General features: G+C 37.4%; 9 protein-coding genes across 15 annotated transcripts in view; 3 read left to right on the top strand and 6 right to left on the bottom strand.

Moving 5' to 3' along the window:
• Positions 1–1,342, bottom strand: part of LOC110771312 (Ubiquitin-associated/translation elongation factor EF1B protein) — a 2,962-nt gene extending 1,620 nt beyond the window's left edge. The window contains exons 1-2 of one of the 2 annotated variants that reach the window (XM_021975592.2): positions 1,104–1,342; positions 1–483 (exon numbers count right to left, since the gene is read on the bottom strand). The exon at positions 1–483 is cut by the window's left edge and continues 1,620 nt beyond it. In XM_021975592.2, the coding sequence (XP_021831284.2) occupies positions 1–480 (480 nt within the window). In that variant the 5' untranslated portion in view covers positions 481–483; positions 1,104–1,342. Of the gene's footprint in view, positions 520–1,103 lie in introns of both variants that reach the window. The other variant, XM_021975591.2, reaches the window with a different exon arrangement.
• A 4,906-nt stretch (positions 1,343–6,248) lies between these two features.
• Positions 6,249–13,944, top strand: LOC110771308 (protein transport protein SEC23 E). 2 transcript variants are annotated; one of them, XM_021975588.2, is made up of 13 exons: positions 6,249–7,381; positions 7,488–7,661; positions 8,112–8,273; positions 9,065–9,207; positions 9,754–9,829; positions 9,956–10,128; positions 10,253–10,334; positions 11,281–11,358; positions 11,858–12,019; positions 12,135–12,398; positions 12,505–12,609; positions 13,223–13,412; positions 13,568–13,944. In XM_021975588.2, the coding sequence occupies exons 1-12, from the start codon at positions 6,629–6,631 to the stop codon at positions 13,367–13,369; spliced, it is 2,319 nt and encodes a 772-aa protein (XP_021831280.1). In that variant the 5' UTR covers positions 6,249–6,628; the 3' UTR covers positions 13,370–13,412; positions 13,568–13,944. The 2 variants fall into 2 exon arrangements, with proteins under 2 accessions (XP_021831280.1, XP_021831279.1); XM_021975587.2 differs by having other exon boundaries at positions 6,250–7,381; positions 13,223–13,944.
• Positions 13,945–16,343: 2,399 nt separating this feature from the next.
• On the top strand, positions 16,344–17,117 carry LOC110771309 (F-box/kelch-repeat protein At3g23880-like). The gene has a single exon (XM_021975589.1). It carries the CDS (start codon positions 16,344–16,346, stop codon positions 17,115–17,117), a length of 774 nt encoding a protein of 257 aa, XP_021831281.1.
• Positions 17,118–20,839: 3,722 nt separating this feature from the next.
• LOC110771310 (protein PUTATIVE RECOMBINATION INITIATION DEFECT 1-like) lies at positions 20,840–27,446 on the bottom strand. The gene is made up of 9 exons (XM_021975590.2): positions 26,814–27,446; positions 25,721–25,830; positions 25,449–25,624; positions 24,591–24,905; positions 23,329–24,295; positions 22,511–23,219; positions 22,155–22,432; positions 21,363–22,032; positions 20,840–21,127 (listed from the first exon to the last, which is right to left on the bottom strand). Exons 1-9 carry the CDS (start codon positions 27,291–27,293, stop codon positions 20,900–20,902), a joined length of 3,933 nt encoding a protein of 1,310 aa, XP_021831282.2. The 5' UTR covers positions 27,294–27,446; the 3' UTR covers positions 20,840–20,899.
• A 9,216-nt stretch (positions 27,447–36,662) lies between these two features.
• On the top strand, positions 36,663–40,277 carry LOC110771316 (70 kDa peptidyl-prolyl isomerase). The gene is made up of 13 exons (XM_021975595.2): positions 36,663–37,057; positions 37,178–37,264; positions 37,693–37,953; positions 38,045–38,119; positions 38,215–38,295; positions 38,397–38,591; positions 38,685–38,771; positions 38,880–39,055; positions 39,139–39,261; positions 39,356–39,502; positions 39,593–39,720; positions 39,852–39,972; positions 40,081–40,277. The coding sequence occupies exons 1-13, from the start codon at positions 36,856–36,858 to the stop codon at positions 40,132–40,134; spliced, it is 1,737 nt and encodes a 578-aa protein (XP_021831287.2). The 5' UTR covers positions 36,663–36,855; the 3' UTR covers positions 40,135–40,277.
• Positions 40,278–43,550: 3,273 nt separating this feature from the next.
• LOC110771317 (RNA-binding (RRM/RBD/RNP motifs) family protein) lies at positions 43,551–47,609 on the bottom strand. Its single transcript, XM_021975596.2, has 8 exons — positions 47,425–47,609; positions 47,242–47,339; positions 47,013–47,064; positions 46,738–46,808; positions 45,920–46,010; positions 45,765–45,840; positions 45,087–45,165; positions 43,551–44,762 (listed from the first exon to the last, which is right to left on the bottom strand). Exons 1-8 carry the CDS (start codon positions 47,573–47,575, stop codon positions 44,445–44,447), a joined length of 936 nt encoding a protein of 311 aa, XP_021831288.1. The 5' UTR covers positions 47,576–47,609; the 3' UTR covers positions 43,551–44,444.
• Positions 47,610–48,469: 860 nt separating this feature from the next.
• LOC110771318 (small ribosomal subunit protein eS8) lies at positions 48,470–51,362 on the bottom strand. The gene is made up of 5 exons (XM_021975597.2): positions 51,229–51,362; positions 51,072–51,144; positions 49,585–49,918; positions 48,939–49,108; positions 48,470–48,856 (listed from the first exon to the last, which is right to left on the bottom strand). Exons 1-5 carry the CDS (start codon positions 51,230–51,232, stop codon positions 48,772–48,774), a joined length of 666 nt encoding a protein of 221 aa, XP_021831289.1. The 5' UTR covers positions 51,233–51,362; the 3' UTR covers positions 48,470–48,771.
• Positions 51,363–54,445: 3,083 nt separating this feature from the next.
• CYS2 (PHYTOCYSTATIN 2) lies at positions 54,446–55,130 on the bottom strand. Its single transcript, XM_021975585.2, has one exon. It carries the CDS (start codon positions 54,974–54,976, stop codon positions 54,599–54,601), a length of 378 nt encoding a protein of 125 aa, XP_021831277.2. The 5' UTR covers positions 54,977–55,130; the 3' UTR covers positions 54,446–54,598.
• A 1,606-nt stretch (positions 55,131–56,736) lies between these two features.
• LOC110771306 (importin beta-like SAD2 homolog) lies at positions 56,737–60,582 on the bottom strand. Of its 5 annotated transcripts, XR_015835045.1 has the most exons (10): positions 60,474–60,582; positions 60,327–60,380; positions 59,839–59,974; positions 59,667–59,758; positions 58,726–58,869; positions 58,209–58,381; positions 57,937–58,110; positions 57,396–57,542; positions 57,194–57,317; positions 56,737–57,100 (listed from the first exon to the last, which is right to left on the bottom strand). XR_015835045.1 is itself a non-coding variant. In XM_021975584.2 (9 exons), exons 7-9 carry the CDS (start codon positions 57,463–57,465, stop codon positions 56,896–56,898), a joined length of 399 nt encoding a protein of 132 aa, XP_021831276.1. In that variant the 5' UTR covers positions 57,466–57,542; positions 57,937–58,110; positions 58,209–58,381; positions 58,641–58,869; positions 59,667–59,758; positions 59,839–59,974; positions 60,327–60,532; the 3' UTR covers positions 56,737–56,895. The 5 variants fall into 5 exon arrangements, 1 of the variants encoding a protein (XP_021831276.1); XR_015835047.1 differs by having other exon boundaries at positions 57,271–57,317; positions 60,327–60,530; XR_015835048.1 differs by having other exon boundaries at positions 57,267–57,317; positions 60,327–60,530.
• Between the last annotated feature and the right edge of the window lie 8,362 nt (positions 60,583–68,944).

Here is a 68,944-nt window from a genome sequence, read left to right on the forward strand (position 1 = left end):
TCTTGACATGAGATAACCACTACATCGTTCATGCAACTCCTGAGCTCGCCGCTCTTTCTGTCGCTGATGCTTCCTCTCATTCTTCTGACGGATTTTCTCTCGCTTGTCATTGTCAGCTCCCGGTACTGCTTCCTGCTTGGTAGGAGGATTAGATGCCTTGTCTTTATGGTCTTCCGACTCACCTGACCAGCTACCATTATTGGAAACAGAATCATACTCAGCTCCAGCAGCAACCGAGCCCCCAGAATGGTCATCTGTTTCATCTATGTTGCGGAAACGACTATTACTGTGAAGAGGTGATGCAGAGGATGTTGGTGACAATTCAAGGGTATGGAATGTTCCTAAAAGTGGATTGTATGCACTAGCTGGGATCCCACTACTTGCATTAGCAGGCCCCGTTGAAGGCTTTAAAGAAGGTGTCTGGGCTTCTTTGCCAGCCTTCTTGTCCTTTGATTTGGATCTGGACGATGCAGGAGACATCTCCTTCAAAATTGAAAAGCAAAGCAAACACAATAAATCCTGCAGCGTTTGACATACGGGATTTATCTATTCAGTACAAAAGAAAAATAGTATATTGCACGATGTTGCAAACAAGTTGCTCTAAGAAAGCAGCATTTCGATACCAAACTAAACCAGGCCATATGTATAGTTTACCACCACAAATACAATCACCAGAATTATACAATTTAAGGTCCAGTTACACAATTCCTTGAACATTTATGCAGAATTCCATGCAAACCCACATTTTCTTAGCCGCAATTCAAGAACATAAAAAAAAAAAAAACAGGGATGTGAGAACCGAATCAAACCCATCAAATCCACGGTCAGTTTGGATTGGCAAAGATACGCCAGTCTTGAACAAATCACGAATTAGACGGTTCAAATCGAAACAAAATCTGACCCAAAATCTCCAACTAACCCAAATTTCCATTTCTTGAACCAAACAATTACGAACCCAAATCAGAGAATACCACTCACAATCCAACCACAACAACAATTAAAACAAAAGGAAGAAGAAAGAGAATTGAAATTCGTAAAAGCACACTTGCGACGACAATTCAAGAACCCAATTGAGACTGGAGAATTGATTTGGGGAAGCCTACCTCTAGTCGGTGATCGCGGTCGATCTCAAGAGTGCGTTCGCTTTTGGGTTTCTGGATTGAAATGCAAGAATTTGACGCAATTGTGTTCAACGATTAAGGCGAATCAGAGGCCCAGAGGGGAGAGAGCGCAGCGGTTTGGGCGATGAGTTAGGGACTTAGGGTTCGGAATTTTTATTTTTGTTTTTATTTTATTTTTCGAGTATTTTGGTTTTGGGCCAATACAAATAGTTAGGGTTAAGGATTGGAGATTGAGGACTTTTAAAAGTTTGGGGAAATGATTTGGTGCTGGGTGTCACAGCCACACCGGTGTCGGGGATTTTTTTATTTATTGCAATTTTAAATAACAAACTATTTCGTTCTTCTTTTTCTTTTTTTTCTTTTTTTTTTGTTACAACAAACTATTTAGTACTTACCCAAACAGCTTTTTTCTGCATATATATTGTCATGTGTATTATATACCTGGCTTTTTCCCACAAATATTTCTTTGCTGTGACTTCCCTTCATGTCGATGTAAGATTCAAGAGGTACAGTGAATCTAAAATTTGATGAATTTGGATAAAAATTGTTTTCCTATTGCTAGATTTTTGTTGACCAAAAATATTATGCAGTAAATAAATCTTCGCCTAAGATAATTTCAGCATTATCCCTTACAGATAAAAGTTATAGCACCTATTAAAGACGAAGTGTCTCTTAATTACAATATCTTATTACAATATAATATCCTTTCATTCCAATATGAATAAAATGTAATTGCCAACCAAAAGAAAGAATAAACGTAATTGAGGGTGTTTCAGCATAGTTGTAATATAGTCGGGCCAAGCCCGATATCTGACAAATGAACTATCTTTTGGGCTCAAGTTATGTTCAATCGGCCATAAATTTATACGAATGGCTAGACTCGGACTTTGTATGTTTGTTTGATATTACGACGTTATATAGGTCAAACCTACATTGCTTACATATCCTTTGAAGGATCAAGCCACCCATAGTTCTTGAATAGTTATTGAGATTTTCAAGGGGTGAATGACTTAGGGATTCGATTGGAATGAATGTAATTAAGTTGAACCAGACATTCAATTTGGTGTTGCGGTTACATCTAGATTATATCAAGATTGCCTAAATACTCTTTAACATATCAAACTTTATGTAGTTCAAAGATGTTTGATTGAGTGAATTTAGTATTGAAATGAGAATTTATTTGGGCTATATTTTGAAGGGGAAAACTAAAGGAATATACACAAATTGACAAATTAAATAGAAGTAACATGTCCAACAAAACCAGTCACTTGCTTATGTAGGACTAGCGCATCACATCATCACTTGGGTTGTTGGTAATCAAATCTTTACTTAGTATGAATCTATGAAGCCCTAATCCAAGATTCACTCAGAAAGCGTGCATGCTAGCATTGGCATACCTTGATGTAGATAACACAAGTTTAATCCACAATTAATACCTCAAATAGATAAAATAATGTGAGTAGATCTCTCCTAAATCAATATATAAGATTTTACACCATTACGAAACATAAAGAACCTCATCTCGGTAAATAGGCCCGAAAACACAAAAGTGGTAGAGAAATGCTAGCAACCTTCTCTCCAACCTTCTCTTTTGGACCTTCTCCCTTCTCCTCATGACAAGTGTCACTTTCCTTACACTTAAAACAATGTCATTAATTCATCACACAAGTTAGTTTTTGTTTTCCAAGTTTACCCTTTTAAAATGTATTGGCTTCTATATTTCCTTCAATTTATTCAAATTTTGTTACAACTTCTTTAGCACATTATTAAAAATTAAATAATAAAAAAACATAAGAAAAATGTCATATTTAAAAATATAAAAAAATAAAGTTCGTTTCATGACATTGTTATCATCTTTATTTTGTTTATAACAAAACACACGTTCTCTTTGGAAATTTTTTTTTTATAAAAAACTTCAGTTTTTATTTTCTTATTTAATTTTTTAACAAGATGGTAAGAAAGTTGTAAAAAAATTAGCTTGTTATTAAAAAAAATTAATACATTTAATAAGGGTAAACTTGGAAAACAAAAACTAGTTTGTGTGATGCATTAATGACATTGTTTTAAGTGTAAAGAAAGTGACACTTGTCATGAGAAGAAGGGAGAAGGTCCAAAAGAGAAGGTTAGAGAGAAGGTTGCTAGCACTCCCCAAAGTGGTAATATCGCCATATAAAGACATGATAAAGATAGCAAATAGGTCCCACAAAAGTCCTAAACCCTAGAATCATAGGTTCAGCGTTTACGAACCTCGAATTTCCAAAACGTAAGTTCCAACAATTGAGTCTCTATAGACACAAAATCATACGATATTCACTTAAGGTTTCACATTCAAACGATCAAATCTCATAAGCCTAACTTAGCTATAGGTTCATAAGCGTATGTATATCTTAGCGTGTAAAACAATACTTATAGGGAACATTTTGGAGGGAGATTGACAAGGAAGAGGAAGGTGAGTTGGGGGAGAGTCGTAAATTCATATATACTCTGTCGACCTTGCCCCTGCTGCTTTGTGCTTTTGCAGATTTTGGAGGTTGGTACTTGATCTATCTTGTTCTCTCTGTTGTGGAGATGTGGAGCTAGTAAATGTGGATGGATATACAAAAAAAGGGTGCTTTGGGATCATGAGTGGATTTGGAGATGCAATGACATTTTCTAGAATGCTATTTGCTTGTGTTTCCTATCCAAAGATATTTCAGAATTTGTTTTCTGGCATGGTCTTCATGAAGCACTGGGTTGCAATTTCTATAGGTCCTTCTCATAGGTCTTCAAGTGAGCTGGTTTTCAAGTTCTGGAATTTCGTTGCTCACTCTCTTACATTTGATGTGTTGTATTGTGTGTTTTTTTTTTGGTTCTATGATGCAAGAACCCCCCTTTGGGGCTATGTTATGTTTGTTTTATCTTGTAACTTTCCTAATTCTTATCGAATCAAACTTGTTTCACAAAAAAAACTAAACTAAGGGGTGTAGTTGATCCGATTCCAATTCATTATTCCCTTATTCTTGAGTTCCATGATTCATCATTTCGCATGTTCCTAGCAAGTAAAAATATATATGATTCCATTTAGTGTCAGTGCATTTATACACATTTAAAGCAATATTAACCATTGAACTAAACTAATGAATTTTAATTAGTCCACGTCAGAGTCTCCTTGCACCTTATTATGTGTATCTAATACCTATGAAATAAGTTTCAAATTTTTTGCCAACAGGTCTAGCTTAGTGGAAAAGGGCATTGACTTGCTTACCAAAGATCTCAGGTTTGAAGTCCCATGACTTCTTAGTTGTGTGCATATGTGTTAGAAATCCCCTCCCATGTAATTATCACTTGTACTAAAAAAATTTACCTATGAAATAAAAAAATTTAAAAAATTATCTCAGCAAGCATCAACCACCCCCCTTCGACCCAACCCCTACTCCCAACCCCCACTCACGCCCCTTGCATTCCATGGCTGCCACTCATAACCTTCTCTCTCTCTCTCTCTCTCTCTCTCTCTCTCTCTCTCTCTCTCTCTCTCTCTCTCTCTCTCTCTCTCTCTCTCTCTCTCTCCCCTCCATGTGCCATCCATGTTCTTATTATCAAATCTTGATCTTTAACATATAACAAGTACTGCAAAACTAAACTAGCAAATTCATAAATGAAAAATAATTTGCAATCATTATTGCAATCGAAAATCTTACTAGCTAGTGAGGAAGGTGTGTGTAAAAAGAGTATGGGTAACATCAATTGGCAGCGCTGTGCAGGGATTGGGTCGGGGTGGAGTAAAACTTCCATGTAACATGTTTTCTAAGCCTTTCTGTCTATCTCTCTCATGTGATAAGAGAAAGGTGTATGAAACATGAGATATGCAAGTTTTTTTCGTTGTGGAGAGAGGTGGTTGTTGCTTGATGACACTTTTTAACTTTACTTTTTTTTATTTCAAAGGCATTGAATACATACAATAAGGTGCTAATGGTGTGTTTTAGTATAATATAATTATGCTGATATGGATTGGCTAAAATTTATTAGATTAATTTAATAGTTAACATTTCTGTAGATAGTATAAAATCACCGATGCTAAATGCAGAGACTTTAGAAGTAAACATGCTTAAATTGTTATGTTCGTTGTTCCTTGCATGTTAGAGCAGTTTTAGTGGGAGGCGCTAGCCCTCTTGTTTCCAACAACCAAGGCTTGCCTGGGCAAGCATTGGGCTTCACCAGCCCGGGCAAGGACCAAGGCAAGACTTGCTGAGGCTGCTGTTGGGGCAAGATGACTTAATGCTGATGTCATTGTGACGTTAGTAGCCAATTTAAATGACAAAAAATTGAAAGAAAAATACCAAAAATTTCAGATTTTTTTATTTTATAAATACTTAGCCATATTCTTCACTTCCCACACCAAAACTCTATACAAATTCCTCTCCTCATATTTCATGTGAATAGTGGTTGCCTTTGGGTTGCCATGGCAATGGGTGGAAAACTAACAAAAAAATTCTTAGGGTAGGCATTATTCATGTGAATGGTAACAATCCTTGCCTCCCTTTGCCTTTTGCCATGGCAAGGGCAATTACTGTTCATATGAATAGTAACTACGTAGCAAATTTTTTTTGGGGGTGCTTTTTCACCCATTGCCATGGCTACCCAAGGGTAATTACTATTCATATGGGATTAAGTTTATTTATATGTATGAGATTAATAAATAAAAAAAATTGCTAGGTATCTAAATTTATTTTTTGAACTTTTCATAAATTTAAAATAAAAAATTCCATTTTTTTATTCGCTGACATCAGCGCCAGAGAGCAGGAGCTCAGGCTCATCTTGCCTTGGCCCTTGCTCGGGTTGGTGGACCCTATCTCTAGACATGGCAAGAATTGAACGATGAAACTACTTTTGGAGGCCTAGGGGTCCTTTTGCTTGGGCTGAGCTCCTGCGGTGAAACTGCTCTTAGAAGTCCTAAATACAAAATAATTCTATGTAAAAAAGGCAAAACTATCACTCAAAATATGTGTAAAAAATCATTAATAAAAAGAAAATAATTGTTTTAAATAAAATAAATGTTTTGATCGTTTTAAAACTAGCCTAGGGGTAAAACTAGTATAGAGAAAGAAATTTCTTCCTACCTAGTAACCTTTGAGGAGGCCAAACAAAAAACGGCAGGCACGCTCCTACACAAGTAAATTTGTAACATTCCTGATTCAGATTCATCGCCTTTGAAACCCATCCATCTCTTAAACACTCACTCCACAACATAACAAACCAACTTCCAATTTCTTCGACAATTCAGAGTCTCTCTCCTCTCCCCTCTCTCTCTGTCTCTCCCTTGCGAATTGCGGTGACCCCTTTTCTCTCTCCTTTCTCAAGGGGTCGTCGCCCCCTCTCTCCACTCTCCTCCTCTCTCCCCAGAAAAAAAATAAAAAAACTCAAAAAAAATCAGAAAAACAAAGGCACACTTCGAATTCCAATTCCAATCCGATCAAACCCCAAAACCCACCAAAAAAATTCGTATTTTGAGGAGCTGAGACTCATAAGAAATGTCGGAGATGGCGAACACAGACCCGGAAGGGATCGACGGAGTGCGGATGACGTGGAACGTTTGGCCACGCACCAAGGTGGAGGCCAGCAAGTGCGTGATCCCACTCGCCGCCTGCATCTCCCCGATCCGGGCCCACCCCGACATCCCCACGCTCCCATACGCGCCGCTGCGCTGCAAGACCTGCTCCGCCGCCCTCAACCCCTTCTCGCGCGTCGACTTCACCGCCAAGATCTGGATCTGCCCTTTCTGCTACCAGCGTAATCACTTCCCGCCTCACTACGCCGCGATCTCCGAGACCAACCTCCCTGGCGAGCTCTACCCTCAGTACACAACCCTCCAGTATGCTCTGCCGGCCGATTCAGCCGCCCCTCAATCTCTGCCATCGCCGGTCTTCGTCTTCGTGCTTGACACGTGTATGATCGAGGAGGAGATGGGTTACGTCAAATCGGCGCTCAAGAGAGCAATTGGGTTGTTGCCCGATAATGCGCTTGTTGGATTTTTGTCGTATGGGACCCAAGTTCAGGTTCATGAATTGGGGTTCTCTGATTTGTCCAAAGTGTATGTCTTTCGGGGGAGTAAGGAGATTTCGAAAGAACAGGTTTTGGAGCAATTGGGTCTCGGCGTTTTGGGCCGGAGACCTGGTCCGGTTGGTGGAGGGTACCAGCCGAAGGGGGTTCAAAATGGGTTTCCTAATGCGGGTGTGACCCGTTTCTTGTTGCCTGCTTCGGACTGTGAATACACTCTTAATACGGTAGGGGCTTGAATGGATCGGCTTGCGTTGTGTCAGTGATTTTATTAAATTGTGAAATTAATTGTTCATTTCTGATAATTGGGTTTGAATTGTTTTGAATTTTCAGTTGTTGGATGAATTGCAAAGCGACCAGTGGCCTGTGCCACCTGGAAATCGGTCGTCCCGGTGCACAGGAGTGGCGTTGAGCGTTGCAGCCGGTTTGCTTGGAGCTTGTGTGCCTGGAACGGGGGCACGCATTGTAGCGTTGGTTGGGGGGCCATGCACAGAAGGGCCTGGCGCGGTAAAAACCTTATCTTTCTGTTTGCTTTGTAGTTTGATGTTCTTGCATGCAAATGTTAATCTAAATGTTTATCATTACAAAAGTTAACGGTATTTGTGATCAGCCTCAGTTTAGGTTATTACACATGTCTATGCTCCTGATTATTCAGATATGCAAAATTGTTTTTCTTTTGCTGGTCTTAATTGCTTTCCAAATGCACGACCTCTTTTCGCAGATGACCTTTTAAATTGTGGTGATTGCTTTTCTGGGATGAGGTGCAATTGTAAAATTTACGTCTTTCTAATTAGTAATTACTTTGCAAATCTACAATTTTTGTGCATTACGGAGTGTAGTAATATTGAAGGACATGGGCCATCACGTGCTTATGATCTCTTAATTAAATAAATGGAAGCGATGTAATTTTTCCCAAATTCCGGATGAGAAGATATTGATTTTGTGAAAATTATGCAGATTGTATCCAAAGATTTATCAGAACCAGTACGTTCCCATAAAGATCTGGATAAGGATGCAGCACCATACTTTAAGAAAGCAATCAAATTTTATGATGGTCTTGCGAAGCAGCTGGTTAGCCAGGGTCATGTCTTAGACCTGTTTGCATCTGCACTGGATCAGGTCTGTCTTGTTCAGTCTTTTGATTCAGTCATTATTCCTGCATTTTTGGACTGTTTCACACTGTCATATTGAGATCAGCAATTAAACAAATATTTGTGTTATAGATACTAAACCCCAACCAAAGACGAACTAGTGCTCATGTTCCTGTTTGCACTTGGTTAGCATGGTTGATTTGGTTTGGATTTGTTTCATTTCTGTTGTTTCATGGGACACTGGCATTTCTCAATCTGTCTTTCACTTGCCTGATGCATGAGCGAACTGTTTGTGATTCATTGTTAGAATCAAATGAGCAAATATGTTTTTCTTTTAGTACAAACAATGTAATGCCTTCTATAAAGCAAATATGTTCTTGAACTTATCATGTAATAGACAAATTTGTAGTCAAAATATCAGAGGTCACTTGAGGTACGGTCTCACTTATGCTGCTTGTTAGGCTGGGATATTGTGATCTGTTGGGTTGGCTGTCCTCTAGCGGACAGGTAAAGGTTTTATTGGACATTTGAAACGGTTAAAAGTTTGAATCTAGCCGTGGCCCTTCTTCCTCATGGCGATATGAAATTACTAACTAAAATACAGTATTATTCGTACTGTATATAGGTACTCTATGAACTGAAACCTACATGAGAACAAAAGGGTGATAGGGGTATGACCTTGATTTTTGGCTATTTGTCTAAATATGTTAATGATCACATGCAAAGCTGTAAAATGATATCAGTTTTCCTTTGTTTTAATCTTGATGCACTTGGATTGTGTTTGGTTTTGCATTGGCTCAAATGTATTGTATTGTATAGGTTGGGGTTGCAGAAATGAAAGTTGCCATTGAAAAAACCGGTGGACTTGTTGTTCTGGCAGAAAGTTTCGGTCATTCTGTATTCAAAGACTCTTTCAAGCGTGTTTTTGAAGAAGGGGAACAGTCGCTTGGCCTTTGTTTCAAGTGAGTTCATAATTAACCTTTTGAGGTTTCTTTGTTCACATTTTGAGCTCCGTATTTTTGTTTGGTAATCAACTAAAAAGTTGTGATGCTAACAATATAGTTGAATTTGAATTGTTCTCATATGTTGTATTGAATGTGATTCTTGTAACTTATTAGTTTTTCTGATACACCTTCAGCATAGATATGACATATGAGAGTGAAGGTGCGTAAGGTAGTGAGTGGTGATTAGCATTGTAATACCATAATCTAGTTTGAGCCGCACAGTTGGTTTCTGTATTTATGATGCTGGGTCTGAATTTCGTTATGGAGAAAGGCTGCTTGATATGCAATGACAAGGTTGCCATTGCTTTAAGAGCCGTTAGCTTGTCAGCCCTTAGGTTAGGTATTTATAATATCCAATGCCTTGTTCATGTGCATTAACACATGTAAAAAAAATCCTTGTATCTTTTCCAACTCTTGTTTATGCTTCGACTTTTTCTTTTAACGAATTCTCTTTAAACTCTAATTATATATGTCAATATCATTACTGAAAATTATTTGTATCAGTGGTACACTTGAGATCAACTGTTCAAAGGACATCAAAATTCAGGGCATCATTGGACCTTGCACATCGTTGGAGAAGGTTAGGCAATTTGGTCATTTAGAACTTTCTTTGTATCTTCATTAATGGTATAGTTACAATCAATGAAATTTATTTGGATAAGGCTTGTGTTTGTGGAGTTTGATGTTAATTTTGCAAACCTGGCAGAAAGGACCTGCTGTTGCTGATACTGCTATAGGGGAGGGGAATACAACAGCTTGGAAAATGTGTGGCCTTGACAAGAGTACTTGCTTGACAGTTTTCTTTGATCTTTCATCTAGTGATCAGTCAAATACACCAGGAGCTGTAAATCCGCAATTGTATTTGCAGTTTCTTACAAGGTATGCATGAAGATTGTATCACGAGCGATGAAAACATCTTATGGTGATCTTTGGTAAAAATTGTGTTTTGTTATTTCTACTAGGAATGTGACTTGAGTTTCGTTGGTCACTTTTGTAATTGCAGTTTTCAAAACCCCGAAGGTCAAATGATGCTACGAGTAACAACAATTACTAGACGATGGATAGATAGCACTGTTAGCTCAGAGGTCATTTCAGTTTATATGTCATCTTTTGTTAGAACATATTTTTGTAAATAACTATAGCCATTGTAATAGCATGTTCCGGTGAAGCTTGGTTTTTTTGAATTTACCTTTTCCCTTGGGCATTCCTTGTTTATGTTGTATGATTGTGCTGTGACACATGCATACTGGCACACACATGTACTTTCTTACTGGGCATGTCCTAGTGGAACACAAGCTGCAAAGGTTTTTCACATGTAACTTTCATTAGCAAGATGTGAATGTAGGAATAGAAGCTGCAAAGTTTTTTTGAGATAATTTTCCCTCTATCACTTCCTCCAAATGACCAAATAAGGCTTCACTTTTCCTGTTTACTATTTTTTATGCATTTCCTTTTATGTATTCAAATAAGAGTTGGGTAATAGAGAAAGAATATAAGTGTATTATATAACTATATAATATGGTTTCATCACTGTTGTGTGAAAATTACAAAAAAATTGGCGGGATCGTGATTATTTTTTTTCGTGGTACAAGAATGAATAGACATGTTTGGATAAATAGTAATATTTATTAGTTCATTCGTTCTTCAATGTTGCAAATGTTTGTTTCAGATCGCCAAAAAGGAACTGTGTCATGTTCATGTTCAGTATGTGTCCTATGTGGCTGCCATGCTCTGGCACGTTGATTGGTCAATTGAGTGGTTGAATTGTCGTTTGTATATTTTCTTGTTAACGCTGCTATGAAATACTTGGCCATTAAATAGGAGCCTTATTTTCTTTGGCGTGATATGTTTTCTTATGACACAAATTTTCTTAAAACAGTAATTTCTTATTAATTACTGAGGGTTTTCAATACCATTTGGACCCCTTTAGCTCATATACCCTTGTTTCATAGATACATTTTCTTCCAAGATGTTTCAGAAGTGCATTGATTGAAAGGATATCACTGACACACAAGAATTTTGACCTAACAGGAATTGGTTCAAGGATTTGACCAAGAGACTGCTGCTGTAGTAATGGCAAGAAAAACCTCCTTGAAAATGGAGACAGAGGTATTTTACAACCATTCTCATCTTCTTTTATCTTGTACGTGTCTGTTACATCTCTTTTCCTCTTTTTGATGTTCATATCTCACAATTTTGGACTAACTGACACTGGGAGTTTCCAAAACAGAAATAATGAAGGCTTAATGTTTGGTGCACTCACTATCCTACATTTAGGACCTATATGGCACTCACTATCCTACAGTTGGACCTATATGGCACTCATTATCCTACATTTTGGGACCTATATGAAGGACATCGTTATTTATGCCCTAAAATTTTATCAGAGGATTTCTCTATATTTTAAAATTTTTTATTGTCTCTTTCATTTCATTGATTCTGTTTTACAAAACTCTTAACATAATTTACGGGTATGCACTTCCTCATTATGAATATTGTAGATCACTAGTGTTTCTTGGTTCTTCACCAACGAATTCTTAATTGATATTTTTGTTGTGACTTTTCAAACATAGAAGTCTAAAAAAATATTTTCCTTTGTTTTATCCAGGAATCTTTCGATGCTACACGATGGTTGGATCGGGGACTCATTCGTCTCTGTTCCAAATTTGGTGACTATCGAAAAGATGATCCGTCATCCTTTACTTTAAATCCATGTTTTTCATTATTCCCTCAATTTATGTTTAATCTCAGGCGTTCGCAATTTGTGCAGGTGACCACGATTTGCCCCTTCCTCTTCATCCTTTTAGTCTTGATATATTTTGCTTACTAGTGGCTAACATATTACCTTTTACCCCTCTTTGGGATCCGAAATGGGTTGTTTGCAGGTTTTCAACAACAGTCCAGATGAAACTGCCTATTTTCGCGTGTTGTTAAATCGGGAAAATATCACCAATGCGGCTGTCATGATTCAACCATCATTAATATCATATTCATTTAATTCTCTTCCACAACCTGCATTGTTGGATGTGGCTTCAATTGCAGCAGACCGGATTCTCTTGTTGGATTCGTATTTTAGTATAGTCATTTTCCATGGAATGACAATAGCACAGTGGCGTAACATGGGATACCAGAATCAGCCAGAACACCAGGTATGCATGCTTTATTTGTGATTCCCCTGACTTCTGTTGTGCAATGTCTGATATTGTCCCAACTAATTATATTCATATATTTATACATATGTATGTATGTTTTCAGGCATTTGCACAATTATTGCAAGCTCCTCATGATGATACACAGTCAATCATTCGGGACCGGTTCCCTGTTCCTAGATTGGTGGTGTGCGATCAGCATGGCTCGCAGGTTTTTAAACTATTCTTAGTATCTTATTTTCATTTGCCTATTTCCCTAATTGCAGAGTTAATAGTTTGAGTCTGGGCACGATTTAAAATTTGTTATAAGTTACAAATGAAAAGTAATGGTCAACCGGTAATGGCGGTTTGGTCTTTACCTTGTTATTGGTATGAGAGGGCCATGAGAAAAATGTAACAGTTGTTAATGTGCTGCAAGGTTCATGCCCCCTATATTTGCATGGGTGCCATTCTTTGGGATTGTTGTAAATTCCGTGCATTTAGGTCTTTATAATCAATTATTTCCAAAACTGACTTTAACAGTCTATTAAAGGTTTCTTGTCTTAAGATTGTTATTAGACTGTTTTGTAACCAAAAAGTTCAAGGTCAGCAAAGAAAATAGTTACTCAAATGTTAGTGCTATGTTCATGTAGTAAACCTTTGCTAGTGATTAACTGTTGATCTTACTTAATTAATTTAGGTGGATTAATTTGTTTGAGTTTTAATTGTGAAATCTTTGCTATTGGCCAAGAATCACTTCACCCCACCCCTCTCTCTCTCTCTCTCTCTCTCTCTCTCTCATGGGATACCTATCTGGTCTTATTTTCTATTGTCATGATCTGTAGGCAAGATTCTTGTTAGCAAAGTTGAACCCGTCGGCAACATATAATAACGCCCACGAGATGGCTGCGGGTTCAGATGTAATCTTCACAGATGATGTAAGCCTTCAAGTTTTCTTTGAGCATCTTCAGAGGTTGGCAGTGCAATCTTGAGAGCCAGATACAATTTCATATTCTACAGCTACACTCGATTTTGGTGCGGGGAAACTCAGTCGGTTTAAATTTTCTATCCCCTCTCATCCTCCTGTTTCATTAAATTGTTTTCCTTTCATTCCAATGTATCTAAGACAAGAGGTCAGACCCCACATTCTTTTAATAAGAAAAAGCTCACAACAATTCTTTGGGGTGCAGGGAAGGTATGTACTTCCTTGATAGAATAAGGGACACAAAGATGAAATGAGTTTGATATATGTGGAAAGAAAGGTATGACAGGGATGTAACTCAAGGAGGCTCGGAGCCAGTCAGTAGGATCTTTTGTGAGGTTTCTTTCTTCCCTTTTTTTTTCTTTTTCTTTTGTATTCAACCAGGTCAGGAGGTATTTTCTTGTGTGTCTGAACTTAAGTTATACTCTGATGGGTTTATGAAGCTAGGCTGTATTTACTCTAAAATATACTAGGCCCAAAAGAATGTTTGGATTCATTCAGGTTGAAATTGAGTACATCAAATGTTATTGGGATGTTGCCGTTATAATGATTTCACAATATGAAATGTTGCCGTTGATTATCCAATTTTATGTGCAAACATAGTGCCGAGGCCATTTCCATTTCCATTTCCATTTCCGTTGGGTTTAGGAACTTGTTCTCCTTGAATTGGACTCAGCTTAGCCCCCAACCTTTTTGTTTTGGTAGTTCTACCTTCCTTTTCTCTGTTTCTTTTCTTTAATAGTCTTCATTTCTAGACACATTCAAGTCTAATTTTCATGTTAAAAAGCAAATTTTTGGTTAAAAAGGCTGAAACACTTTTTAGTATTTTGTTTATATTTATAACTGGATTTCAAAATCACTTCTGGGGAGAAACAAGCACCTTTCATGTGATTCTCCATATAATCACTTTAAGTGATTTTAGAGAATCACCTCTGATTTTTCATAGAATCACTTAAAACTACTTAAGTGATTATTTGAAGAAGTGATTCTCCATAAAATTGATTATTGGCATATCTAGAAACACGCTCAAATGAGCCCTTAATAAGATAGAAAATCAACCTTAGTTAAGTCTCTGAAAATTCCAAAGATAAAATTCCAAAGATAACCCTTGATATAGTCAGAAATTCCAAAACCACACTAATTGCCCAGTAAAATTTCTGAAGCCCATTGCCAAGGTGCCAAATATTGTTGCTGTGCTGAATATTTTCAGTTTGTTCTTTGGGCACCCATATTTAGAATTTTTATTTTTATTTTTTATACAAACGATATTCTACTTTAAATTAATCTAAACAACGGAGAAGGGATTCGAACTCGGGTGAAGAGTGGGGCCCAAGCCCATGTTTGCAATTTAGAATTAAATTAAAACTTAGAGAAATATTCTCTGGCCACCCAAACATTTTAAAACTTTGGTCATTGTGCTTGGACCCGAAATCACACTTGGTTATTGTTGTTTTAGTTTTTAAATTGTAGTCATCGTGTGTGATTCCATTAGCAGTTTATGTCCAACCCTATTTCTCAACAACATGATCATCCAACCCATCTGGAGAGCACTAGGAGAGACTATTTCATGAAACATGTAGAGGACCAAGACTCTTTCGTGGGAAACAAGGAAGAAACCCTAGCTGTCAAGACTTTTCTCTCCTCATAGAAACGAGAGAGCGACCCAACCATATATATGAATTTATGACAACCATAGGTTAAGGCCTGGTTTTTATTTTACTTTTTTATTTTGGTAGAATTTGGAATTATGATGCCTATATAAACGCCAAGCTTGTACTAAGAAAAAGAAAGAAAAAAAACCCTAACTTGAAATTAACAAAGCTCTATCAACTCAGATTCATTAATTACCTGCAGTTGGTGGTTTCAATAAAGAGAAGGAAGGTTTGGAGTGAAAAACTCAAAACTAACCACGTGTTATTTTCTAATTGGTTCTTATAAAATTTTAACACACTAAGAACCAATTAGAAAAGAAAATGACAAGTGACTAGTTTTGAGTTTTTTTCTACAAATAGACTCTGTATGAGCTTTTTGTATAGTACGTCATGTAAAATAGATTTTTGAATAAATATTTAAAAGTTGTAACCCATTTGGAAATGCCAAACCTTCCAACACAATATGAGTTGTTTTGGTGTGGGAGGATCATATATCTCAGAAGCCTACCAGTGAATTCTCATTCCAATAGTATAAAGAATTGTTTCCTGCAATTTCCAATCATTGAACATACAAACTAAATCAAAAACTGCAATTTCCTTCCACTTTCCCACTTTTTCTCAGCAACCAGAACCAAAAATTATATCAGAAAAGAAATTGCATCCAGAAATGAAAAATCAAACAACAAGACTCAATCCATCTACACATAAATCATAACAAATAGATCTACATCTACACCACATTAAAATAGAGAAGAGAGGAGATAGGTACATCCCAAATGTGAAATTCACTCAAATTTCTTGGTTTAAAACAATTGGAAACCCTTTACATTTCGGCCTATCAAATAGTGATGCCAAATTTATTTACTAAAAATTAGCGTAGACTGTATGATTTGGATTTGGACCTCTCAAATCCAAATCCCTCCTCCCAAAATTCACAATCCAAACGGCCCAAGTAATGAAAGATCATTAACCTACCCTCTTAATCCCAAAATGAAAAGTCATTCACATTTACCTTCCTTAAAAAATACCTCATATTCCATAAATAAATAAAAACTTTAAATTTAGTAAGATATCCAATCCTAGAGACCAAACGAACCATGATTATAATTTTCAATTCCTAGTACAATTTGGATGGTTGGGATATATTTCTAGTAGACTTGTGATTCTATAACTTGATATCAATTAAAATTAAAAGGCTATGAGAGTTTTATCAACTCTCTTGCACCGGTATTTCCGTACATCGGCCTATATCGTATAAGAACTAGATTTTAGAAAATCGAAACACCACCAGTCTCTTCTTCTCATTGATCCCGGGAAACTGACTACGGAGAGATGGACTCCACATCTTCGTCAAAACTCACCTACATTCCTGAAGAAATTGTACGTGAAATCCTCCTGAGGTTGCCGGCCAAATCTTTAATCAGGTGCACTGCGGTGTGCAAGTCATGGAGTTTCCTGATCAAAAGATGTAACTTCATTGACGCCCATCTCAGCCGCAAATTATCATTCCAATCCAACCACCAAATCGTCGATGGTTGTCAACTTCTTCTGCTGGAAAATCACACCAAGCTTAACTTGTTGTCGTGTTATGGGGATATCCTTTACCTTAACCCTGCGTTACCTGGTGGTGCTGCTGTTACCGAGCTTATGAATCCACCAATTTTGAACGAAAACACTGGTTTCGCCATGGTCCAAACTCGTAACGGGCTTGTATGCCTTACTTGTACTAAGGACCACAAAGCTGGGAATGACATCTTTATTTGGAACCCTTCAATTAGAAGGTATGTGGGGTTGCCTAGGCCTAATTTTATTGTAAACCTAAAAAATTATAACATCGTTCGTCACTTCTTTGGCTATGATTCTCACACCAACGACTATAAGGTTTTGAGATGTGTGAGTGATGATTTTACCCTAGTTGCGGTTGAGATTTACTCCTTAGCCAGAGGCTCCTGGAAAACCCTTACCACGTCAGCTCCTACATATATTTTGGGTTTGACGTCGCTGCTAACTGGCTTTTCTCTTACTGGGCTGTTGTCAATGATGCGCTGCATTGGGTTCGACTCCGTGAACGAAGAGGGAAGGACCTTGTCATTGTGTCCTTTCTGAATTATTTGGCGAGATAATGATGCCTCAAGGTGTGAGTGTGAGAATAATAGAATATCCAAACGTGGACTGCCACGTATGGATTTCAAAACATAAGGGGTCCGTTGCCTTGATCGAGTGTAGCACTATGTTCATCGCAAGTTCTCAGGCTCAACTTCACTTGTGGGTCATGGAAGAGTATGGTGTAGTGGAATCCTGGACCAAATTGTATACTTATTCTATGGCACAGTATTCTTTTTTCTCTCTTGGTTAACGTCAATCACGAACACGTGTTTATGCTTGATTTCCGTAAAACTCCACCTTCGCCTTCACTGATGAACTTTTACAATTGGCAGAACCAGAGAACTCATCGAGGGGACAGAATGGATTTTTTTGTAGAGAGCCTTGTCTTACTTGGCCACCCCAATGCCATTTCCTACTAGACTAGAGAATCGCTTTTGCTTTTGTACGTACTTCACTGTTAGATTGTGCTTGATTCAGTGGATATGTATTATTTCAACATTTGAATGTGTTTGCTATATTTAATTTCTTCAGTATTATCACTATGATGGAACATCAAATAGCCGGTGTTATATAGCCATTGTGGTAGATTGATAAATTAAATTGTGTTGTGTAGATTTTAAGTGGCACAGCAGTTTCAAGAAGTAACTGTATGTCATCTTTAATTATAAAGCGCTAATAAAAATTTAACTTAAGTGATTTCATGGCTATTTAAGAGAAAAACATTGAGGCCGGTGCCATAGCCCCTAATTTCTTATAAACTAGCCTCTCTACATGTGCTCCCACGCCTAAGGCCGTAGCACAACTTAAAATCATATGCAAAAGGGTTAAGGTTCTAATGTTAAGTTATGGTTAAACTATACATCAATTGCTTCTTTTTCAAGTAGGGGGGTAAACACCCCAAAACAAAAGAAACTATTCACCCTGGTCTAAACAGACCAATCTAGCTTTAGGAATACCTAAAGCATCATCAGCTCGACAAGAACTGACCCAACTAGGAGCCTTGTCAAGAATGAACAAGCCCATATCCAAGTTATAGCTCCATTTGGCAAGACAGTCAGCAACTCTATTCTTCTCTCTATACACATGTGTGAGGGTGCAATGACCAATTTTTCTCATCAGTTCACAGCAGCTATCAACCAAGGCTGCCAAAGGGTGCAAACCAAGCAGAGAAGGCTGCAGGCAAAGGTTCATAGCGACAGCGGAGTCCATTTCAATGATTACATCCCTAATACCTTTTTCCAAGGCTAGTTGCAGACCAAAGAGGAGCCCCCAAACTTCTGCCTCAAGAATTCGGCCTTATCCTAGATTAACAGCAAACCCAGAAATCCAGTCACCATGAAAATCTCTAATAACTCCCCCTGCTCCAATACAACCTGAAGTTATCTTCCTAGAGCCATCCACATTAAGCTTAAACTTGCCAACCTCAGGAGGGTCCCAAGCCAAAAGAAGTTGGGTCTTAGCATTCCCCGTATTACCAACAAGAGCCGACTTAAACCACTCCATAGCTGACACACAAATAGTCTGTCTAGGATTAGAGACCAAATCTGCATCTCCAAGAAACTCAAGTCTGTTTCTCCATTTCCACAGATGCCAGCATGTGAAGGCAAAGATAGTGTTCCAAGGCAATCCGCCAAACCACTTCACAGTAGAAAGAAGATTTACATGTAACCAAGGACCCAAGTCCAAATGGAAAAAATTAGCCTTGTGATTTGAGCAGGAGCATAACATTCCAAACATCAATGGCCCTTTCGCAATCCCGAAGAATATGCAAAACATTTTCATTTGGTCAAGAACAAAAACCACAAGAGGAATTATTCTTCAGTTGTCTTCGAACCCTTTGCTCATTAGTCAAAATTTTACCCTGAGGAGCCGCAAGCCACATAAAGTATTGTAACTTTGGAGGGATTTTTAACTTCCAACAGAAATCCCGCCAAAAGCATTCTCTAAAAAATAGATTATATGCAGATTTAACTGAAAAACTACCAGTAGGACTGAGCTTCCAGATTTGGGCATCAGTAAGGGATCCTAAGAAATCCACAGGTAGACTAATGATTTGTTGGACAAGATCTGCACTTAAGGCATCTTGGAGCTTATCAATATCCCACCAACCAAGCTTGGTGAAGCTTGAAACATAGCGGTCACTGTCCTCAACATTCAAATTTTCGATCTCCAATTTTTAGTTTGTTTTTTTATTATAAAAAAAATTAAAATAAAGGTGATTAGGGTTGATTTTCGGATGGATCAGATTGGAATTAGGCGATTCCAATTCCAATCCAAAAAAATTCGGAATGAAAATTCTATTCCAATGCCGTTCCAAAAAATTTCGGAATTTCAATATCCATTCAAATTTGGAAAACTTGGAATTTTCGAAACTTAAATATTTTGGAAAATTTCGGAAACTAGTTCAAAAATCTAAACATGCCCGACCATTTGAAGGATTAAAATTGACTCAAAATTGAAAGCTCATACAATAAGCTTGGAAACTATGATATGCTAGCACTTAGATATTATTATCCTTTAAGAAATAACTTGTCTATCTCTATTTGGTCATCAAATTATATTTAGTTCAACATGAAATTAGTAATTGTGTGTAGTCTAAGCTTGAAACCCCAATTATTTCATAATTCGAAATTTTTTAGAATCTCTAAATACATTCCAATTTCAATCCAATTTTTATCAGAATTTTCGGTTTTCAGAACTTTCGAATGTCTGAATTGATTTGGACTTTCCAAAATCGGAAATTTTTGGAACGGAATCGGATTTTTCAATCCAACTTGCACCCCTAGGTGAGATAATTCAAACGTAAGATCTCTTCCAACAATGATAAGCAAAACAGGTCTTAAAAATTTTAGGATCAAGGCAACAACAAAAAAATAGGCCTGCATAACACTCATTATAATGTTTCTCTTTCAATAAAACTCAACAATTCACAAAAAAAACCTTACGAAAACTAGAATGTGGAGTCAAAAGGCCAAGGAAGTTAATTTTTGTGATTGACAAGAGAATTACTATTAGAGTAGGAGCTAGTTCATTTCCTCCTCTCTAATGATACAAAAGAAAAATAAAAAATTGTCACGAATCTAGTTATCTACCAAGAGGAGAAGCCTCTTTTGACAAATCACTTGTGCATAATTGATGTTAAGAGGTAAAATTGCGCCATTTCGATTTGAAAAGGGCACTCACATTACTCAATACTGATTATGTATTCATGTGGCAAGAGCATCTCCAGGAATGCCAGCCAAACTTTCAACTTTGACTTCAAATGAAATATAAGGTTTTTATTATTATTTATTTTTAATTTAAAACCCACTTTTATTTTTTCAATTTATCTAGCCACTTTTATAGCTAATCGCTTAGTCAAAGTTTGGAGTTTTGATCAATTTGAATATTCAATTTATTATTTCTAAATTAAAACCCACTTATACTTCAAAAGTTGTACATTTGAAGGATTTGACTAGCCTCATTTCTCTCTCCTATCTAGACAGCTAGCCACTGTTCAAAAAACGAAATTGACTCATGTATGACTACCTTTTTTTTTCTTTTTTTTTTTGCTACAGGACGTAAACATGGTTTTAATAATTTAAGTTTTTATTATTATTTGAATTTGAATATTTTTGTTGTGATCAATGAAAGTAACTTGAAACAAAAGAGTTAATGATCAAAATGGGAAGCACCTGTACATAACTACTCGTGTCTCACTCTGTGCACAGCCGTTAATGAAATGAGAAAGGAAGAATTCAATAAAGAAAATTAAACTCATATATATGATTTTCTTAGCTGCCCTATGTTACTGTTGAAGTTTTAAAGAAAAGCTCTATTTCTTCTAACAATCTCTTATCCCCAAAATTTAATCCTCCAGAATCCCTGTCTAGACAAGACTTGGATGACATCAAGTGAATGAGATACTCACAAACTTCTCCCATGTCGTCCAGGATGGCGACTGCCTTTTTTTTATGCTCTTTTGCACTTTCATCTTGACTGTTGTCAGTGTACTTCTGTTTTCTGCAGGCCTGCAATGTGTAAAATAACTGCATTATCTCTCTTTTTAATATGCTGCCTGAAATGTCCAAGGCTAAAATTTTAGGAAAATCCATCAGCCAGTGTTCATTCTAAAACAAACTTGACGGAAGTATAATGACTCATTTTCATGTTTGAAGTACTAAAAAAGGAAGCATCATTTTAGTCCGTTAAAGAACACGAACAAAACCAACAGAACAGAAAAGTGCATGACATAGGAATGGTCACCTGGAGCAGCTGATTTACACTACAAATTTGTTCCGCCTTTAAGTACTCAGAGTTCAATAGAGCTCGAAATAAAAGTACAATCTCTGTGCTCAAATTATTTGCTGCAAGGTTTTGAATGATGCCAGATATGCAAGAATCATCAAACACCGATCTCATCCATTCAGGAACCTTCGGCAGCTTTAACAATGTGACTGCTACATGAATTGCAGGCTTGTGAAGATTAATGAAAGATTTTGATGCTAAGCATGGGACTGCTAAAGACATTGCCAGCTCTTCCACAATCATCCTACTCCAATGATTCCTTGTAATCACAATTGTTCCTTGCATTCCCGGCAATTCCCAACCCAAGATCATTGATAGGCAGAGGCCACAATTCATAGCCACTCTGAGGTCACTGTAGAAAATTAAGCCTTCTAGGACAGCCATTACAGACATTAGGTAGTCCATGGTGCATACCAACTCCTCCCCTGTTCTATTCCTCTGATCAGATATTCGGGTAAACAACTCCAATAGGCAGTATGAAGCAACAAGTTTGACCAAAGGTGATCCAAAATGTAATAGTCTGCATAGGTCATGGCAGAATATCCGGATAAAGGAAATCTGCTGTAACCTATCTGGGGGATCAAAGAAATTTTTCCAGTCCACAATCCCTGGTAAAACAGTGTGCAAACTGGAGGAAATGGAAGAAAGAATAAAAAAAAACAGTTAGTTTCAAAAGCAAAATTCAGTTGTATGGCTAAATTTAATACGAGGAACTAACCTTCTTAAAGAGAAGAAATACAAGGAACTAACCTTCTTAAGGAGAAGAAGTTTAGTAGAAGCACAAATATTAAAACTTCTCCAGAGCTTGTTTCCTCATCGTGGTCAACCAATGCTGGTCCTTTTAGACATGCTTCATGAATTGTGCTGTTGATTGTAGAGACTAGAGAAGTGCTGAAAATAATGGCTTTCGAAGGTGCTATGAGCACTTCATTGGAAGAATGGTGCAAAATTAAACAAAGAATGCCAGTTACTATGAGACATTCTTGATTCCACCCGTCTGCAGCTCTTGTGGTGATAATATTTATCAACTACAAAAGAAGACAAACTGTCTCATTAAATTCCTGTGGCAGCAAGTAAACTGGAATAACATAAATTAAGTAAGTCACCTTCATAGTCACTGCAAGCCAACATTCAACATCAGAAAGAGTTCCATGGTGCACTGAGCATAAAAATTTGATAATTAAAACTAAAACGGGTGTGGATATCTGTGGGGACTGTGTATAAGTTGATTCGCAGAAAAGATTCCGGAGAGCACTCCCAATACCATGCAAGCATAACTGGTTGGAAGCAATTGGAAATATATCGATAATAGTTGCCATGAGATGCACTACAGAAATTATGTCATGCTCATGCCCTTCTTTCTCGAGAAGTTGTGTCAATAAGGACACCAAAAGTGTTGCTCCATGATTATCTCCTCCTGCTATTAATTCTGCAATTGAATTAATATTTACCATATGACTGTTCTTTCCATGGACAATGATGCCATTTCCTATATTCTTTCCACAAAATTTCAGAAGCTGATATGATAGTGGAGTGCTGAGCTTCTCTTGTTGAAACAACCACTTCAAAGATATTGGATGAATTCTTGCAGAAGGCAAATCCCATTCGTTTTCACTTAATATCTTGAACAGGATTCTCTCAGCTTCTGGACTGTAGGGGATTTGGTAGCTAACCTTGGCGAGACCCCTATAAAGACCATAAAGATAAACCAGCCTCATCACTGTAGATGGATCAGTGGATCCACCTTGGAGATCACTACTGTTGACCAGAATATATTGCTCTAGAGAAGCTAAAACCAACTTATCATCTGCAAGTCTGGAGAGCAAAGTATAAAAGATTTGAAGAAAAGTAGGTCGTAATTGTTAAATGTACTGCAAAAAAACATAGCAAAATGAATGAAACTAGAAATCAAAATCTCAATTACCTTTCATCATATAAAGAACTGGTGTACAAAATCAGCAAAATGGCAGATTGGCAAGAAGATAATTCCAGATTACGGGAGTTCTTTTGCCCAAGTAGAAAGAGCAAATCAATGGGATCAGATGGGAGACATAAAGTAGCATCTCTAATAGGTTGCCCAGAATCATTTCCCACAAGAACATCTACCAGTGAACTGAGCATCAGATACACTCTCCATTTCATCTTTTCTGTGGGAAATAAACCTAGGCATCCAAACGACAAACTGAACCAACGGCTTGAAACTAGGTTCTCTGCGAGTTCTGCTACTTGATTATTGGAATCCTGAAGCAGTATCGAATGAAATGTTTCCAATACTCCAAGGACAGTTTCCTCATCCATTTCATTGAAGTTGGTTCCAAGCCAAGGTAACAAATGTTTTGTACATACATTTACAATAAATTGTCGTAGTTCCGCTTTAGTGGAGTCAGTAGAATTTCCTTCACGACTATAAATATTATACACCTCCTTAAGTAGGAACAAGGAATGCAAAAGTTTACAAGGATTCTTCTCCGAGATACTTAGACAAGCTGATACAGCATGTTGCATTGCTTCTTTAATTGAAATTTGTAGATTCAAATTCCCATGAACAGATGGAGTTCTGACAATAGCTACAACAACTGAGCAGGTCAATATAAATGTCTCCTCAAGCATGCCTATCTCCCCATCAGAATGCTTTTTAAGCATCTTTGCTAGAACAGGTACTAGCTCTGTTATATGAGAGGAGGATACCATTCCAGGGCAATCAGATATGCAGTTCAGAATGAGTTTTAATGTCTGATTTTGAACTGGATGGAAAGGAATGTCAGCTACATAATTTAGTACTGGAACCAAAGTTGCAAACCCAACAACAAGCCTCTGTTTGAAAGCTTGCTCAGCTTTTGATAAAATGTCAAGTACCTGAACACAAGATTTGACCACTGGATCCTTGCATTCTGTTCATCAACAAAGCTTATTAGCTCTTTTATTCTTGGGTTCATGAAGTTGGACTTTCTGATGGTTTGACTTGATAATACAGTCATAAAAAATAAAAATAAAAATAAAAAGCTTAAGCAATCTACACTAGGACACTGAAAAACTTGTAGAAATTCAATAAATACTTCTGAATAATGATAATTGTTGACTCCTTACTTAAACAGCACAGTTCTGTTTTCCTGATGTTTGGCAATACTCAAAAAATATCAAGCAGATAGCTGTTATTGTTCTATTTGGCACTGAAACTTTACCAACCTGACAATCTTAGTATTTCAAATACATAATCTGCAATGTTCTCTTCCACTAGGAATTGGGCTTCTTTGCCTGAAGTGCCTTCCCAGGAGGACATGTAATGAAACAGTAAATCAAGTGTGCTGATCTGGACTTGGCTGTCTGTTGAAAGCATTGGGCCTTTGATGGCTTCCGTAAACAATATATTCATTGGATTTGCATCTTTTCCATCTTCTGTTGCTTGCTCAAAGCTATCTCCTTCGGACGAACTCATGCTGTTTATATCAACTGCATATGCAGCCCCGAAAAGCCCTCTCAGAGCCAACACTGTCAAGAATGCTGCACAAATAATATGGAAATTGTTAGTTGAGAGAAGACAGGACTGATACCAATGAGGGAATGTGCATGTAAAATGGGGAGAATTCCATTCTGCTTCCCCAAAGAGTTATATATTACCTGAAAGGTTTAAAATTATAACTGTTTCCACTACAGGCAGTAAGTTCTAGTCAAGAACTCAAGCACTTGGAGCTGCAACGTTTTTATCTTTTTATTCTAAATAAACTCAAGATGCAAAGTATCTTGTCATGAGATATGAACAAATTGATGGCATTGTTGTACAATCATTCGAACTAACTGATCCAACTATTGGTGAGAGAAATTGCAAGGACCTTCACCTTCAAAGTTAAAATATGGTCTGACATCAATAAGAAACAATTGTGGTGTAGTCAGGGAGTTCGATTGCAGGCTTGATGTCTACTTTGAAACATTTAATAAATAGAAACTCATGGGGTATAACAAGCTGACCAAAATCCTAGTCATATATTGCTGAGCTGTGCTTCAAATAAGGGAAAATGGACCCAATTCAAGAAGTGGAATACTGACCTACACAATTCAAGCGGACATCATCGCTTTGGGTCTTCATGAGGGCCTCTAGAGACAAGCGCAATAGCTTGGGGCAAAAGGCAAATAAAAAATCAGTTCCATCACCAACCTCTGATGCGTATTGGAGAACGGATACCTTGTATAGAACAAACAGGATTTCTCCCCGAATCTCTTCACTGTGTTAAAGGTATAAAATAGAGGATTTTAGTTATAATGTGGTAAATGCATGGAAAAAGGAACATGTTATATTATCAGTCTTCTTTATTTGTTACCTTGGCAATTGAAGACCTTCAACAAGATTGGTAATGAGACCATATTTGTCTCTAATGTGAGCGTAAGGATTATTCTGCTGGCAGTTTAACAAAACCCCTAAGCAGTGAAGCTGCACTCAAAGAATGGCAGAATTGTTAGCAGGGATATATAGGTTTTGAGATCAATAAGATGTAAGTCTTAAAGATATTGTTGAAAAACGTTTCGTTAGTAGAAGCCAGTGGGTGCACAGATGCTTATCATCGTTGAGACTTCCTTGTAGACTCTAAACCATAGCTATTAAACTTGCATATGAACAAAGTCATGATGCACAAATTTAATATAAAAGGCCAAAAAGTAACCAAAATACAAGGATCAGAGAGTTTCAGTTCAGGTATACTCAAAGTTGAGTTTCCCCCTAACTGAGCTTCAAAGTCATGTCACATGCGAGGGCTTAAAGTCAGAAATCTGATCACCCTAACTTGCCCGCTCAAATTTCATTTTGACTCATAGAGTAGAGAAATCTAATTTCAAAGAAACAGGACAAACTATTCAAGGATCTCAACCAACACTAACTCATCCTATTCTGTATATGAATATAAATAAGACAATTTCAGGTTTTAGTTACAATCCTTCAACTATAGTATTGTTGTACCATGAGAAACCAAAACTAACCAAGCTAGCCTGCATATGATTATCAAGTTCGATTAATAACCGATCGATGAGAAACAGTAGAATCAAGTTCGATTTCACCAGATTCATCCACCCAATTTCTAACATTACAGAATTCATAATTTTCCTTCATAATCTCAGGAAGCAAACAGAAAATAAAAATTACCCAAAATATATATCTAAATCTGAAAATTGATATGTATATTCACACACACGCAGAATTTTAATATGAGAAACAGTAGAAGAATCAAGCTCGATTTCTCCACATTCGTCGGACCGTAACAAGTCATACACAGTTTCGCTACCGAGAAACACAAATCATTTTCTCAGGAAGCAAACAGAAAACAAATCACAACCGGAAAATTTGTTTTTAAGTCTCAACAGCAATTCCAGAGTTCACAGACAAACAAAGAGAGAAAGGAGAGATGCGGATGATGGAAATACCGTATAAAGCTGACAGCGACTCCAGGCCAAGGCACCAGATGAGAGGCGGTCGGAAACCCTAGCGACGAAGTCAGCAGAGATCGAGGCACCGGAAGATTCGCAGAGAGCGGAAATGAGATGGACGACTTGTCGTGCGATGGGGTCGTCGTCGAAGGAAGAGAGAGCATGAACGAGAGGCGAGACGAGGAAGTGAGGATGGAAGTCGACGAGAGAGCGGAGGAAGGGGGGGTCGGAGGAGATGGCCTGAGAGAGCTGAGAGAGGGCGTAGGACACGTGGACGGTGGAGGATTGGGGGTTGGAGATGAGGTTGGAGAAGCAGAGCAAGCAGATGGAGCCGCCTTGCTTGGTTCGGAGCAAGAGCGTGGATCTGTGGCCCTCTGAGCACGTTCTCGGTGACACAACGGAATTCGAAGCTTCTTCTTCTTCATTTTCATTGTAGTCTCGGAGGAGCTGCTGCGACTGTGAGTCGTCGAAGTACATTGTGTGACTACGAAGAGTGTTTGAATTTTGGCGCCAGTGAAAGAAAAGAAAAGAAAAGAAAGGAAGCAGCAGATGATGAATTTGTGCTAAAAAACGGAGCCGCTTCCTCTAGTGGCCTCTTGGCACGTGCACAGACTTCGCTCCTGTGAAAAATCTCTTCTTCTCTTTCATTTATTTAATTTGAGAGCTGATTTTTCCACTCCTATTTTCTCCACTTACACTCTCTTCTACTTTTTAATACTTGATCGGTTCATAATTGTATATCATTTTGTACTCTTCTAGCTTATGATTTGGTTATGTTTTTGAGTTAAACTTGTGCTTTTAATCCTTTTTGTGTTTATCTTTCAGTTAATTGACATTTAGGTAACAATGATGACTTTGGATAGGAAATGATGCAATCCATGCATGTTAAGGCTTGATTTGGGTGAAAGAAAAGAAGAAAAAAAAAAAGTTGTGATTAAGTGGTGGTTGATTAAAAATTCATTTTTGGGCCTTCAAAAATATTTGGTGTTTGGAAAGGAGTTTAAATCAATGTAAATGAAGGTATAAGGAGTTTTGATCATGTAAAAGAAAAAAATCTAATCGTGATGATTCGAAGTCTTGTAAACTTTTTTTTTATGCTCTTACATTGTGAGTTCCTTGGACTTTGTATTATCCATACCTTTCATTTCTCACTCACCTTACACCCTTAGCCCCATTACAACCTATAATAAAGACCTAAATTGATCTTAAATGTCATATGGTTGAATTGCATGCATTTTCTTACTTTAAAGTGTTTGGCATCCTTCTTGAGATCATATTAATGCAAGTTCTTCATCTTCCTATTTTTGAGTTAAGTCCCTTATGATTTAACTCTAATCTCATGTTTATAACTGAGTGTTGCATTGTAGCCCTCTTCTGAGTGATTCATTTGTGAGAGGACAACTTTGGTGAGATTTGAAGTTGCATTTGTGTTTGGTATGATTTTTGAAATTGTGTAAAAACTAAGATTGGGGAATTTGTTGCATTTGGCTATCACACTACTACACTTTGAGCATGTTGTGTTTTGAACTTTGCCACCTTGTAAATATTGTCTAAAAACTGAGCTTTTATTTTTGAGTCATGTGCATGAGTCATTTCTCTTCATAAAATGTTCGGAAAGATTGTTTTGAGTTTTTAATTATTTCTGTTTTTATGTTTCTTTTATTTTGCTTTTTTTTTTTATTTTTTTATTTTGGTTTTGTAATTATTTTTATTTTGGTTTTTGTTTTTGTTTTATTTTGCTTAAGGACTAACAAATTTAGTAAAGTTTTCTAACCACTTTGTTTTGTAGAGTGAGTAAAACGTTTGTGGGTATCGTTTCTGTTAAACCCTCAGGAGACACAACTCCTCCTACTAGGGATGCCTAGAGGTTTAAAGGCTTGTTGCATTTGCTCAATGCAATCGAGTTACCTGCGGAAGTGGTTTAGTTAACTTCTTATTTTGTTTCTAACTTTGTTTTGTGTTGTTTTGCTCGAGGACTAGCAAAATCTAGGTTTGGGGGTATTTGATCGGTTCATAATTGTATATCATTTTGTACTCTTCTAGCTTATGATTTGGTTATGTTTTTGAGTTAAACTTGTGCTTTTAATCCTTTTTGTGTTTATCTTTCAGTTAATTGACATTTAGGTAACAATGATGACTTTGGATAGGAAATGATGCAATCCATGCATGTTAAGGCTTGATTTGGGTGAATGGAACAAGGGCTTAAAGACAAACACATTTTGGCTACAACTCCTTTCCAGCCCAATTTCGTAGGTCAGCTTCTTGGCCTTGGATCAGCATGCTATGGGGCTTGGATGAGGTGAAGATCTTCATGAAACTTGTTCCAATGGGTGTCTAGTACAACATATCCAAATTTCAGCCCAATTGGACATTTGTGGAGTGCTCAGCCCGCCCAACACTCAACCTTGCTCAGTAGGATTTGCAGCTGCCAGCTTTGAGCCTTGTCTCCTCCTTTAAGCCATGTGCCTCACCCATGCTGCAACTGACTTTGGATCCAACATAATGAGTGAAGTGGGGAGGCATTCCAGCTATGAAAGTCTAAAGGATCAAGTTGGTACATGCTGGAGTTATTATAGAGAAAGCATGTGCATGCATGTAAAGCATAAATGAAATGAAGTCAATTCCAGTCTCTGTTCGGCAGCCAAATTGCAAGGCCCAAAACGCATACTTCTACTACTCCGATGGGAATACTTTCTTCATAGAAGTTGTTCCAATGGGTGTCTACTATAACATATCCAAATTTAAGCCCCATTGGATAAGTTTTGAAACCTCTGGCCTTCCTACACCAAGTCTGGTTCAGAAGACTCGTTTTTGTTCAACAATCAAAAGAAGACCACATGGGTTGGCAGCAAAAGGCAGCCACAATTGATCACCTTTGATCCCATGTGAAGAAAGCTTGAGGTGCAGCAAAAGAAGTATGGGATGAGATTGATTCCAACCACACTAACATAGACAAGATGAAGTGTGAGTTATGGGTTGTATTAAAAGAGGAATGGTGGTGTTGGATTTCATCATGTTGTTCCTCCCTCTTAGCCCTATAAATAGAGAAGCCTTCAAGCTTCAAAACACACCCCAAGGGGGGGAGCTCTCAAACACTTCTCTAGAGCTCCCTTCCCTTCTCTCCCTCAAATTCTCTTAGTTTCCTTTCAAGTTGTCAATTGTTGTAACAAAATGAGTTTACTAAATTTTCCTTCAAGTTTTCTTAGTTCTACTTTACTTTTATTTGTAATGTACATTCTTTCTTAAGTATTCAAGTTTAATTAGTTTCCAAGTTTCAATTATGGTTTTTGTTCTTATTCATTATGCTTATAAGTTAATATGTTAGTTTGAATGATTGATCACCATTTAGGCTTGCATGTTAGCTATCTTGGTTTGAATTAAGAGTAGACACCATGCTTTAATTCGAATTGAACTATGAATAGGAAGAGTATGTATGGACATTCGACAACAGGGATTAGATACATGCTTGGTTGTTTAAATTGTTCTTCTATGCTTAATGGGTTCCTAATGCTTAATTTTAGGTTAGACAACAAATGATCAAATTAGGGAATTAGGAACACAAGGTTTTGACCAAACACCATGGCTTAATCATACTTTAGCTAGAATCAATCCGTTAATCTAATTGAACTTGGGAACTTATCTACTTGAGTTATTTTCTTTTCTTTCTTTCTTGTTTTATTTATTTTCTTTCTTGTTATTCTGTTTTGTGTAGGAAAACTGAATTGGATTATTCAATCACCAATCCCTGTGGAATCGACCTCGCACTTACATATCTTATACTACCGAACGGCTCGTGCACTTGCGAGTATCACAAGTTGAAGATGCAGCTGAATCCATTTTGGTGCAGTTGAATCGACGCAACAATACTTTTTAATCAATATTTTTCATTTATGTTCTTTCTCTTTCCTATTCTACCCTTACCCTATATTAAGGTTTTGATAACTGTAATTAAGAAAAGTTAACAGAAAATTTTTATTTAAAAAAAAAGGAAATAAATAGAAATATAAGTATTTGTACGCTAAATTCTTTTTTTTTTTTTTACCAAGTATGTGAGTACTATTTATCTTTGTTGTATTTAATAGATAATAAAAAATTTGGGCTAACATGTTTACAGATAGAAGAACCAAAAAATGCTACTAACTAAATTGTCATTAGGAGCTTAGATACGTAGAGAGAAAGATATGCATAATAGTCTCATATTTTTTTTCTTTCAAAATATTAGTAAGTGATTGTACATGTCTTCTTATTAGAGGGAATCATAGAGTAAGGGTAGAATAGGAAAGAGAAATAACAAAATTGATTAAAAAGTATTAAAAAGCAGAAGGGGGTGTAAGTAGAGAAAATGAGAGTGGGAAAATCACCTCCCTTTAATTTTAGAGTAAATTGCCATACACCCCTAACTAAGACTCCAATTGAACTTAATCCCTGAATTAAAAAGTCAGTCAATTTAACATCTGAATTAAATAAAATGACCAATTTAGCCATTGCCATTAAGTTTTGAAAATTTCATCCAATCTTCCGTTAACTTGAAGAGTAAATTTGTAATTTCGAGTATAATAAATAGTAAGAAAAATAGAATAACATTTATGAAAAATAAGCACCCATCTCTCTCTCTCTCTCTCCAGCACGCATCTAGAAAAAACAAAAAAATGTTCCAAAACAAGAACAATCTCTCAAATGAGGAGTCTGCATCCCCATGGGTTCTTGATTTTCTTATATTCAAAACAAGAACAATCTAATTAATCTTTAGAGATATATTACATCTAGAAATTTTTTTTGATTTTCTTATGACAAGTCATCATGGCTGCTGAAATAATTTTTCACAAGAAATTTACATGCTCTTAATAAAGCAAATAAAGAAGAAATAGCAGGTAATATAAAACTTTACAAATTTATGTGGGTATTGTTGATGCCCAAAATAGGGGGGGTTGTTATGGGGTGGTGATGTGTGAAGACGTGAAGAAATAGCAGGTAATATAAAACTTTACAAATTTATGTAGGTATTGTTGATGCCCAAAATAGGGGGGGGGGGGGGGGGGGGTTGTTATGGGGTGGTGATGTGTGAAGACGTGGGTCTTCAGCATGTGTGCCTTTGGGAGGCAAGGCAAGAGACTGTCTTCAACAGTCATTGACGTTCAACATAAGTAAAGTAAATAAGCATGCAGAAGACAAGGTAGACGTGGTTCACTTGAATGATGGGCTACGTCCATGGAGAAGGATGTTCTTATTATGATAATGCTTGTTTACATTTGTATAAGAGGATTAGACCCAAAGATAAAGGGAAGAAGGCCCAAGGCCCAAGGCTCAAGGGTCAAGACCCTTTTCTAAGTAAAGAGAATCAATCTTAAGTAGTTTGCCCATAAGGTTCCCAATATGCTTAAGAAACCAGACATCAAAGCATTCAAGTTGTATAGCAGAAACTCTCAACCAAACTACCATACGGGTAATATGCACAATAGCAGGACAAATCCTAGGTCGCCATTTTTGCATTACCAAGTATTGCCCAACTATGATCCAAGGGCCACGAGTCAAGACAAAATTTGTTGTGAAAATAAATAAGACTTTCACTCACCCCCCTAATGATCTTGTTGTTGATGGACTTTGTGACAAACACAATAATGGATGAATCACACACGCACACTTGAGAAACCAACCAAGCACAAAGTGACACAAGAATTTATAGAGGTTCAGCAATTGCCTACATCCTCTTGGTGATCTCCTTGAAAAATTCACTAATGACAGAATAAGTTACAACTTTGGTTTACAAAGAAACCCCCTTAGATTTCTATTCTCTCCCCAAGCTCTCTTTTCTCTCACACCCCTTGCTCAACACTTTGATGCACTTGTGAACACTCTCACACACTTGGTGTTTCCCCTCCTTGGTGTCTAGACTCTCAAGACCCCAACTCAGCTCCTAACTTGAGCTGATTGCCCTCTCTCTCTTCCTCCCTTGGTGAGTTTAACCACTTGGACACACTAGCTCCCAGCTACTTGACCACTCCTTCTTGGGTTAAACCACACTTGCTGTCTTGCATCTTCTTTCCTTTTGTAGATAGGTCTTTGGACTTAGGAGAGGGCTGCATTTACTTCTGCACGTTCTCACTTCAGCCACCCATCTAAACCATAGGTTAGGCCAGCCAAAAGCAAGCCATTAATGCACCCTTTAGCCACCTTATAGCCACCCTATCTAGAAAACCTTTGATAGAAGTCAACAAACATTGTTTAATGGGGTTCCAGCTTTTCCAGCACCTTGCTAGACTTCCTAGAACCCATAAAACTCCTTGGAGGCACGAGGAGATAGGTAGGGAACAAACACATGTGAAGACATCTTGAAAAACGTATGGAAAAAACAACACAGCAAGCTGGCGACTGGTCGCACGCTCCTAGCGACCGATCGCTGGATGCGGTTTTTCCAGATTTCAACTCTGTCTAAAGACGACTGGTCACCAATGCCCAGTGACCGGTCGCCTCCTCCTTCACTTGCAACCTTAATGTGAGCCAATTTTACAACAAAATCCAGGTCCTCCTCTAGATCAAACTTCACCACAAAATAGTCATTAACTAAATCAACCAATTTTCAATCCCTTTTTAGGCTCCATTTTTGTTGCAACCGAGCTTTCAGATAATTATACGTGTGCGATCGACCCAACAATTTAATGATCAAAAGCATTTTTCGAAGGTTTACACAAATGATCCATAGCCCTACCTGAGAATTGAATACAAGGCCCTTACTCACTGCAAGAAATCATCACATCTTCATCATCATTTAGGTCCTCATAAGCATCATCAAGACAACTAACATCAATACCCACATTTGAACCTAAATTCCCCGTACCCAACAGATTATCCGTAAAACTTCCTTTGCCAAACTCCAAGCCAGCACCAGGAAAAGAGTTAGCAACTTGTTTATGGTACGGCATCGAAGTGGGGCTGAAATTGGACTCCAGATCTCCCTTAGGAGCAAGATCCTCTAAGGCTCGCGCTCTCTTCTCCAAACGGTAGTTCTTTAGAAAAACACCAGGTGATCATTCCTCCATGATTAGAGAAGGAAAAACGAGCAACCGATCAATACCCAAGCAGCGCAAGGCCGGAAACCACTGTAAATGGTAGTTTCCAGCAGACGAAGACGAACGGACAGAGAAAGGAAGAAAGAAGATTGTCGCGCGTGGGGCGCATAGTAAACTAGGCGGTTGATGAAATTTTTTTTAAACCAATTGTTATTTTGTTTTGTGCCAGTGCCACTTTGAGCACAAGAGATGAATGGTTTTATGAGTTTGGGAATTATAATGGGGGATATGACCTTGAAAATAGAATGGATTTTGTTGATGCACAAAAATAGACGATCACTTTTGGGCCCAACTTAAAGATGATATCACTTTCGACTTTATGAGCTCTTTAGCAAATGGGATGATCTGCAAGACAAAGAGCAAACGGTGGGACCTTAGGCATCGATGTGGTACCAGCCGAAGACTCTCCGATGCTTAAATTAGCTTAAGGATGAAATAAATAGTGATCTGGACAAAGTAATGGCTAAGTAGCCGAATGTACCTCGAGTTGTGTATCGATGGGACTCTGGGCATTTCCTGAGAGGGTGCCACGTGTCCATGTGAGAGATCACTGGTGAGGCGTCTTCTTTTGGCGTGATCTACATGATAGGTTGCCAAAGGCTCACCTCCTGCCAATAATACTTCATAGGCCTTAGTGTTTTGTTGGGCTTTGTGGGCTCTTCTTGTGGGTTCTATGTTCCACATGTTGCGGAGTAATAGGTCGGTCAAATATGGTATAAACATATTTAAACACTAGAGATCGAAAAGTTTTGCCACTCTAATATTACACATCTCTGCAGGTATGAGCTTAGTCAAGTTGGCAAGAGCGAATTTGCTCTTCAGCACCCGAGTTCTAATCCCCCTCCCCGTAGTTTATATTATATTAAAATAGAATATTATTTATATATAAAAAAATATATTACAAATCTTTATTTGTAATATACATACATAAATTTTAACTCGTCTGTTTGAACATTATCAATATACTTTACAAGTTTGGAATGTCCTTTGACAACTTTAGCATTAAATCTCCATCAGCCAAGTTTCTCCTTTATTCCTTGAACATGTTTTTATAACTTGTTGAAAACTTTGAGATAACATAATTAATTTTAAAAAAAAATAAAGAAACGTGATGGGCTTGCTCATGTTGTTCACCGGGGTTGGAAGAAGATTTTGGTGGAAGGTGACTCTAATGGAATGTTTACTAATCCGTAATTGGATTAGGATGAATTGAATTGAGGAGGAGTTGGATTGAGGAGAATTAGATTCGGGATTTCTATTGAAGTTGTTTACTAAACCATATGAATTGAAGAGAGTTAGATTCTGAATTCCTATTGAAGTTGTTTACTAAACCATATTGAATTAGGATAGGAGTGGAACTAACTACTTTTTATTTTTATTTTTATAATAAATAAACCAAAGGATTAGGCAAGATTAGCTCCTTGATGCCCTCGTTGTTGGGTTAAAGTATATGGCAAATTTTAAAAATTTAAAATTATGTGAGGATATAATGGGTAAAAAATATGAATTCCTAATGAGTTAGTTTTCCAGGAATTAGAATACCACATCCCAGCCAAGAATTGAATTCCTCCAAAATCAGGAATTCAATTCCTAATTTTATATGGGCTCCACTTACTTTTTAATTCCTTGATGTAAAGTAAACTTATGAAAATGTGGAATTTAATTACTGATGAGAATTACAATTCCTAATTAGTAAACGCACCATAAAGTCGTAATTGATTGTGTCCTAAAAAAAACTTATATCCCATAGTTTGTCAATATGTTAGTTCAAGATGAGTGCCACGTGAGCTTTTTTGGTGATACTATTCTTTTTTGTCATGTTTTCCGAGAAGCAAACTTCATTGCCGATGCCTTCACTAATTTAGGCCATGGGTTGTCCCCTTCCTTTCTGTGGAAGAGTGGGGCTTCCTCTTTTTGTTGCTCTTCTTTTTCGACCTCTTTGAACCTGCTTGCCCGCCAGGTTTGTTTTGGTTTGTAATTCTCCTTTTCGTATTATATATATATATATATAAGAGTCCAACAGCAAATGATTATTTTAAAATTAATTTAGATGGTTTTGTTTATATTGCTGGTAATGCTGCTGTAGATTTTGTAATAAAGAATCATCATGGAAATTTAATTGTCGGTGATTCTTTTCCTATCGGATTTGCATCTCTTTTGCACGCTCCACATGCTCTTTGTCAAACACTCAAGTGGACTCTTCAATTTCAATTCTCAGGAGTGGAAGTTAAAAGCTAATTCTAAACTCTTGGTATAGACTTCTAATAAGAAAATACAATTACTTTGCAGTATAAAATCTATCGCAAAATATTTGACATCTATTGAAGCTTCACTATGGATATTTTGTTTATTTTTAGTAGCATTACCTACTTTATTGAAAGAAAAAAAAAGAAAAAAAAGAAGTGCCATTAATCACAATAGTTTGTTAACGAGATATAGTCCAGTAAAGAAGGATATTAACTTATAGACCACTAGTCTCATGTTCGAATTCTCATGGTGCCTTAATAGCGTGTATAAAAAAACTCCTCTTCTTTCTTAACTTTGAAAACTTAAATAAATAAATAAATAAAACAATAGATTCATGCGATGGCCAATTGGATTTTCATAATTTTGATTATATTAAAAATACTTAAATAATACAAAGAAGTGCATATTTTTTATTTTTTATTTTTTTTCAAAAGATAAAGATTTTTTTTTTTTCTCGAAGACTATAACTATATAACGAGAGTTCGTCAAAAATGGAGATAATTCTGGAACCATCCTGACCATCTCACGTTTCAGAACTCTCTAGACTCTCTCTCTCTCTCTCTCTCTCTCTCTCTCTATAAAATCCATTCTCAAGGTGTCTGCTTCTCCGCAATAAGAAGCCCTGCATTGTCTGCATTGCTCTATTTCACGCCACACCATCTGATTTAATTTCTCACACAGCCTTCAATTACAAACGTCCGTTGTAGTTTGGTTCAGAATTCGCCATGGAAGACGACTTCGAGTTCCCTGCTGCCACCAACAACCTCAACGACGCTGACATGGACCTTCCCGATGTGGAGGACGACGCAATTAGCCCAAGCCCCAAGGTTGGTGAAGAAAAGGAGATTGGTAAGAATGGCCTGAAGAAGAAGCTTGTTAAAGAAGGTGAAGGATGGGACACTCCGGGCTCAGGCGACGAAGTTGAAGGTATATAATAAATGCATATACATATATGTATGTGTGTGTGAGGATGGGACATGAGTGTTTGTTGTTGGTATAATGGGGTTTGAGGCTTTTGGTGTTGATGTGTTGGTGTTGATTTTGCAGTTCATTACACTGGGACTTTGGTTGATGGAACCAAATTCGATTCGAGCCGTGATCGAGGGACACCTTTCAAGTTCAATCTCGGACAAGGTGATTCGTTTACACCTTCTCATTGTTTTCAATTATTTGATGTTACAAACTGTCAATGTTGTTAAGTTTGTAGATTGAATACTTGAAATCTGTACGTCTGAAACCAAATTTGTGCTTAAAAGAATGAAAAGAACCTTCAGTTCAAAAACTAGAAACTACCACAACCAGCAAAATTATGGAGTTTTTATCAAAACCCGCAACAACTTACCTTTATTTTCTTTTTCAAAGTATGGAACTTTTTAAGAATAGACAATTCTTTGTCATTATATAAATGTTCTGTATAACTGCTATTTTTTATTGATAAAGAAAAAAGACATAGCAGTTGCTATTTTTGAAATATAGTTTTCCGTGTAGTTAGAGCGTTTTCATGGGTCATGATTGAGTGTGTTTGGTTTCTTTGAGTTATATGAATGTTTGTATAATTGCAGGACAAGTGATCAAGGGATGGGATGAAGGAATTAAAACCATGAAGAAGGGTGAAAATGCCATCTTCACCATACCACCTGAGTTGGCTTATGGCGAGTCTGGATCCCCTCCTACTATTCCTCCCAATGCCACACTTCAGTTTGATGTGGAGTTGCTTTCCTGGACGAGTGTCAGGGACATATTGAAGGATGGGGGAGTTATTAAGAAAATTCTCACAGAAGGAGAGAAATGGGAGAATCCAAAAGACCTAGATGAAGTGTTTGGTACTTTTCCTATGTTTTCCCATGAGTAGAAAAATTGATGAATGGAACTGAATTCATCGGGTTCTTACACAATTCTTTGTTGTCATCTCAGTTAAGTATGAAGCTCGGCTTGAAGATGGGACCCTTGTTTCAAAATCTGACGGGGTGGAGTTTACTGTCCAAGATGGTATGTTTCATTGCCTTTTTCTCATAGTAATATGTTTACTTGCCTTACATGAATTATTTTTCGAGTAATCTGAATGTGGTTTCTCTCTTGTGCAGGCTTTTTCTGTCCTGCCTTAGCAATAGCTGTGAAGACAATGAAGAAAGGCGAAAAGGTCCTTTTGAATGTAAAGCCACAATGTGAGTACTTTCGCTATATGCTTATATGTTAATGGTTCGTTTTGTTACACTATTTGACTGTTTTCACGAGACATGGAATTTAACGGCTATAATTTTTATAGATGGATTTGGTGAGGTGGGCAGACCGGCTGTAGGAGATGAAGGTGCAGTACCTCCCAATGCATCCCTTGAGATTACACTTGAGTTGGTCTCCTGGAAAACAGTTTCTGATGTTACCAAGGACAAGAAAGTCCTGAAAAAGACCTTAAAGGAGGGAGAGGGGTATGAGCGCCCAAATGATGGGTCAGTAGTTCAAGGTAATATGAGGACTACAGTAAAATTTAGGCTATAATGTTATATTCCTTAATTTTGTGAAAACTCAAAAGTTTTTTTGTTGTTGTGTCTGCCAGTTAAACTTGTCGGGAAGTTGCATGACGGCACAATCTTCACAAAGAAGGGCCATGATGATGAACCATTTGAATTCAGGATAGATGAAGGTAAACTAACAGTACTATAACTTGTTGACCACTCTTTGTACTTAGTTTGAGAAACTGGTTCGAGTTATGATTGAAGTATGGATACTTAAGAGTGGAGTTGTTGCGCAGAGCAAGTGATTGATGGACTTGATAGAGCTGTGAAGAACATGAAGAAAGGGGAAGTTGCTCTGGTGACCATTCAACCAGAATATGCTTTTGGGTCATCTGAATCTGCACAAGATTTGGCTGTTGTTCCAGCAAATTCAACTGTGTATTATGAGGTGGAGCTGCTCTCCTTTGTCAAAGTGAGTATGATATACTTCCCTAGTGACATTTGGAATTTCCTGCTTGTGAAAAAGTTGGACTCAACTTACGTTACTGGCCGCAGGAGAAAGAATCTTGGGACTTGAACACACAGGAGAAGATAGAAGCGGCTGGGAAGAAGAAGGAAGAAGGCAATGTGTTATTTAAGGCTGGTAAATACGAAAGGGCCTCAAAGAGATATGAAAAGGTATACTTAGTTTACTTGTGCTCTGGTTTAGATGATACGAACTTTTATTTTGACATGTACAACATCTCACGAAAACCTTCTATTCTGGTGTCAGGCTGTGAAGTTTATTGAATATGACTCTGCTTTCAGTGATGAGGAGAAGCAGCAATCAAAGATGCTGAAAATCACTTGCAATCTGAATGATGCGGCATGCAAGCTCAAACTTAAAGACTACAAGCAGGCCGAGAAGCTCTGTACAAAGGTATGCCTTGCTGATATCCCACATCTCATATGAAGTGCATGGCTGGTTGGTGTACTTTCTGTTCTAATGTGTGAGAGTTGTGATATGCAGGTTTTGGAACTTGACAGTCGGAATGTGAAGGCCTTGTATAGAAGGGCACAAGCATATATCCAACTTGTTGATTTGGACTTAGCAGAGCTGGATATCAAAAAGGCCCTTGAGATAGACCCAGACAACAGGTCTGTTTCGTTGTCACTTGATGCTAAATGGAGTTTTTCTCATGCTGCTTCTTATTATGATGTTCGTTTATCGGACGAGACTCCAATGTCTGTACTGCTGGTGTTAATGTGGGATCTCTCTGTGTTTTCAGGGATGTGAAACAGGAATACAAGGTTTTGAAGGAGAAAGTGAGAGAGTACAACAAGAAGGATGCGCAGTTTTACGGCGCTATATTCGCGAAAATGAACAAATTTGAGCAAGTGAAATCAGCTGTAAGTTGATTTCGTGTTGAATTAATTCGCTTCCGGAGTTGAAGTGCCACTTTCCATTACTGATGTTTTTGTGTTCGTTTGTGTGGTTTATTTTATATGGACTTGCAGAGTGGAGGAGCCAAACAGGACACGGTGCCAATGACCATTGACAGCAAGGCATAAACATAACCCTTCCCCGTCTTTTCTATCATGTAATTGAGACAAACTTGAGGTTGTGGCTTTTTGAAAATTAATAATGCAAACCTCAGATTTCTTGTACAACGAACGCATACTTTTATTTAATAACATAAGATGATCGCTTGTAAGACAGTTTGTTCAATTTTCGCGTTTGTGTTTTGGTCAATGGCAGCATGTAGATATAATGTTGATCGAATAAAGCAACGATAATTGCATTCGGACTGGTCTTGTTGAACTTAAGCATGCCTAAATTAGTTGGAAAAGCAAGCAGAAAGCTGCAAACCAATCAACCACACAGAAGTAAAGTGGGAACTACAATTAGCCATGGTTATCATTGTCATCTATTTTATCCCACGTTCCTTCAACCCGTTCAAGAAAGAAAAAACAAAGAGTGACCTTTTTGTACAAGCGATATTTGGGTTGTACAGAGGTTACTACTCTTAACTACTTGAGTTACAAGTCTCCGCAAATTGCAATCAGGTGCGAGTTTTGGTTAGGATTTGTTTAACATATACAAAAGGGTTCGATGCTATCCATCTCTTTAAAAATTAAAACATGTAGTGAGGGAATCTCACCAAATATAACGCATACAAATACAAATGAGTATATTGTTGTTTTCAATTTGTCTAAAATGAAGAGAATGTGTATAATTGTTCATACCAAATACAGAAATACATAACATGACATGCCATCATAGATTTCATATTGTTCAATGAATACTATTCCTACTTTTGTGTTTTTCAAAACAATCACTAATGAGAAGTTCCGTACAGATCTTGAACTCCCTTACTGACGTCGAATGAAGTGCACGGGTTTCCATACCCCGATCTACACATTCCCAATATAAATGTTTGTGCTTTTTGTAGCGTTTGAGCAACGGGTGAAATATATTCACACCATCAATTAAAGATGGAGGGAGATGGAGGATTTTCTGCTCCCGTTACAACTTGGATAAGGATCATCCACTCTAATATTAGCACCATAACAACGCTCAAACAGTTTTCCTCCATTGCTTTTACACACATTAATTCCTTTTGAAATGTTTCTTCTTTTGAAACTTAATTCCTTTTTACGAATCAAAATATCATATATATATATGCATGTATCGATTAGGTACAAGCAATGTTAACTCTTCAGGTTTGAATTTGTTTTTATCAAAATTGAATGGGAATGACTTTAGGATTTGTTGTAACGTAGTGTATAAAATATTATAGACAATGCATGACAAACACTAAAAGGTAATTAAATTATTTTGAATCATAAACATTTGACCTCTTGGTAATATTTTGAGTAATGATCATCTTGTTGTTGCCAATTATTTATTTGGGTTGTTGTTTGCTTCATGGGTAATTAATCTAGAAAAGTGGAATTTTTTATTTTTTATTTTTTATTGTGGAAAGAGGAAAATTACAAGCAAAAACCACGAGGGCACGCAGGCCCAAACATGTCAAAAAAGAAAGGAACATAACAATTTAGAGGCAGCCCTAACTCCCACAGCTTGGAAGGATTCAGCCCATGGCCCAAGCTTGCAACAACATCAGTTGAGAAGTTCGCCTCACGGAAGATATGACGGAAAGAGATTCACAAAAGTAACTGAAAAGCACTATATCCTTAATCAAAAGAATGATACTCCACGGGGGTATAGCTTTCTGATTAACACAGTTAATAATAAGTTTAGAATCCCCTTCGACTAGAACTTTGAGCCAATCTCTATGAACCGCATAAGCAAGACCATCTCGTAAAGCAATACATTCTGCCACAGAAATGGTGTTGTCACCAATATTCTTAGCACCAGCTAATAAAACATGACCATCAGAATCTCGAATAACAAAACCAATGGCAGCTGAGTTAATACAAACAGAACCATCAAAGTTTAATTTGACCCACCCACACGAGGGAGGTTTCCATTTAATGTGAAGCGGTGTTTTAGGCCCCTCCACACCCTTGAAATTTTGGTGCCAATAATCCATTCCAACCTGCCCAGCCACAGTAAGCAGACGAACAAGATGTGGGGTAATATCTGTTAATTATGTAGTCAATTAATGTGTTAATTATGTAGTCAATTAATGTGTTGATTATGTAGTCAATTAATGTTTGGCACCTACTATGTTTGGCACCTACAATATTTGGGGGGCTTGACTAGGTTGGTTGCCTAACTTGGTTGGTTGCCTAACTTGGGGGCTTAGGAACTTGTATATATATGTGTTGATTGTAAGTAATGTGAGACATAAGAAAGAATTCTAAAACCAGAAAATTATCTTCTCTCATTCTCACATTCTCATATTCTAGCTTATCTCTACACAAATCTCTACACTTTGTTTGGCAATATCTTTGAAAATAAGGTTATTTCTAATTTCTCTGATTTGCCAACATAACATCAAAGCTTTGGAGATAGTGTTACGGCCTCCAAAAGTAGTAGTAGATGGGAGTGTACCCAACCATGTGAGAAGATCAAATTTTGAAGAGGTAGTCACGGGGCCAGGTTGAGGCAGCTCCAAACACTTTGAGCAAAGGGACAGGTAGAGAAAAGATGATTAATGGAAAAGTGGAAAGTTTGTTGGGTTAAAATAAAGGTAAAATAGGAAAAATCTTATTAAATAATTATTTCTCTCTCATAATAATGTCATCAAAAAAATAAAAAATAAAGAATTAACTATAGTTAAACCCATGAACATATGTCAACTTTTAGAAATGATGGTGAGGGCACACCTTCGATTAAAGTAGCAAAAATACTCCCGACCCATTAGGATCGAATCCCTATGAAGATCCTTACCCGTGGGAAAAATTATCATCCCTACACATGGGCTTTCTCATTGACCTATAACCAACAAAAGTATAAACCTAATTGAGCTAGCCCAAAACTAAAATAGTTCATTTATCATATGTTGATTACAAAAGATTTCCTTGAGTTAAACCCACTATAAAGCAAAATGTCTTTTTTGTTATATTTTCGAATAACCCTAAAATTGCTCGCATTAAGAAATATTTTTCAAAACATAAAAATCACATTTTAAAGGGATATATACGTAAAATAATAGTTTATTTTAATATATAAAAAAATTAAGAAAGAAAATGAGCTTTCATATTTAACAATAGTTAAAAAGAAAACCTTATTGGCATGTGCTGACGTCACGCGCATGTTGAGAGACTAATAGAATACAAGCACATGAATGTAATATATCTAATGCAGGAGACTAGCTAATACAAGTCGTTGATCCAATATCTAATGCATATGCAAGGCTACAACGTTATTTTTTTTCTCTTAGCTATTACAAACATGGCTTTATTTCACTTGTGTTAATAATTTTTAGGTATTTGAATTCTAAGATGAAGTGAACATATGAAGCTACCCGTCACACCCTAGTACACAATTTATTTAACCTTGGTGTGGAAAAATGAAGTGTACACAAAACTGACACTTTTCTCCATCTAACAAAACACTTTCAAGTTAAAGCAAAACTATTGAGAAGTGTTTTGCTTTTCTACAGCCATAATAAGTCACTTTCAAACAAACCCTAAATTACTCTAATTTACAGGGAGGGATTCGAACTTGAGTGCAAAGGGGCGAGCTCATTGCCCTCGCCATCGGCACACTTCTACAACACCACCAAAAGATCCAAAAAAGCCTATCAACATAACGGTTGGCAAACCGTCAGTCCACAAATATCATACTATCAGGCGAAATATATTAGCTTCACTATAAATATAATACACAGATAATAGAGGTAAGATTTGCTGACTTCTTTCCTGTAAACTTAGGATGGCTTTGGTTTCACCAAAGTTGCATAAAGACGAGAAACTTTCATGCTCTTCATACCCTTGGGAACATTGAATAAGAGAACTTTATTGAGCTGGAAGCATAACTCAAATGATGTTTCCTGACTTTGCGAAGTAAAACAAGTTCAAAATATTCGTATGGTCAATTCCACAGCAGCCATCAGAACCACCAACAAAGCCGCAATCCTGCTCTAACCTAAATCCTGTAGCCTTGGTGCTAGCTTTCACATATGAGTAAGCAGGATGAGAAATGGGTTGGTTAACTTTGCAGGAATGTAAACTATTTTGGCCTGTTATGGTTAACAGTTAAGACATTTAACTCATGCCGATGTTTTGACTTGAATCCGGATCACCACTAGCACCTGGCCAAATTGTGCTTGATCACTAGTTCTTTAGTGTTCCAGCAGGGTCTTAAGCAAGCACCTTGCTGTTTGCATACTGATATTTATCACTAGTAGTGACTCCTCTCCTTAGTGGGTCTTTCTATAACTCCTTGGTGCCTTTCCCAATTGCAAATCTTAATAGTGATCATGGCTAGTGGATCTCTCACGGCGATGGGACTTGTGCCGCTTGTGAGAACGATCATCCCTATCCCTTGAGGTCCTCTTGTGAGAGCGCTCTGCTCTGTCAATGGAGTTCCTGTTGCGATGGTGTTCTGTCTCAACAGAGCTCCTTTTGAATGAATGGTCCTCTGAGTCCATGGATCTTTTGTGAGACCTTTCTTCCTTCTCCACAGGACTGCTTTTGCGCATGTTCACTCCCCTCTCCATGGACCTTTTATGAATACCTTCCTCCCTATCCACAGAGCTCCTTTTCCTTCTGGGTGGGGATGGGACCTACAAACATAAATAAGAAACAAAGACTGTGATAGAAGTTTCGAAGTAGAGGTCTGGTAATGCTCCAAAACTAAATTATCTAGATTGCTTTGATATATGCTGCAGAAATTGGGAAGAAGAATATACATTCATGAGGAACCATACATGTACTCCACTAGTGTAGAAACTATAAATATATGTATGTATATATATTATTTCAAAAGTTAATTAATTTGTATCTACATATCAAATGTTTAGTTGAGCTGAGATTGTAGCAAATGCAGGTTAGTATGCACCTAATTTATGACGAACCATGCATGGCTAACAGGGCCAACAGAAAAATACCTGATAGCGTGACATGTATCTTCCTTCTGGAGGAGGTGGGATCCCAAGTCTCTCTAAATCATCATATGGGATTGGACGCCTGGTTACCCAGAAAAATAAAAGGTTTACAGTCATTAACACCACAAACAAAAGCACAATGCAACTTTCCATAACAAAACTATGAAAGATTAAAAATTTACATGTATGGCCTCAGAACCCTAGATTATCTCTGCCTATGCTGAACTTCTAGCCCCTGGTTACACTTTAACCAACCTTGCTTGCTAAGGGAGTTAATAATTAATGCTCCAGTTGCTTTCCACAGATATAGGGTAGAATGCAAACTGAGAATCTTTTCACTTAGTTCTTCCTCTTCCCAAGAACTAGTAGTCCTTCCCATCATGTTTCTTGCCCACTAAATATTTAAATAGGATTTTTAAGGCACTATGCCTACACTTCAAACAAAGAATAAATCAAACAAAAGGAGTAAGCTCCTAAAACCATTTTAGTACAACAGTAAGTCTGAAACACTTCTGTCCTCCTCTTCTAACCTTTTTTCTTATATTTTTTGGGTCAACCTCTTCTAACTTAAGGAGCATGAAAACTCTATATCTGGCAAAATGAGATAGAGCAATGAGTGTAGCAACTAATTCACTACAAGTTTATAGCATATGTTACATCTAATAAGGAAGTAATGCATACAGGGGAGCTCGAAATGGTCTTTCACGTCCTCCGAAACGAAGTTGTCCAGATTCCTTCTTACCACCCAGACCCCCTCCTGGTGAAAACAACAAAAATAACATGAATTTGATCTATGTAGGGTAAACTTGTAAGAAGAATGAGAATATTTAACTGACCTAATCTTCTTGGAATCCAACCTGGCATCAACTGCTGTCTGTTGTAATCAACTATAACTTCAGAATCATCAATAAAGGAATGGTGAGCTTCCTGCAAAAAAGCAACTAACTTAGACTCACCATAGACATGTTATGATATATGCTGATCATACTTTCATAAACAATAACATCCCCACAATAAACATATGTAGTTACTCATAAGACTTGAATCTAATTTTCCCTATTAGTTTGCCTATCAAGACCTGTTTTCTGTTAAACCTTCCCGAAGTTTCACTTCACACTTAAGTATAAAGACCATTTTAGAAAGTGATATCTAATTCGTTCAAAGAAGCAAGGCACCACCAATACTGTTGCATTAGGTAAACACATGTTACCTAATAGCTGTGTTTAGAAATCGAGCAGCTATGAGTGAGATGTGATGACAAGGCATGTGGATATGACTTCAAAAATATTTTATTAGCTAACCAAGCTAACAAGTTGGTAAAATTAATGTTCAATAGCAACTTTCACATTGTCCCCTATTTTTATTTTCATCAAACTTCTGAATTGCCTCACCTTCCACCATATATACATTACACATTACTCTTACCATTATGAACAATACAAATTTGATCATCCAACCACAGAAAAGTGATATGCACATTTCTTTCCTCACAACACTAGCAAGCACAGGCAAATTAATTTAAATTTGTGAGTGAAGGACATGTAAATGAGAACAAATTCATGATCATTAATACAGTGCCAAAGTAGAATTCCCCAAAACATATATGAACAAATTCCATATCATATTAAGAGTGCCTAACAAGTTGCAGCAGCACCTTATATGCACGCTGCATCTCCCTTTCGGTTTCATATTCAACAAACGCATAGCCGCGTGAGGCACCAGTTACTGCAAGAAAAGTAACAAGAAACTTATAAAGGTGAACCCTCATAGTATTACACTGTCAAAAAGAACAAGTTTTTTGCAAACCATATGCATACTAATAAACATTTGAAGTTTTTTTTTTTATACAAGTAGAATAATTTATGTAAGATTAGAAATTAAGTTAAGCCTTTTAAATTTTTCAAAGCAAAATTAAGAAGCTAAGCTTACCAATGTGCCTGACCAAGCGCAAGTCCTTCACTCGACCATACTTGCTCAAAGCCTGAAAACCCAAATAGAAAATTCATTTTCAGACTAAAGAATTTGCACAGCATTGGGTTTCTAACTCTATAGACGACAATTGAAGAACTTTCTTTCTCTTTGTATGCTTAATTGTCTGGGAAACCAAACACAGAGAGAGAGAGAGAGAGAGAGAGAGAGAGAGAGAGATGGAAATGACCTTGCGAAGAGATTGCTCGGTGGTGAGGTGAGAGAGGTGACCGACGAAGAGGGTGCAATAAGGGTCGCCGATGAGCTTGGGATCGCCCAAGGGGTCATCTGCAAAAGGGGAAAAGAGTTATGGGGAGGAAAGTAGAAACAAGAAGAAGTAGAGGGGGGAAGGAAAGAGAGTAAGTCTACATACAGAGGCCAGCGGAGGAGCAAAGGAAGGCTCTGTAGACAGCGTTGTCGTGAGGGAGAATGTCGGTGCCGTCTATGCTTCCCGCTTGAACCGGATGATACCCCTCCGCGTAGAACACTGAGTTTACATTTACGTTTCGCCCACTCATTTGCATTTGCTCTCTCTCTCTCTCTCTCTCTCTCTCTCATTGTATTTGTGTAGAAGCAATCGAAAAAGACAACAAAAAGTTCACAGCTGGGTTTCCTGAAAATATTGTTTGGGCCCATTTTGTACCAGCCCACAATTTTAGTTGTGGAATTCTATAGACACCCCGATCTTACTCAAACCGCCCTTACTCTCTCTAAACTAGAGAGTTTTTCCCCTCTTGCTGAAGCTACAAAAAATCTCAACACTGGGATGGGGTTAGGCGTTTTTCTTCTTCAATTTTATTTGTCATTTTATTTTATTTTTAATGGGAGGTAAAATGGGCATTTCGAGTAACGAATTGCGGAGTTTGTTTTAGGAGATAGGGAGTGAAAATAGAATTCTCTTTTACATGAGTTTTCTGCAACCCTCTAACCTTAAAATCCCCTAGTTTTTTCGTGCCCTGCATCATACTTCATGCACATATGCCGCAACTTCTCATACATCAAACTTAATCCATTAGGCAAGGAAATTACAGACCGAAATAAACTAAGGCAAGTTCTTCGGGCAACTTGGATAAGTGTGTGAAGGTGCATAGTAAATTAAAGAAGAAACATGCATCAAGATGAAGACAAGCTTGGACTGTTTGAAGACTGAAAGCTCATGAAGGTCAGCAAGTCCATGAAAATGAATTGGTGTGGAACGATATTTCGAAACCTACAGAGAAAATTTTGCAATCTGTTTGAGGTTCCAATCTGTTGCTACAAGTTAAATTTTTGCAGACTGCACTCTAGCATCTCAAATCCAGTTATCTGAATCCCAGCAAATCAAACACTATTGTTGATCAACAAGATTTCAATGCTTCAAAATCCCAATTTTGTTCAATAAGAAAGACTTCAAAACGCCAATTGATTGCAACAGGATATATAGAGTTCATAAAACTCTGGATTGAAATGTATTAAAATCCACCAAACTCTACATTGACTCATCCAGTAAATTACTTTGACTAGCACCATAAAAATATCAAATAACAATAAAACGACCCAGCTCGGTCAGCAAAATTGTCAAAATCTTCTAAATCTGGAATACCAGAGATGCCTAGAAAACTTGAAAGACTTGCATTAGCACAGGCAACCAACATGTATGTCCCTAGACAAATGAAAGGGTTCAAACTAAAACAAATCTCATGCGAAGCCAAAAGGGCCAAAAGTCTGGTCAATGAAGTGTTTATGCAGCACCACCAGCACCCTTTCCCTTCTTCCTCTGGAGCTTCTTCATGTAAAACTCCAGTTCCTTACCTTCCAAGATGTACCTGATAAAATATGAAAGATACAAAATAAGATGATGCAAGAAAAAGTAAAATTGAAAATATTAACACGAGGTATTAGACTCACCCATCAGCTCTGCCACATTGGCCTGGACGGGAAGATATGCAAGCAAGCAATCTCCCACCCCCAAACTGCTCTTCAATATGGGGGTCCAGGGTGCGACCTTGCTGACGCTTCTCAAGCTTTCTCGCAACATGGTTACTCTTCTTTGCTTCCTCTGTAGTTGCTTCTCCCTCCTGCTTATACATATATGAGATGAAACTTGTTAGTAATTAGTCTACAACTTGCATTCCTAGAAGCAAAAACACATAAGATACAAACTATGCTTTGGCGAAAACCATGGACAGGCACATATGAGTTTGGTGAGAAACTAGGGTAGAGCAAAAATCTATATGCATTCAATTTTACCACCAACAAATTGAAAGGTAAGATTTGACAGCATTAACACTTCTCACTGCTCCCACAACACAATTCAAGAACCATGTGCAGGTATTAGTCAAAATGCAACATGAAAGAAATGAGTGGCCCTTATTTTTCAAACCAAGTTGTTCTAAAATGACAATGATGATAATTAGGAAAGGGCAAGGGCTCAAGTTTATCCTGACCAATAACCCAAAATTTACAAGAGGTAAACTGAATTCGAGACACCGAAATCCTTAATAAAATATACAAAGAAAAATATGGCAAATAAAGGTATTCACAAAACAATTACCTCTGGGGTATCCTTCTTAGCAGCAGCAGTCTTCTTCTTTCTGCCAATTTCAACTCCGTAATGTTGAAGGTACCACTGCTTAAATGGAGCTGCATCCACCTGGAGAATGGCACTTTTCACCAGAGTTTGCGTTCTAACAAGTTCATTGTTTGAGGCATTGTATACAACATCCAGGAGACGGGTTTTACGGGTAACAGCTTCACTACCCCATGAGAAGTTACCAGTATCCAACCTGAGAGCTCTCCACTTCACATTGCCTCCCCGCACACGGATTCTCCTAACAGTCTTGTTGCTTGAAAGCTTAGTATTTGCAGGCTGACGGCCGAGCTCATACCTGGATAAGTCAACAAGATTGAAAACAATGAGAGAAAAAAATAATCCACAATTGGTGCACCATGCAAATTTCAACTTGAACCCTCAAACATTCAGGCAAAATCAACAATCTTAGTTCTTAGAAATCCATGAAGCATAAATGATTGATGTTAATTAGGGTTTGTACATGTCTCTAGATGATTAAATATTTGAGTACAGAACCAAATGGCAATTACTCCGGATTTCCCATTCTAGGCAATGTCACGTAGCTTGAGTTCTCTCAGAATAGATAACGTGAGTATCCCTCCCAAAGAGATTCAAAATCCAAACTGATTATTTAAGTTATTTTAGGCAACTACTCAAACATTAGAGAGACCCTTATAAGGTTGATGGACATACAACTGAACTGTCAACCCAAGGACAGAAACCGAGTTTATAATCTCAGGGTCATATCACATTGGTTTTACTGATATCACTACCTGAAATGGTGGCCCAAGAATACCAATGGGAAAGCACTTTAAGGGGACTAACAAACTCCCAAATTCATTAACGGCAATGAAACAAACCATAACGAAATGAAGATTGTTTTATCTACAATAGTTGTAAACCTAGATAAGGTAAACTGGATGGAGCCAACTACAAAGATCAAACCTAACAAAAAACAAAGGTCAAAATGGATGAATAAAAACTAAAATCAATAATACGCATATCATTGCATAGAACACAGAATAACAAACAAAAAAGAACACCAGTTTAGGAAGGCTTAGTTTTGGGCCAGAGTAAAAGTACTAACAATGGCTGAAAACATTCGTTTCATTCACTAGCTTATCTCTAACCACATCAAAACAAACGAACAGCATAATATAGATACAAAATACATTCAATAAGACAAATACTAGTCGAGATTTCAGTAAAGAAATCAGTAATTAGTGTAGCAATCACCAATAAACCAGAGATCAAGACCGATATAAAAAACGAAGACCAAATCGAAAACCAAATAATAATTTCCCGTTACTAACAGATCTGTAGCCTAATCGAAACAGGAATTGAAACGGGACAAAAACACCACAAACTATTAATAATATCAAGCAAAGTATAATACAAAATGAAAAAAAAAATATAAAAAACCAAAGAGATTAGGAAGAGAAATGGGATTGAAAGTGAAGAGCATTTACTTTCTCTTCTTCCTCCATGCCTTCTTCTTGCCTCCAGTGGCACGTCTCTTGTGCATCGAGTCACGTGAGATACCTACAAATTATCACAGACAAAAACCATCAGCCATTGCACCAAAAACACACACAGAGACCGAGAGTGAGAGGGTCTGAGAGGTACCCATGGTTCCCGACTGGAGAGAGCTTCTGTGAGTTGAGACCGCGAACGAGCTCTCTCCGCTGCGCTTCGGCTAAAGTAAACTCTCCAGCCCTCCTTCGTTTAAAAGAGGCTGGCTGTCAAAACCCTAGGGCAATAATATATGAGCATCAAGGACATTTTCGTCCTTTTCGAGTGGCTAATTTTCTTTTCTTTTTTCTTTTTTCTTTTTTTTTTTCCTTTTTTTCTTTTTCTTTTTTCTTTTTGAAGCGTTTTTTAATGAGGTTTGTTTTTCTATGAATTACTAATTAGTCTTTTTATTTCAATTAGGAAATATTCCTTTTGTTTATCAATACTTTTGTTGGATTTTTGTTTATCAGTTGGAATTCAAAAATAACCTATTAGGTAACCCCTAAATGAAAGAGCATTTGTTTTTTTTTCATATATATATATATACAAATGATATTGGTATATATATACAAATGATATTGGGTCCGGTCGGTTTTCTACAACTACAAGTCAAGGTTCGATACACGAGATTACTAATCTGTAAATTAATATTATTTTCCACTGGGCTAGCCCCGTTGGCGTTTGTTTGCACCCACTAATTTATTGAACTCACATGTCAATTTCACTCTTTCAATTTTGAAATTCAACTTTATTAATAAGTTATTAGAAGCTAGTTTCACCATCATTTCGTTTTTAGTTTTCAATTTTTGTTTTCACTTTGAAAATTGAAAACTAAAAACATGTTTAGTAATCTTTTTCTTTTTTTTCCCTTCATAGTGAAGGTAATTTTTTTATAATTAAAAAAATATAAAAAATACTTTTTTTTGCCACTCTTTCTCGTTAACCAATTATACACCATCATACATGTATTGCACTCCAGTCCCAAATCCTGTTATATGGGACCTTTCAACTTGGATATGGTCACTCAACTCTTGCGTTTGGCCACTGACCTGACCGTTGGGACCCTCAAACTCACCTAAGGGCCTCCATATCCAAAACACCAAAATTCCATTATGACTTTGGAAAAATGTTACAAACTCTTTGTACCATGTACTTTCATTTTATAACATCAAGTTCAGTTGAACTAATGAAATTTCATTTCGCAGTTTAGGTGTTACTTCAAAGTTAGATTTCAAATTATGATACAAGGCTCAAACCTTGAGCAAGTGGACCCACCTATTACCCCTCGACCACTCCGCAAGGACTATTAGAGCACTTCCAGCAGTTAGCCCCTTGCCATGGCAGGGGGGAGGGGGGGTAGTGCAGCTACTATTCACATGAATAGTAGCTGCCCTTGCAAAAAGCAATGTTGGTTTCCAGCAGTTGCCATGGCAAAGGGCAAACAATATTCATTTTTTTGTTTTTTTTCACAAATTTGTTTACCTAAATAATTAATTTAGACAATATTTTCCGATTAGATTTTTGGGTTCCTACGTGTCAATATTATTCATATCTCATAATCAGATAAAATTTTCGGATAAGATTTTCGGTTTCAAATTTCAGATAAATTTCAAATTTCAATGAAATTTCATTTGAATTTCAAATTTCAGATAAATTTCATCGCTTTTGCCAAGGCATCTCTCCATTTCCCTAACTTTTTATTGAGAATTTTCCACCTACTAGACAATGCCATTTCTATACGGGTCGAACTTGATCGTTCACAAAATTTGGAATGAATTTTTTTCCACATATGAAAAAATTTCATCTCATTACCCGAGACGGAACAATGAGAAATTTGGACCCAACACTCACACAACAAAACATCTTCCATGGTGCTCCATGCCCCAACACCGTCGATAGAAGAAGCTATAAAGATGATAAAGAAAAATAAAACTTGAAAGTGAATAAAATGTTGAGTAAAAAGTGAATAATAGTAGAAGTAGAAGAAAATGTATGAGGATTTGGTGTTAAAAGTGAAGAGTATAGGTAGGTATTTATAGGAAAAAATTCCAGTATTTTTTGGTATTCTTTTTATAAAAAAATCAAAATTTTTTTCTTCATATTTTTTTTGCAAAAATATTGGCTGCCGTTGGATTTGAGGAGAGAATCACGATCAGAGCGCTCAGACGACGCCACGTGTCCCAGAGTCGTTGGCCCAGTGCATGGCTGACGTAAGCGATGACGTCATCGCGCAGAGTTCAAATTCTTTTACCGTTGGCGTGTGCAATTTGAACTCTGTGCGCTGAGGTCATCATTTTGGATCTTGGGCTCGACCTGCCCTTGGGCTAGCCCGTCTTCGTGGCCCCCACCTCCTGCCCTGGCTAGCATTAACTGCTGGAATCGATTTTTTGGCCCTAACCCCCCCCCCCCCCCCCCAGCCCGAGTCCAGCCTTAGCTATTGGACTTGCTCTTAGACTCAGGCACATGACACTAAAAAATAACAAACAAGTTTCAAACATCTTTTATGTTATTTTTTTTATTTGAAAACTGAAAACAGTTACCAAACAAGTTTATTGTTCTTAGTTTTTTACAAATGAAAACTGAAAATGGATAACTAAGAGCCCGTTTGATAACTATTTCAATTTTAGTTTTTAGTTTTTATTATTATTTTTTGGCTATAATATAGAGGAAAATAAGAGTGAGAATGAGAGTGAAGGAAGAGTTTGAGAGGGGAGGATAGGAGGGAGGAGTAACAAAAGTGAAAACAATTTCAAATAGAATTTTGTTTTTAGATTTTGTTTTCACTTTTGTTACTTCTCCCTCCCATCATTCTCTCTCAATTTCATCTTCACTCTCATTCTCACTTCCATTCTTTATCTTTTCCTTCTATACTTTAGCATAAAAAATGAAAACTAAAAACTAAAAACTAAAATTGAAATAGTTATCAAACTCATCCTATATTTATCCTTTTTTACCTCCCAAAATTCATTTCACTTAAAAGTAGGTTCGTTCATATTTTTACTTGGCTTTGTGCATACACATGTTGACACTTCTGGTGCCCATGATGTGGAGGCCTCTTTGATCATGCCGCTTGATCGTTTTACACCTCTCAATCCTTGGCATAGATGAGTTTCAAACCATGGTTTATTCGTGTGTGTCACTCTATTTTCTTCTTTTGTCTATCTTGGCGGATAGGAGCTTTTATTGATTGATGTTATAAATTTGTATTGCTTTTAGGTGTCTTGTTGGGCCTGGCTAGGCCCTTGAGTTTGCGCGTTTCTAGTCTCCTCAATTTCTCTTGTAGATGCTTCTATTAATGATTCTTATTGCACTCAAGGTCTTGGAAGAGAGCTCAAAGCAAGCGGCATTCGTATTTCATATTTCCCAACACAAAACAAACAACAAAACAAAACCCAGAAAGGAAAAAGATAATTAAACATCCGATTACACCAAGATCATTAATTTGGAACAACAAAACCCCAATTCATTCAAGCATGAAATTAAATCAATTAGGACCATGAGGGGCAAAGTTGAGCAATTGCTTGGAATGAAGCCATGGCTTCACGACCACTTCCGAATCAAACAGCATGTGGGCCCCATTCCTGACGGCGGAGACCTTGAGATAGTATTTGATCCCAGAAACCACCTGGCTCTGCGCCTCCACTACCTCCAAGAACTGAAGCCCTCCGCCGCCGTTGCTCTGGTGGCTCTTCTGCTGCCTTCGGTTGTACTCCGCCACCGAAAACCTCCCCAAATTCTGAACCTCCTTGTTCGTCTTCACGTCTTCGATCTGCTGCCTGCCACCGACCTTGGTTCCTCCATACCCATTTGACAAAGCGAACAGGAGGCAGATCAGAAGGGCCAAAATCGGAACTTTCATCATCTTCGGGTGTGTTTATAGGCGAAATTGGTGAATTTGTTGATGGGTTTTTGGCTGTGAAAAACTGAAAGATTTTGTTGTTGAGGATGGGGATTGTATTGGGTGGGTAGTTATATAAGGGACTGTTTGGGCGGGGCCTGTGTGAGAAAAGGGTTTGGACACGCAAAATAAGAAGGTGGATGGATTCATTTACAACACAAACGGCGTGCCGCGTCTTTTTTACAATACGCTTTAGTTTGTTGGGAAAACGACATCTTTCAAACACCTACGTGTACGCCCAGTGACTGAATGAAATGAAACTCACAGAGAGAGAGAGAGAGAGAGAGAGTTTTGATGGGATTCTCTTTCTCTCTCTTTAAAATTTGCTTTTTTGGGACATCAAAATTCATTTCACGTGGTTTCCGCTTGAAGCAGCTGTTTGACAGATGACCATTTTTGCCATCTCCGTAATTTCAATTTTATTAATTTTATTCATATAATTTTAAATATTTGGGAATTCAATAATACATTATAAATTCGGTTAAATTTATTCTAATTCCGTTTCAAATACCCATCTATGTCAACGACACGCTTTCATATTATCACAAAAGTGGATGAAACTTTAAATATGTCCTTAAATTACGAGAATATCAAACTATTGGAGTCCAATTGCAATACCTAAAAGTGGAAAATCCGACAAATTATAAAGAATAAAAGTGATTTTTTTTGTGGCTAAAATCACGAAAGTTGATGAGCACATCCACTGTTATTATTTTGATTCTTATCGTCTCGGGTTTTGCCGCTTGTGGAGGTGTGTAGTATGGGACTGTGGAGTGTGGAGTGTGCTGGCATGGCAGGGTGAGTTTTGTTTTTATGTGTGATCATCACACTAAGTATGAGAGGGTGACACGAGTTGGGTAAGTGCCACGTAGGAGAATGCATGCTTGCAACTTGCATAGCTTTTGTGTTGTGCTGTAGAGTGGAAAGAGAAGTGTTTTTATGGGGAGGAAAAAGCCAAAACGCACGGCGAATCCGTTTCAAAGCGTTACCTGAGGCCTTGTTTGTGGGCCGGACTAAACTGCTTTAGATTGGGCTGGTTTGGCCTTGCCTTAATTTTCAGTTTATTTGGTTTATTTGGTACAACCAAGAATTCTGTAGTGAGGGCCTATAGAAGGACTCATTAGATCAAATTGGTTAGTCTGATTTAAAGGTTAAGAGATAATACCTCACTTAAGGGCCAGATATAAAGCCCTCGCTATAGAATGACTCCATGGTACAATATTAAGTTGGACCGAACTGCCAATGAAGTCTAATCCAATAAAAAAAGGTATTGACTTGCAAACCAGAGATCCTAAGTTCGAACCCCATAACATAATAATTATGTGTGTGTGAGAGAAATTCTCCTCCCATGTAATTTAGACTATCGCTTGTATTCGGAAAAAAAAACATATCACTTGTACTAATACCTATCTACACCATCATCTAATGTATTGAACGCACACTTTTATCAGTTCAATAAATAAAGTAAGTAATGAAATCAAGAGTAGAACTAGAAATTGTTCAATGGGTGAGCTAACTAAAGTTACTAGCTTAAACTCTAATGATTTTTTTTTTTTTTTTTTTTGTATTTATAGTTTCTATATATATATTTTTTATAGAAATAAAAGTATATATTAAAACATATAAACCACGCTAGTTCATAGTTTAATTGACTAATTTTGAAATATATTTTGAACATTGTGGAAATGTAGAAAAGAAAACCAAAGACTATTGCTCAACACATGTTACAGCTGACCAGCTTCGTTATTAAGAAACAAACATGACTTTTTTGTTATTTGAAAAAAGAAATAATATTTTATTGCATATAACAATAAAATGCAGGGGTGCCCAAGATGGCCACAGAAAGAAAACTAACAGAGATATAACAGTTACACAAACAAACCCTAAACTTGAAGAAAAAGAAAGCCATGGAAACTAGCAAATGGTGGCTTTCCATTCCATCTACTAGCCAATGAATCCAAAAAGATACGCTCAAGTTCAGACTTGTAGGGTTCAGTTTGTTTCAGTCCATCGCAAAGTGCTCCAATAGCAAGAAGAGCACCATCTTTTTGTCGATATGGCTTGCATTCCACTGGCGCTTCATCATACCTAGATCAGGAAACAAGAAACTTATGAGGAAAAAAAACCAATGTCAAAGCACCAAAATGTACGTATCGTTTTCAAAAGATTATGAAAAGCTACCACTTAAAAATTTCGACAATGAACTGAATGAACTTATGAAGATTTTCCTTTCCACGTTTCCTAACCAACTCACTCACAAAATCCATGGAAGCTGTCCTGGGACTGTATAAGTCTTCAATGATATCTGCACCAGCAAGAAGACAGATAAATCACCAACGAAACAGAGATCATCAAGCAATAAAACGAGATAGTGAAGACTGACCATAACCCTTCCTGACATATTCATGTGGGTCTTCATCCCAGAGCTTTAGATCATTGTCATTGAAGCACATAAGGGGAAAAACAATCTCAAAAAGAAGAACATCAAAGTCGAGGTTGCAGCAGATTATACATGCTATTCTTCGAGATACTGCATATGCATATTTAACAAATGAGAGGTTAGGGAGACACCAAATTGTTTACATATATCTCAACACTAGAACAGTACAATAAGAAATTCACAAGTTAATTAACAAATATAACATAGCTGTAAACACAAAGTTCCCATAGAAGGTTGACAGTACAAAATACACCACTCAACAACACAAGAAGACCCCACACAGTATAAGTGTGTGAGGAGGGTTGGGGTTGTGAGGAGTTAACATAGAGAGAGTGAGGTGGAAGCAGTTCTAGATGAGTTAACACAGAGAGAGTGAGGTGGAAGCAGTTCTATCTCCTTTCAAACATGGGGTAAAATCAGCACCTAATAAGACAAAACAAAACGAAATAAAAGGACTTAACCTATGAGGATCAAAATTGCCCACCTATTGCTTAAATACTGAAGAACGAGATTGATAACTCTGTCAGGTAAGTAGCCACCAGTTCGGATCACATTCAACAAATTTAAGTGACACTCCAGAATCTTCCCAGCATAATTCTTCTGAAACATTTGAGCGACTGCTCTGTTTTCTGGGTTTTGAAGCTTTAAATCTCCAAACCTAGGGATCAACATGTAAAAAGAGATGAAATGTCAGAAATATGCTTTAAAATGTAAGCCACAGTTCTTGTTCAGTTTTTATTTAATCTAAGAGTTTACCGAGTGTACAGCCGATTTAAAATGCGAACAGTCCATTTCTTCACCTTCCACCACCCCCATGCTTTTTCTAAGCTCAGGATCAGAAGGTTGGCCTTCCAAGATAACAGGTCTCTCCAATATATCATCCAAGCATTGAACGCATTTGCATCAAATAGTTGCTTTGGAATCTCCAGCTGAAAAGAGGCGCCAAAAAATTATATGTAAATAATTCTAGTCTAGAATTTATCTATACTATTAGATATAAATGATTCCTTTGACCTCTAATTTTTTTCTGAATCAATAGTAATAAAGGTTGGAAAGGTCTCCTTGAAAAATTTCAAATCCTATCAAGTACTCACTATAACCAAAATGGACACATTCTGAATTTAAAATAAAATAAACATAAAACCTGATAACTAAAAAAGGAACAAAACTATAAATCCTTCGTATCACCTATTAATATCCATGTAACCAACACAAACTTGACACTTGAATCCACTACAGAAGCACAATGAAAAAATCTCTGTCCAGAACATATATGCATGGATGACCAGAAAATTGTGCAGCCACTTCCAGTGTTGGGTTAGGAATTTGGACAAGCCTGCTGAATATATTGAGCAGAGGCGCGAATGTCTCCTCAACAATGCGATAAACTGGGGTCCTCTCCTCATCAGATTTGAACCTAATAATATAAATAACAAGACAAATTTCATTACTAAATCTGAAGGTACACATCACGCCAATATTAAAATTGGAAGGCTTCTCCTTTGCTCTTCGAGACTCAGAATAACTAGAATCATTACATATTAATAATTAATGAAAAAAACAATTTTTCGTAACATGGTTAACATAACAGCTTCTGAAAAGCACGGAGACCATGTTATAGAGAACAAACAAAAACGGCAGATAATTTTTAATGTCTGTTCAGTCACATTTGGGTGCACAGTGGTTTCAACTACTTATAAGTTATAATATATATATATATATTATGAAAATAGCTGAAAAAGTGAGAACTTCTGTATCTGCCAGTAGTTCTGATCTGCATCACAAGTAAGATTTGGATATTGCTTCCTGAATAAATTGAAGATAAGAGCAGATAGTACAAACTATAAGGAATATGCAACTTAGATAATCATTCTAATCACTGGAGCAGATGACATTCGCAATATCATCCGTGAGTGCAATCTGTGATACGATAGAAAGAGAAATATAATAAATAAGTAATTCTCTTAAATACTGATACTGATACTGTACTGTACTCCATGTAGTTGATGACATTGACCATAAGTATAGTCTTGAGGAAGTAACGGAATGTGAATTAGAGAATGACAAGCATTGCTCTGAATTTTGAATGGAACAATGGTGGTCCAGAAAAATACATAAAATCTAGCCAGGATACTTCAATAATCCTATATTTCTACATCTACCTATAAATAACTGAAATAGAAAACAAAATTATAGCAATACTACAGAAAGTACCTTAACAATGGGGGAACTTGTGAAACAAAGACTAGAATGTGATCCCTCACCGCGTCTTTATCACTCACTCTGCGATATCTTCTGCTGCTCATCTACATCAACACGCAAAGAATAAGCAACCGGAATCACCAGCGGGGCTAGGATACTAGCTAAAAACACAATCATGACATACCGGGATCAAGCGGTGACCAATTCTTCACAATGAAATTCTTGAAGTGGATACTGCCAACTTGCCGCACAGCCATGTCACAATTGCCATCGACTATAATTTGCAACAGTCTCACCAAATGCTGTGGTGTGTACTGAAACTGTAAAAGAAAATCCAACATCAAAGACGACATCAGAGGAGAAGGGGAAAAAAAACACAATCGCACATACACAAAAGAAAGTCATTTCTACGCATCTATTATCGACTCACTTCATCACACAAAAAAGTCAACATAAAACTCAAAACTAAATATAAATCCTCATATCTCTAATAAGTTCTCAGAATCACTTCTCTTCTTTTCAAAAGCAAGTAACCCTATCAAAATGCACAATCAAGGTCAATTCTGATCACTCACAATTATGCATCAAAATTATATCCAATTAACCAAAAATTTGGCAAAATAGCTTCGACACAAGGCATTACATGAAAATTTAATTCAAACAATAACAAACCTGATTGAGGCTTTGCTCGGAAGATACATATCCGGATAATTGACGATCGGAAGTCTAATTTGATCAAAATTCGACGATCAGATTGATCCGAATCTAAACCATAGCAGGAAAATGCATATGCGAATGGGAAGAGTAGTGACGACTTACTAGGCTTTAGACAACTTGTGGAGAGAGACAGCTAGAGGAGTGTGCTGCGATTTCAAGGTTGTTTTTGTTTTTTTTTTTATAAGGAAAACACAGTCCCTATCTCTTGGACCACAGGAGTCTAAAGGGGGTGTATTCAATTAGGATTTTAATAGATTTTTTTTAAGCTTAAAAGTCTAGTGGTATTCAATTATGATTTTTAAGTAATCAATAAAAATCTGATGGTATTCAATTAGGATTTTAAAATCATTAATGCAAGTCTGTTGGTATTCAATAAGGACTTTCAAAAGATTAGAAAAAGTACGGTGGTATTAAAAAACTTACCGATTTTGAGGTATTTCATTAAATGATGTATTCTGTGAGACTTTTCAGTGGGTGATATAAATACCAAACTCCATAAAAAATCACACCCTATTACATCTGATTCTCACGTTGGTTCTCATCTTTTTTGTCTCTTCACATGCTTGTTCTTTTATATGCTATCAGACCATTTTTTTTGTCTCTATTTGTATTATCTGTGTTGCTTTGCTGTGGAACAGACAAAGAAGAAGAAACCAATCTGTAAAGATTGATAGTTGGTGTTTTTGGTTGCGCACTGCCTCGTTCTTTAGGAATGATTTCTCTTATTTTATGAAGTATTATTTATGAAATATTATTTTTCTTATCTGTCATTCTACAGTTTTGATCTAATTTGAATCGTCATTTCTTATCTGTGTTGTAAAAACTGTATGTTTGAAACTGGAGAAATGACACAGTTTCAAAAACAATTATTTGAATCATCAAACAGTTATTGGTGTTTTTACAAACTGTAGAATCGTCATTTCTCATTATTTTATGAAATAATATATTTTTATTACTTTTGTAAAAAATGGAGAATGACGATTCAAATAACTATTGAGCTTTGTTTTGATCTAAACTAGTCTTTCTTATCTTTCTTTTTATATAATACTAATAAATAGTGGACGGTGGAATGACTAGAAGAAGTCCATCACTAGAAAATTTCCTTGCGTTAAGCCATGTCTAGTTGCTACATGACGTTATTGTTATTACTTTTATCATTTGGTTATTTATCCATGCGGCATGATTAATCCATGTTATTATATAATTTTTATTTCATATGAAATCCTAGAGCAAATCTTTTGATTCTTTGGAGAATACAAAAAAGTCCTAAGTGAATCATAAGAGAATCATGTAATTACAATCTATTAAAATCATAAGTAAAATCTTGTAATTACAAATCTTGCTGAAATCCATTACATTAAAATCATGTGATTACAATCTATTAAAATCCTAATTGAATACACCCCCCTAAGAGATTGTGGTCACCCACCGTTGAATATTAATCCAATGGTTCAAAAAAGTTTCTTAAAAGGAGTGCAAGAGTGAGTGAACCGTAGAATTTATATCCAACGGTGAGTGATCACAAATCTCTTGGACCCTAAAATAAACTACAACCGGAAGCCACGCGGGCACGCAGGCCCCACCAAGCCAAAATAAAACGGAACCGAACAACTTAGAGGAAGCCCACGATCCCACAACCGGGAAGGGGCAAGATTATGGCCTAAACTAGCAACAACATCTGCAGTAAAATTAGCCTCCCGAAAGATGTGCTGAAAAGAAATCTCCTCACAATAAGAACTCAGCACCCAAATGTCTTGCACAAGGAGACTAATGCTCCAGGGAATCGAAGCCACATTGTTGACATAGTCAATGATTAGCTTTGAATCACCTTCCACCAGGATCTTCCTCCATCCATTATGAATAGCATGAGCCAGGCCATCCCGAAGAGCCAAACACTCCACAACTGTAATTGACATTTGACCTGAGTTTTTAGCACAAGCTAACCGGACATTACCATCCAGTCACGAATCACAAAACCAGTTGCAGCCAAATTTCCACGCACTGAACCATCAAAATTCACTTTAATCCAATCTAGAGGTGGAGGCTTCCACTTGATGTTAATTAACCCATTGGGCTTCTGAGGAAGACACGAGTTAATTTTCCAGTAATCCAACCCAATGCGCCCAGCCACAAGAAGGGCTCTAGCTGGGTGCGGCACAATATCTTTAAAAACACAATTGTTCCTAGCTTCCCAGATCTGCCAGCAAAGAAGAAGAGCTTTAGATAGAACATTAGGGCCATCTGGAGCCTTAGTATGAGGTAGCATAGCCAACCATTCAAGACCATCAAAATTCTGTTGAGCATCTTTGGGGAAAAAATGCGTGCATCTCCAAATGTTCATTGCAAATTGACATTCAAAAAATAAGTGGTTAATAGTTTCCATATGATTCTTACAAAGAGGGCATTCTAGATTGATATTGGGTAAATATTTGTATAGATGGCTTCGAACTTGTAGTCTTTTCCTGATAAGAAGCCATGAAAAAATCTTGACTTTGGGGGGTAGAGTTAAACTCCACATTTTCTTCAAAAGGGGGGCCTTTGGGTGACTCTGCTCATCCTGCAATTGTAAATTGTAAGCAGATTTTATAGAGAACTTTCCATTGGGGTTTGGCCCCCAGATTAACTTATCCTGCAGAGGGGATAAAGGCAAAGGAATGGTTAAATTTTTTTCTATAATATCATCATCAATCACTTGAGAGAGCTTGTCCTGTTGCCAAACCTGGTTCTGAATAAAATCTGACACTTTAGCATTCAAATTCAGATTATTTCTCAGAAAGACAGGAATTAAATCTAATAAAGGAAAAGGAAAGACCCAATTAGTGGTCCAGAAAGGGATGGAGTGACCATTACCAACAATCCATCTTATACCTTTGTGAAGCACGGAACGCGCATCAAGGATGGCTTTCCAAGCTGACGAATGCGAAGTCTTTTTAGCAACCTCAAGAAAACCATCCTTCTTTAGGTACTTCTTAGCCATGATATGAGCTCACCAATTGGAAGAATTAGTTAAACAGATCCAGCCTAATTTTGCTAAAGCAGCCTGGTTAAAGTGGTCTGCAGATCGGACCCCAAGCCCTCCCAAATTTTGAGGCAAACAGATGTCTTTCCAAGCAACATGGGGGACTTTAGTATTATTGCCCTAGAAGAAACGTCTTCAACATGAATTCATTTCCTTGCAGACTTGTTTAGGACATTTGAAACACAATAGCATGTGGTTGGGGACACCCATGACACTAGCCTTAATTAGAGTGAGCCGTCCCGCCCTAGATAAAGTTTGAGCCTTCCAGCCGGCAAGCTTGGACCTAATTCTATCTATCATTAATTTGGCATTATTAGGATCTTTCCAAAAGATGATATGATGAATGCCTAGATAACGACCAAGGATGGTTTATGTTGAATCTGCAAAAGGTTGCTCAGAGCACTCCGAGCTTGAGAAAGGACATTACCCGAAAAATAGACGGTGGACTTATGCAAATTTATTTTCTGCCCTGACACTTTGGAAAATTTATCCAACAAGTGATTGATATTTCTGGCAGCTACAGCCGTAGACCTGGCAAAAATGAGACAGTCATCAGAAAAAAGCAGGTTAGAAATCCGGTCACCTCCCTGGGAAGAGAGGAGACCAACATTAGATTTAGGATTCTGAGCTAGCAAATTAAAGTGCCTTATAAAAGGCTCCATGCAAAGAATGAAGATGTAAGGAGATAGAGGATCGCCTTGACGAATTCCTCTAGAAGCCTTAAAATGACCATAAGGAGCACCATTAATCAACATAGAAAAAGAAGTATTTGAAACACAATTCATAATACGATCACACCAATCAATACTAAAGCCAAATTGAGCCAGGCACCCTCTAATGTAATCCCAATCATGGAAATCATAGGCTTTTTCAAGGTCAAGCTTAATAGCCATAGCACCCCTAGAGCCTTTCTTACGCTTAAAGTCATGGAACAATTCATGAGCAATAAGGATGTTGTCAAAAATGGATCTTCCAGGGGCGAAGGCTCCTTGATTTTGGAAATGCACTTCGAAAGAATAGGCCTAAGACGATTAACAAGGATTTTAGTTATGATCTTGTAAGAGACATTGCATAAACTAATCGGTCTAAACTGGTTAACCGACTCAGGAGAGGCTACTTTGGGAATGAGGGCTATGTTGGTATGGTTAATTTCCTGTAAAGGGATGTTGTTAGTAATAAAATCATTGACTATACTTTTCACCAAATGTTTAGTATTGTCCCAACATTTCTGGTAGAAAACCGCTTGTAAACCATATGGTCCAGGAGCTCTGAGAGGGCCAATACTCTTTATAGCACACTCTAATTCAAAATCTGAGACGGGAGCCAAGAGATTCTCATTATCTGAATTAGTGGCACAAGGCTCAATCACTTGGAGGAAATCCGACATCAGGTAACGACTTGGGGGCTGCTCAGCCTTAAATCTCAGTTTAAAAGCTTGAATGAAAGCATCCGGAAGGGTTTCACCTTCCACCCAAATGCCATTCAGATCCTTGATTCTAAGAATTTGGTTGCGTTTTCTCCTTATGAGGGCTTGGGTGTGAAAATATTTGGTATTTTTGTCACCCAACTAGAGCCAGTTAGCTCTAGCTTTTTGGGCATAGAAAACCTCTTCCTGTTCAAGCAAAATTTTCAGCTCAGTGTTTAAGTTTAAGTCTTGTTCTAAAAGGAAAGGGTCAGAGGGATTTTGAGCCAATTGCTCTTGGATTAAAGCTAAGTTGTCTCGGGTGATTCTAAGTTTATGGAACAGGTCTCCAAACACACTTCTATTCCAAGTTTTAAGTTGGTGCTTGAAGGTGTTACAGCAGGTTTGAATCTGCTGGGTAGCATTACCAACATAGGAGCAATTCCAAACTTGGGAAATGACTTGGTTAAAATCCTTGTGGGCTAGCCACATGGCTTCAAACTTAAAGGCTTTAGGGATTCTACTCGAGGGTTGGTTGCACTTTAGGAAAATGGGGCCATGATCAGATCTCACAATAGGTAAGTTTTGGAGTTCAGAATGAGGGTGGAGCCTCATCCAATCCGAGTTAGCAAGGGCACGGTCTAATCTTTCGAAGATAATGGTGTTATCACGATGCCCATTACACCAAGTAAAAGGAACACCAGAAGCAGTCATGGAAACCACTTCACAGTCATCTATAAACTTGTTGAAATTTCTTATGGCTTGAGAATTTTCAAGAGAACCACCCACCTTTTCATTTAAAGAGCAAATATTGTTAAAATCACCAAGCAAAAGCCAAGGGTGATTAATCGCTGGTTTTAAAGAAATAATCTCTCTCCAAAGATTAATCTGTTTGGTTTTTTGAGGGTAAGCATAGATGAAAGTTGTAGTCCAGCTTTTATTGGTAGTTAAATCTTGCAACTCACAGTTTATGTAACGCTCATGATAATTCAAAATACTTATATTAAAGATAGCAGGATTCCACATCAAGATAATCCCCCCACATTGGCCACTAGAGGGGATACAAAAACTACAACTAAAACCCAGCCTCTGGACCAAGGGATTGTTGCGTAGATACAGCTGTACCAAAATGGATTCAGTTGCATCCTCAACTTGTGATACTCGCAAGTGCACGAACCATTGGTAGTTTAGCGTATGTAAGTGCGAGGTCGATTCCACAGGGATTGGTGATTGAATGATCCAATTTAGTTTCCCTACACAAAACAGAAATGAAAAAGAAAGGAAATAAATAAAACAAGGAAGAAAGAAATAACTAACTCAAGCAAATAAGTTCCCAAGTTCAATTAGATTAATGGATTGGTTCTAGCTAAAGTATGATTAAGCCATGGTGTGTGGTCATAACCTTGTGTTCCTAATTTGATCATTTGTTGTCTAACCTAAAATTAAGCATTATGAACCCATTAAGCATAGAAGAACAATTTAAACAACCAAGCATGTATCTAATCCCTGTTGTCGAATGTCCATACATACTCTTCCTATTCATAGTTCAATTCGAATTAAAGCATGGTGTCTACTCTTAATTCAAACCAAGATAGCTAACATGCAAGCCTAAATGGTGATCAATCATTCAAACTAGCATATTAACTTATAAGCATAATGAATAAGAACAAAAACCATAATTGAAACTTGGAAACTAATCAAACTTGAAACTAAAGAAAAGAATTTACATAATGAAAAGTAAAGTGGAACTAAGAAAAACTTAAGGAGAATTTCAGCACAAAGATCTCATTATAACAATTGAAAACTAGAAAGAGAAACTAAGAGAATTTGAGGGAGAGAAGGGAAGGGAGCTCTAGAGAAGTGTTTGAGAGCTCCCCCCCTTGGGGTGTGTTTACAAGCTTAGAGAACTTCCCTATTTATAGGCCTAGGGGAAGTGAAAATCTGAATTCAATATGGCTAATGCATACAACACTTGTTTTATAAAATCTGAAATGGTTGATGCACTTGTATTAGAAAATCTAAATTGGGTGATGCACTTGTATTAGAAAATCTTGAATTGGTTGATGCACTTCACCAATAGATCCCACCAGCAGCCCTAGCCCATCTTCATGTCACCATGACCAAGCTTCCAACCAGAAATGATAGCTCATACCTAGCTCACCATGACCAAGCATCCAACCAGCACATGCTGAGGTCAGCATGACCAGCAACTTCAAGGGCTTACAACTTGGGCTTCTCTTAATCAAATTAGGACTTTAAGCACTCGAAATTGAAGTTCAGAATGTCTTCTTTCCAGCCATATGTTATTTGGGCCAATCCAAGGTCGGAGGAAGAAGTTAAGGCCGAAACAAATTGCTAACTCATTTTCCGCGCTGATAAGATCCATCCTGAGCATGGTTCTGTGTTTGCTAGGTAACGGACTCCAGATTTATCCAATGGGGCTGAATTTTGGGTATGTTATAGTAAACACCAATTGGAACAACTTTCATGAAGAATGTGGCCTCATTCGAGCTATGTAGGTTGTTGAAACAAAGCTTGAAATATGACCTACGGAACTGGACTGGCAGGGGGCTGTAGCCAAAATGAGTTTGTCTTTAAGCTCTTCATCCATTCATCCAAATTAGGCCTTAACATGCTTGAATTGCATGAATTATGCTCTCTAAAGCCATCATTATTACCTAAAGCTCAATGAACTGAAAGATAAACACAAAAAGGATTAAAAGCACAAGTTTAACTCAAAAACATAACCAAATCATAAGCTAGAAGGGTACAAAATGATATACAATTATGAACCGATCAGGGATCAGCCTGTTCCTGAGAGGCTTTAGAATCCAAAATACAAAAAACATCTAAGCAAAAAGTACTAATATAAAATAGGGTTTGGAGAATAAAACCACGCCAGGCACTGCCTCGGCTATTCCAGACTAACAGCTTCATGGGTTGGGAGTGTAATCTTCACGGTCAGCTGGGCGAAAACCCCCTAGAATTTCAACACTTGGTTCTGACTCCTCCGGAACTTCTTCAAAGAGCTCTCTAGCTCTCTTCTTAGGGCTCTTAAAAGCCTTAGCATTAGAAGAGCTATGCTCCTCCTGGGAACTACTAGGCTTTGACATCACCAACTTACCTTTATCTACCCCACTAGGCCCCTCTCCTTTAAAGTAGACTTTGGGGATTGGAACAGAGTTCTCATCAGCAATTCTAACACCATTCGCCACTTCCTTGAAGGATCTACCATCCCTCATGGCTCCTTTGCTTTTTCCTTTTCGACTAGTCACCACAGTCTAGCCCGCATCTCTTTCATCATTATTCTGCTTATTTCCTTCCTCATCAATCTTATTCTTATGAAGATCTTCTACTGTAATGGGTTGAGGGAACACAAGAATCACATCTTCTTGCAAATTCCTCATATCATCCTCATCCAACACCAAGTCCTTTAGAAAGAAACTCAGTTCATTGCTCAGCCTCTCCACCTGGAGGTAATTTTTGTTGGAGATCTTGACAGGGCAGACATGACCCGGATCATTTTTCTGGCTACAATAAAAACATATTCCAAATAGGGCCTGATAACTGATATATATATATACGGGTTTCTTTTGGGTCATCTCCCAAAATAAGACACCTCTTTAAAGGCTTGGTTAAATCAACTTCCAAACAGACACGAACAAACATACTTTGTCTTCCCACCATGGAAGCTTGGTCAATGCAAATCAGGGTCCCAAGGATGGAGACCAAGTCACTCAAAACTTCAGGATCCTTATAGTGTAACGGCAAGAAAGGAATTCTCGCCCAACAAATGATGGAATCAATAGAAGCATGAAATGGAGAAAAGTTAAGTCTCCACCTTTGTAACGCAAAAATTTGACCTTGGACAAACCAGGGTCTATGCTGAAGAACAAACTCTACATCCTCCTCAGCACCAAACTCAATCTTATACCAGTCTCTACCAATGTGATCAACAGAGACTTCTTCTTGCAGGTCTTTCCAGTCGTTTTTCAGCCTATTCCTAATAGCCCTCCCAGAAACAGGGACGCCAAAGACTCTCCCAACAAGACAGAAAGCTTCAAAATGACTCTGCACACTGGAAGCCAGGGCAGTGGTGGATACCCTAGTTTCGTTATTTTCCATGGTGAAGGTAAAACGACCTTTGTGACT

The sequence above is a fragment of the Prunus avium genome, chromosome 1, assembly GCF_965620075.1.
Source record: "Prunus avium chromosome 1, drPruAviu1.hap1.1, whole genome shotgun sequence".
NCBI classification, from domain to species: Eukaryota; Viridiplantae; Streptophyta; class Magnoliopsida; order Rosales; family Rosaceae; genus Prunus; species Prunus avium.

Coding starts and splice junctions, on each gene's coding strand:
- LOC110771308 (XM_021975588.2), top strand. CDS start 6,629: ATGTCGGAGATGGCGAACACAGACCCGGAAGGGATCGACGGAGTGCGG. Junction 9,208..9,753: donor TCGCTTGGCCTTTGTTTCAA/GTGAGTTCATAA, acceptor TATTTGTATCAG/TGGTACACTTGAGATCAACT. Junction 12,399..12,504: donor AGAATCAGCCAGAACACCAG/GTATGCATGCTT, acceptor GTATGTTTTCAG/GCATTTGCACAATTATTGCA.
- LOC110771309 (XM_021975589.1), top strand. CDS start 16,344: ATGGACTCCACATCTTCGTCAAAACTCACCTACATTCCTGAAGAAATT.
- LOC110771310 (XM_021975590.2), bottom strand. CDS start 27,293: ATGTACTTCGACGACTCACAGTCGCAGCAGCTCCTCCGAGACTACAAT. Junction 23,220..23,328: donor AGTTCTTTATATGATGAAAG/GTAATTGAGATT, acceptor TTTGCTCTCCAG/ACTTGCAGATGATAAGTTGG. Junction 22,033..22,154: donor AACTTCTTCTCCTTAAGAAG/GTTAGTTCCTTG, acceptor CATTTCCTCCAG/TTTGCACACTGTTTTACCAG.
- LOC110771316 (XM_021975595.2), top strand. CDS start 36,856: ATGGAAGACGACTTCGAGTTCCCTGCTGCCACCAACAACCTCAACGAC. Junction 39,056..39,138: donor AGCTGCTCTCCTTTGTCAAA/GTGAGTATGATA, acceptor TACTGGCCGCAG/GAGAAAGAATCTTGGGACTT. Junction 39,262..39,355: donor CCTCAAAGAGATATGAAAAG/GTATACTTAGTT, acceptor TTCTGGTGTCAG/GCTGTGAAGTTTATTGAATA.
- LOC110771317 (XM_021975596.2), bottom strand. CDS start 47,575: ATGCAAATGAGTGGGCGAAACGTAAATGTAAACTCAGTGTTCTACGCG. Junction 46,809..47,012: donor GCGCTTGGTCAGGCACATTG/GTAAGCTTAGCT, acceptor CTTTTCTTGCAG/TAACTGGTGCCTCACGCGGC. Junction 45,166..45,764: donor AGACCATTTCGAGCTCCCCT/GTATGCATTACT, acceptor CTGGGTAACCAG/GCGTCCAATCCCATATGATG.
- LOC110771318 (XM_021975597.2), bottom strand. Junction 49,919..51,071: donor GCATGGAGGAAGAAGAGAAA/GTAAATGCTCTT, acceptor TGACTTATCCAG/GTATGAGCTCGGCCGTCAGC. Junction 49,109..49,584: donor CTAAGAAGGATACCCCAGAG/GTAATTGTTTTG, acceptor ATGTATAAGCAG/GAGGGAGAAGCAACTACAGA.
- CYS2 (XM_021975585.2), bottom strand. CDS start 54,976: ATGATGAAAGTTCCGATTTTGGCCCTTCTGATCTGCCTCCTGTTCGCT.
- LOC110771306 (XM_021975584.2), bottom strand. CDS start 57,465: ATGTGCTTCAATGACAATGATCTAAAGCTCTGGGATGAAGACCCACAT. Junction 57,318..57,395: donor ATATGTCAGGAAGGGTTATG/GTCAGTCTTCAC, acceptor TTGCTGGTGCAG/ATATCATTGAAGACTTATAC. Junction 57,101..57,193: donor ATTGTCGAAATTTTTAAGTG/GTAGCTTTTCAT, acceptor TTCCTGATCTAG/GTATGATGAAGCGCCAGTGG.